General features: G+C 37.2%; 5 protein-coding genes, 1 long non-coding RNA gene and 1 pseudogene across 23 annotated transcripts; 3 read left to right on the top strand and 4 right to left on the bottom strand.

Moving 5' to 3' along the window:
- Positions 1–2,886, top strand: part of LOC103957993 — a 3,897-nt pseudogene extending 1,011 nt beyond the window's left edge.
- Positions 2,861–8,200, bottom strand: LOC125479950. Its single transcript, XR_007260377.1, has 9 exons — positions 8,046–8,200; positions 7,747–7,832; positions 7,083–7,158; positions 6,872–6,978; positions 6,741–6,794; positions 5,196–5,251; positions 3,623–3,711; positions 3,175–3,298; positions 2,861–3,013 (listed from the first exon to the last, which is right to left on the bottom strand). It is a non-coding gene; the product is annotated as an uncharacterized LOC125479950 (long non-coding RNA).
- Positions 8,201–15,727: 7,527 nt separating this feature from the next.
- LOC103958046 lies at positions 15,728–27,642 on the top strand. Its single transcript, XM_048583015.1, has 6 exons — positions 15,728–16,230; positions 18,971–19,031; positions 19,104–19,193; positions 24,567–25,142; positions 25,250–26,980; positions 27,202–27,642. Exons 1-5 carry the CDS (start codon positions 15,728–15,730, stop codon positions 25,364–25,366), a joined length of 1,347 nt encoding a protein of 448 aa, XP_048438972.1. The 3' UTR covers positions 25,367–26,980; positions 27,202–27,642.
- Positions 27,643–35,599: 7,957 nt separating this feature from the next.
- LOC103958007 (vacuolar iron transporter homolog 1-like) lies at positions 35,600–36,628 on the top strand. The gene has a single exon (XM_009370230.3). The coding sequence runs from the start codon at positions 35,693–35,695 to the stop codon at positions 36,377–36,379; it is 687 nt and encodes a 228-aa protein (XP_009368505.1). The 5' UTR covers positions 35,600–35,692; the 3' UTR covers positions 36,380–36,628.
- Positions 36,629–38,669: 2,041 nt separating this feature from the next.
- Positions 38,670–47,589, bottom strand: LOC103958006 (eukaryotic translation initiation factor 5B). The gene is given in 16 exon segments (XM_048590052.1): positions 38,670–39,305; positions 39,388–39,507; positions 40,417–40,536; positions 41,193–41,750; positions 41,844–41,903; positions 43,361–43,426; positions 43,589–43,699; positions 43,789–43,879; positions 43,990–44,090; positions 44,181–44,288; positions 44,381–45,102; positions 45,105–45,164; positions 45,167–45,346; positions 45,349–46,081; positions 46,083–47,156; positions 47,428–47,589. Coding segments are annotated over 15 exon segments (4,113 nt in total). The 5' UTR covers positions 47,100–47,156; positions 47,428–47,589; the 3' UTR covers positions 38,670–39,239.
- A 1,337-nt stretch (positions 47,590–48,926) lies between these two features.
- On the bottom strand, positions 48,927–51,649 carry LOC103958005 (cytochrome b-c1 complex subunit 6-1, mitochondrial). Of its 2 annotated transcripts, XM_048590046.1 has the most exons (6): positions 51,497–51,649; positions 51,348–51,379; positions 51,087–51,132; positions 50,715–50,799; positions 49,208–49,297; positions 48,927–49,131 (listed from the first exon to the last, which is right to left on the bottom strand). In XM_048590046.1, the coding sequence occupies exons 3-6, from the start codon at positions 51,095–51,097 to the stop codon at positions 49,099–49,101; spliced, it is 219 nt and encodes a 72-aa protein (XP_048446003.1). In that variant the 5' UTR covers positions 51,098–51,132; positions 51,348–51,379; positions 51,497–51,649; the 3' UTR covers positions 48,927–49,098. The 2 variants fall into 2 exon arrangements, with proteins under 2 accessions (XP_048446003.1, XP_009368503.1); XM_009370228.2 differs by lacking the exon at positions 51,087–51,132 and having other exon boundaries at positions 51,497–51,645.
- A 930-nt stretch (positions 51,650–52,579) lies between these two features.
- Positions 52,580–59,241, bottom strand: LOC103958008 (protein WHAT'S THIS FACTOR 1 homolog, chloroplastic). 17 transcript variants are annotated; one of them, XM_048590004.1, is made up of 5 exons: positions 58,981–59,240; positions 54,870–57,367; positions 54,715–54,766; positions 54,568–54,630; positions 52,580–54,473 (listed from the first exon to the last, which is right to left on the bottom strand). In XM_048590004.1, exon 5 carries the CDS (start codon positions 54,429–54,431, stop codon positions 53,205–53,207), a length of 1,227 nt encoding a protein of 408 aa, XP_048445961.1. In that variant the 5' UTR covers positions 54,432–54,473; positions 54,568–54,630; positions 54,715–54,766; positions 54,870–57,367; positions 58,981–59,240; the 3' UTR covers positions 52,580–53,204. The 17 variants fall into 17 exon arrangements, with proteins under 17 accessions (XP_048445961.1, XP_048445976.1, XP_048445974.1 ...); XM_048590019.1 differs by having other exon boundaries at positions 54,568–55,078; positions 55,744–55,827; positions 56,031–57,367; XM_048590017.1 differs by having other exon boundaries at positions 54,568–55,047; positions 55,744–55,827; positions 56,031–57,367.
- Positions 59,242–71,747: the final 12,506 nt, after the last annotated feature.

The raw sequence follows: 71,747 nt of genomic DNA, 5'->3' as shown, positions 1-71,747 counted from the left end.
GGATAAGTAGGTGTTTATTTAAAAAGGTTCTTCTCATACTCGATGATGTGGATCAATCAGACCAACTGGAAAAGTTGGTCAAACAAAAAGAGTGGTTTGGTTTCGGGAGTAGAATTGTCATTACAACTAGAAATGAACGTTTGTTAGTCGAACATGGTATAGAGAAGGCATATGAGGTTAAGCCATTAACCCAAGATGAAGCTCTTTTTCTCTTTAGTCGGAAAGCCTTTAAAGATGATGAGTTGGAAGAAGATTTTTTAAAATTGTCTAAATGTTTCATCAGTTATGCAAGTGGTCTTCCATTAGCTCTTAAAACTTTAGGGTCTTTTTTGTACAAAAGAGGTCGAGCTGAATGGAAGAGTGCACTAGATAAACTGAAGCAAGCTCCTGATAGGAAAATTTTTGAAACATTGAAAATAAGTTATGATGGACTAGATGAGTTTGAGAAGAGAATCTTCCTTGACATTGCATGTTTCCATAAGTCTTGTGAAAAGGAGCGGGTAATTGAAGGACTAGAAAACTGTGGCTTTGTTGGCGCTCGCATTGTGATCGATGTTCTTATTGAGAAATCTCTCTTGCATATTGTATACAAGTCTGTGTCTATGCATGATTTGATTCAAGAAATGGCATGGGAGATTGTTCGACAAGAGTCTTATGAGGAGCCAGGTGGTCGTAGTCGGTTGTGGCTTCGTAATGATATCTTGCATGTGCTTGCAGAGAATACGGTAAGAAGTTGTGAGAAAATGAAAATACCAAAGTTTGGATAGGACACTACAATATTATTTAACATGATAAGAGACTTGATTACGAAATTAACTATTCCTTTAATCTTATTTATCAGGGATCAGAGGCAATTGAAGCCATAGTCTTACCCTTGAGTGAATTTGAAGAGGCACACTGGAATCCTGAAGCATTCACTAAGATGTGTAAGCTGAGGTTGCTCGACATTCGTAATGTGAGCCTTTCTAAGGGCCCCAAGTATCTTCCGAATGCTTTAAGAGTTCTCAAATGGAGCTGGTATCCCTCCAAATGTCCACCACCAATTTTTCAACTGGATGAACTTACAATACTTAGTCTGCGGCATAGCAAAATTGATCACCTTTGGGATGGAATAAAGGTAGATGATTGGACAATTGATTTTTACTTTGTCAATTACAATAATTGTAGTTTCTGAACATGAACTGTTGTAACATTTCTATTTTGTACAGCGCTTGGGCAAGTTGAAGTCTATCGATCTTAGTTACTCCCACAACTTGACAAGGACCCCAGATTTCACAGGTACTCAAAATCTCGAGAAGCTGGTTCTTGAAGGTTGTACAAATTTAGTAAAGATTCATTCATCCATTGCGTTTCTCAGAAGGCTTAGACTTTTAAATCTTAGAGACTGTAAAAGTATGAAGAGTCTCCCAAACAAGGTAGAAATGGAATTTCTTGAAGTATTTGATATTTCTGGCTGCTCAAAACTGAAAAAGATTCCAGAATTTGTTGGAGAAATGAAAAATTTCTCTAAGCTTTTTTTAAGCGGAACTGGCGTTCAGGAAATACCTTCCTCAGTTATACGTAGGAGTTTGGAGGAGATTGATTTAAGTGGAATTGCTTTGAGAGAGACGGAATCCTCCCTGGTTTCAGTGAAAAATTTGGTAGCATCAAATTTTCTTGGATGCAATGCACCACCAGCTAGATCATGGCGTTCCTTCTTCACTTCTAGCGAATTTCCAGCAAAGATTTCTCACCCTGCGAGTGTGGTCTTAGCTTCGTTGAAAGATTTATGCTTTCTGAAGGAATTAAATCTGGAGGACTGCAATCTTTGTGAAGGAGCAATTCCTGATGATATTGGTTTCTTGTCCTCTTTAGAAAGACTAAATCTTAGCGGAAACCATATGGTTAGCCTTCCTGCAAGCATCGGTGGGCTTTCTAAGCTGACGAACTTAAATCTGGAGAACTGCAATCTTTGTGAAGGAGCAATTCCTGATGATATTGGTTTCTTGTCCTCTTTAGAAAGACTAAATCTTAGCGGAAACCATATGGTTAGCCTTCCTGCAAGCATCAGTGGGCTTTCTAAGCTGAAGAATTTTACGTTGGAAAATTGCAAAAGGCTTCAACAACCGCCAGCCATTTCATTAAGCAGCGATTCAAGGAGTTTTTGGTTGATTGCTGTCAATTGCTTCAGTTTGGCTGGAAATCAAGGTTGCAATGCCATAATGTATTCAATGATAAAGAGATTCATTCAGGTATTTCTCTTTCTCCTATCCTCCCTCGTCTCCTTAGTTGTGTACATTTATTTACGTTGTTCCTTTGTGCAGGAGTTTCACTTGCCGGAAACCCTTAATGAGGAATTTTGCAGTACGGTAATTCCTGGAAGTGAAATTCCTGAGTGGTTCAATAACCAAAGCATGGGAGATTCGGTGATTGAGAAGCTACCTTCGCACTCATGCAATAGCAAGCTGGTGGGGTTTGCTGTATGCGCTCTATTTGCACCTGCTCAAAATATTTCAGCTCCCAATCGTGGACTAAAATTGCCGGGACATCATAGGCATGAACTTGCATGTTATCCCACCTTGCGAGACGGTCGTATGACCACCTTTGGAGTTCTGCTTAACGAGGTAGCGTCAGATCACCTTTGGGTGGTATTTCTATCTACCAATGGTTGGGAGGAGAAATGTTGTGATCAGATTCGGTTTTGTTTCGCAACAGCAGATGTTGTCGGAAGCAAGACATGCTTGAAGGTGAAGAAGTGCGGAGTCCGTCCAGTGTATGAACAAGATACAGAAGAACTCAACCGAACGATGAAACAATATTCCAACAGAAGCATTTCTTTGTGTGCGGATATTACCAATTGTGATTTTGAGGAATAAAAAACTGTACAACGAGACATGATTAAGCGAACATGTGAACAATACAGTAATGAAGCAGGACCCAGTGAAAGTGGAAGTTCCTCCAAAAGAGTCAAAGACCAAGTTGCACGATTTTCTCTTGATGACTTGCACGTTAAAAAATCAAGGGCCCAGACAACCTTTAAAATGACAAATAAAAAAAAAAATTATGTCCATATCATATAACGTAGTAAGGAAAGAAGCAATGCAAAACAGTCTCTAAGAACCAAGTTATTATTAACTCCCAAAACTAATCATATGAAAACGCTTAATAATGTTTTAATCGACATAATCTGCTTACTTGTCACGTTCAGCGTGGTTATCGTCGCTCCAGCGGGCTGGGTTAACCACCTTGGTCATGCTGGTGTAGGCATACACCATCTGGGGTCCGGCTCTCCAAGCCCTGCCCAAATATGTGCCACTGCCTGTCCCATTAATTATATGTTACATTATTAGTCACCAACCATCAAAAGTTCAAAACCATGACTCATAGACAAACAAAAAGATTAACTACATATATCTTAGTTAATCCACCCAAACTTTGTTTTGAGAGGGGGAACAATCAGGTGGAATCCACTGTTTATATGGTGAGACTCACATAATCCACTCAATCATTGTCGTTCCTATACATTCTTCATAAATTATATGAAAATTATGGTGAAAACAGATAACCTGCATACATCCATATTAGCATGACTTAACACTTGAGTGTAAATAGACTAAATATAAACATTTAGAAAAGAACGAACCTGTCAGCGAAACATAGGCGAATCATCAAGCTTTCCGAAATACGTGTTTCAAAGGATACAGAGATCGTCTTCTCATCTTCCATGCAAATCTGACACAAAAACCAATATACTCAATACTAATGAAAATCTCAAGGACCAACAAAGAATATTGGAATTTCTTGAACCAAAATCGATTTACGAAATTTCTTAATCTCACAACTAATATTGGTCTTAATAGAAATTCAAAACTTTGATCAGGTTATAGGATAACAAAATTCCACATTTCTCAGAAAATTATGAAAACAATCTTTGTTTAAGTTACATGAATTTTCCTAGTATCCAAATAGCATGTAAATTATCCTAGCATCCAAATAACAGGTATGGTCAAACGCTCAAAGTTCAAACAAACAATTAAAACCATATCCTCAAATATGTGGTTGGAATGAAGAGATTTAGGGGGAATTGAAATTCGAAAAGTTCGATCCACCCATTACAACCCCTGGCATTAAACTAAATCCCACGTCTACTCAAAAGACAGCAGAAAATTACTCAATTTCAAAATCCAAATCAGAAAATAAAACCTTAATAATCCTGCAATTTTGACCAACACACTACAACTAAAATCAGTGAACTGTTTACATTAAAACATATGAAATTACAACCCATTTGATAGAAGATTAAGATTTCATTGTTTTAACAGAAACACTGAAAAATGAACATTTCACAGCGAAGAACTAATTTCACATTATTTAAAAATTAGTCATCAAATTTCATAAATAAATAAATAAACCCAAAAGAATGCAAAAAAATTTTAAATGTAAACATACAAAAGATATACTTCCATATTATATTTCTGTCTTTGGTAAGTGCTTTGCGGACAATCACACATTTTTTTCTCTTATTTTGGAAGAAGTATACTGTCTGCAATGTTGTTAAAATAAATAAAATAATATAATATTAGAACAATACCCTTAAACCATGAACATTTAATGTGGAGAAATTACAAGGTGAAATAAGTGGAACATAGGACAGAGGAGAAAATTCAAAGAATATTGTGATCAAAATCAGAACTCAGTGAGAGTTCAACAGAAGGATCAGTGGAAAATGCACTCACACACCAACTTGAAAGAAAACATAGTGTCGAATAAGTGTGTCAGGAATAGAAAAATGCAAACTTTAAAGATTTACTTGCAGACTGGCAGCAACAAAAGCAAACGGAATACAACGGGAGTTACTGCAATGGTGAGAGGGAGGGAGAGATTAAAGATAAGTGATCAGTTAAAGCTATAATTATTTAAGCATGTTCTGCAATATGAATCATTTAGCTATCACAAAAACATGCTTGAAATAAACAATATGCATAATCGTGGTATAAAAGCACGAAAAAAAAAAAAAAGAGATGCAATATCACCAACATTCATGATCATTATCCAGAATCGCTAAAGTAAACAGAAAATCAAATTAACACCTCTCTATTTCTAATCCATCTTCCTATTGTATTGTGATAAGGTTTATACTAACAATGTTTCCACCAAAATTTAATAACAAAAAGATCACAGTAGAAGTTAACATGAGAGAAAGAGTTGACCTCTACCTCTTATATGTTTATCCTACCAAATCCCCTGCATACTTGATCTCTTTTAAGTCCAACTGTTAAAAGAAAAAAAAAACACAAAATTTGTAACACAATTTGAACAAAAAGAGAGTTCTCAATTAGAGAAAACTTCAGTTTCATGTAAAGAAATTGCGTTCTAATTTTAGGGCTTAACTATGCAATATTGGGATTTGCATTTAACTCAAATAAGTAAGATAAACTGATAAAGCAAAGGATAAAACAAAATCTATATCGATTTGATTATCCATTCAAAAGGACATTTGAACAAAAAAGATTTTTATGCATCCAAACAGCCATTAAACTAAAAAATTAGTTAACATTATTTACATTTGAAGTGTAAGTAGATATTTTTCTTACCAATGCATCAACCAATATGCAGTGCAAATGAGAAAACCGAATATCAGATTTGAAAACTTTTTGTCTCCACATTTTGCTAACACAAACTCTAGATTTTTTGGTAGCTTCAAATGGATCCAAACTTTGGATTGGAAATATACTCATTTCGGTCTGAAACTAAAAATTTATATTTTGTTAGTACAACAATGTATAAATGCATTCATGTAGCATGTCTCCAAAATAACAAAACTACCCATTCAAAAAGGCAAAAACAAAAAACTAAAGTGAAATATTAAAACTTGAAAAAGAGATTTTGATTTGGTAAAAGAGTATAGTTGCTTCCAAAAGTGAAAGCGATCAATTTGTTTTCTATGAAACTGTAAAAAAAGTAGCATAACAAATAAGGACACGATGGATGATTTGTTTTCTATGGATATAGCTGATGTTGATCATAGTTTTGCTCAACATAAACAGAAAATATGGTAGCTTTCAACTACATTGCTACAGAACAGAAAATTGTTTTCTATGGGGTGCCCCACCGAAACTTGTATAGAAACGTATCACTCATGTTTCATGACCAACTTTCGAATTGTATAAAAACAACCAAATAATCCTCAACATTGAAAGAATAAAGGAAGAAGCAAAGTTTACAACACTGTCAGCAGTTGCTTCGATTAGTAAAAACAACATTATGCACATGTGTGGTTACCTAGCTATTAGGCTAGTCAATGTAATCATGAGTTTAGAAATTAATTGACCTCAACGTTGAAGCACATCTGCAAATATCTGGGTCACCACCAATCAAAGACCATGCGCACATAAATATGTGATCATGAATGAATCTTTGATACAAAAATAAAATTATTCTCTTAGTTCCGTGAAAATAAAGTAACAGAACTTTTGCCATACTAACTAAGTCCCTTTAATGTCGACAGATTCAATATTCACCCTATCAATCAACCTCGGAATTGCTGCTCCCAGAATAGGCAAACAATTTACCCTAAGCATGCAGAGAAAGTACTACAGACCTACCAATACAATTATATGTACTAAATACAAACTGAACCTAATTAGCATGCAGAGAAAGTACTACAGACCTACCAATACAATTATATGTATTAAATACAAACTGAACCTAATTAGATAATAAGACATCCATTTATAGTTTTGTAGGCACCTCGATCTTACATGGAAAGTCTCATTCTCTTCTGAAATGTCTCCGTCGCAAAAGCAACTCAATCCCTTAGCAAAAGACCAAATAAGAAAACAAATAATTAATTTTTATCATCTTAAAAACCGAAAAATTGAAGACTCCTTACCAAGAAGATAAGTTCAATTTCATCACCGGAACTCCTAGCTTTCTTTGGAACACTCATTTTCATCCTTGAAAGTAACTCTTCAAAAAAGTAAAACCCTCTTGAAAAATCTTCATTAGCAGCAGCAGGGACCGTTTCAAAAATCAAAGTTAAGTCAAATAAAAAAGAACCCTTAACTAAAAAAGTGGAACAAAGAAATAAACAAATAACAAACCTCATAGCCAAGGAATTGTATACTCTGTACTACATCGTGCTTCAAATTTGAAGTGCAGAAGAATAAAATCTCTAATCTGGAGAAAAAAAAAATAAGTAACCAGTCCCAATACAAATAAATAGAAAGATAAAAGGAAAAAGAAGACAACCTGAATTCAAAAGGTTCTATATGCTATGTTCAAATTGATTACCTCAGATAGTCTATTTCACATTCTTACACACATGACAAACCAAAAAACATTCGAAACATATAGATAATCTAAAAAAATCCCAAAAAAATGTTTAATACATATTCTCAAACAGGTGGTAAGCACTGATTACAGGAAATAAAACCAAACACCACATCAATCCAAAACCCTAATTTTATTTCATTTTCTTCGCATCAGATCGCCAAATCACAATGGATATGACCCCAGAAGAGCTCCAATTTCTCAACATCCCAGATCAATTTAAAAAAATAAATAGATTTAAATTCGGATATAGGAAACAATGAATGAAAGAAATCAGTCATGCATGGATGCACAAATATACAGACACTACAGAGATCATTTAATATAAAAAATAAAGATGCTCAGAGACTCAACACAGACTATTCATACTAAGAATTTCTTAGATACCTGTTGAAATTAATTAAATAAAAAAATTTCACGGCAGCCAATTTATACCTCCGATATTCTGAGCTCTGTGTCCCTTGACTTGCTTCATCTTCGAATCCATTTATTGGTCCTTCACATACTTTGCCGAGTACAACCTGCAAACTGAAACAATACCCATTATACCTTTTTCAGATGGATTTTAGAGAGAGACAAGAGAAAGATTAGGGTTTACGAGCAATAATAAAAAATAATTTTATGCTGAGAGGACCTAGTGAAGCAATTGTGGTAGGCGTCTCTCAGATTTGCACAGGGAGAAGTGAAAGAAGAAGAAGAAGAAGAAGGTAGAGAGGGGGTGGTCGATAGCTTACCCGGCGTTTGAGAGTGATAGAAGGCAAGTCGAGAGCAACGGAAGCAGAGATTTGTGAAAGAGAGAACTGGAAACGGATGGAAAAATCGAGAAGTTGCAGTCGAATTAGAGGTTCAGACGATGATGGACGCGTGGCCAACGTGGACAAATGCGTAATTTCACTGTGTCAAGACGGAAAAACAACGGGGAAAGAAAAGCTAATTGAGGGCAATTCCGTCATTTTACTGCTGGTAAACAATACTTTTCCACTAGGTTTTAACATATAGATAATTTCTGAACCCTCCCCGGGAGAATGTGCCGCCTCTCCATGGTGATATTCCCCATCACCGATTCCAACCCAACCGGTGTTATACCTACTACTAAACATTGCTAATCTTGATCCTACCATGAACTCGATGACTCTACCATAAGTTGTAACATAAAGAGTCCATGAACTCGATGTCTAAGTAAGATTCATGATCTAGGCGGGTGTTTAGGCAAGTCTAGACGAGGTACCTAACCCGCATAGACTCGCTTAGACATCGGTCTAGCCTTACTTAAGCACCCCCCTAGACACCGGTGTAGCCTTACCTAAACACCCACCTAGATCATGACTCTCACTTAAACAAAAAATAGATAATTTTTATTTTACATTTTATTTTTTCAATACTTGTAAGATACTTGTTAAAGACTTGGATGAATAGTCATTATATGTTTGCTCCCCATGTTTTCAATATGTCATAATACTTTACAATATGTATGTCATTTTACTTAGCAACTTATGTACCACAGTACAATTATGTATTTTTTTCAGGGGTGTGCTATTCACACATCCCTTTTTACTTCTCACACACCTTTTATTAATTTATGTCCTTTGATCTTCTTTAATTTAGTTGATCCGACGTTCGCAAATTAAAAAGGTGTGTATGAAGTAAGAGGGGGTGTGTGGTTAGCACACCTTTTTTTTAAGTATAAGTATGCATTTATATTTATATGTTATAAAAAATTAAAGATCCGCCTAGGCTGCTGGGCCCCAGTCAACCACCCAATTAGCGCCTAGCGTCTTTTAAAACCTTGGCAGTGTGCGAAAATTACGTAACAAGTGAATTATATAATAGTTCTACTTGGAACCTGCAACATATTAATGTAAGGAAAAGTCTTTTCTGCTTTGCCATTTTTTTTCTTACCCTTTAGAACTAGCAATTGAGCCAGCCGTGCAATGCCGGGGTTTTATGACCGTTTAAGGTGATATTATTTTACATATAATATGTTTACACTGAGAGATGATTTTAAAGTGTTATTTACAAAGAGAGGATACTATTTACAACCAATTCAAATCACACTAACAGTCTGCTCTTTGAGCAATTTTTCGACAAACCTAAATAGTAAAATGGACAAATCAATAGGTTGTAGGAGATGAATGAAATTTCAAATTGATTTACCATGAATGGATTAATGAAGAATCGATAGTAAAGCTAAACATGGTAGCGATACAAATTAGGAAGCCATCCATCTATAAGCCAGCCCTCATAAATTCATTCACTTCCACTGTTCTTCTAGTGTCTGATAAAGAAAGCAAAGTTCCTATAAGTACTCCTAACCATATGAGCAATAAAGTCTTTTAAGAGGAATCCCAATTTTCTCAACATAAAAGAAAACCATAAAAGCATTACTAATGACTATATTTGCAAAACCAAATCTCCTTTTTTGTACCTACTGAAGTCTAAAGTCTAAAGTACACATGAATATCAAAACGGAAACCTCAAATTATCATAGCATTCCCTTTCTATCTTAATTTTTGAAAAAGGAAACACAATGGAAGAAAAAAATTGAACAATTTTGTAAATCATTACTACAGAGAGTCAAAAACACTTCAATTATGGGAGGGAAATTAAAGGGGTGCAAATAATTGGTGCTCAATAGAAATCACTGCCTAGTCATCAACTCTTTGTAAGTAAAGATTAGAAAGTTAGGATCTAGCATGATAGTTTAAGTTACTTGATATTTGTCAATGTTCGCAATCATTTTGCTACTATAGAAACTGATGTATTCTTTGAAAGAATATAATGGTGTGTACTTATACATAACACCACATAATTAGCCTTAAAATCAATATGCAGAACTTAAGTAACTTGCACAACACTCCCATTGTACGGCTTACTCACCAACTTAAATATTCACTCTTGAGACGAGTTGTAATGGTAACTTCTTAGCCTTATATGGCGCACGGTACCCTAAATCGCAGGAACTCCAAAACTCTCTGAATGCCAAAAATTCACAATTATATATAATCAACAAAACCCCCTGCAAAATGTTTTATACAATAGTTTTCAATACTGCTAACAAAATGCACATGTTTATATTGGGAGTTAAACAAAATAAAAATCTTGGTATTCTTCCCTAAACTGTAGAAGCCCGCCAGACCTACTCTTTTTCAATCTACCCCGAGTTTGTAATGATCTATTGTAAGTTCTTTTGGTCTAGATAGCAATTGAATGCAACTAAGCGTAAAGATTACCTGATGCATGGTGGTTTAATTGCCATCTATTGCTTTTTGAGATGGAAATGGACTAATTCTTGTCTTGAGCTTAATGATATCAAATTCAGCTTGGTCCTAAAAGTACTGCAAAAGCCAATTGAAAGTTAAAGACATCTTTGCAAGTAAACAATAGTTTGATTAGTCATAAGATCTAATAAGCTCTGCATCACAAAGGTGAGAGCACCATATGAACTTAGGTCCCTAAATATTTTCAACAAACTAAATGATAATATTCTAAAAACGAAAACTACATCTGGTTCTTAAGAAATATTCTAAGCTAGGAAATGCCTAAAATTGAAATAAAGAAATGTTGTCGGAAATAACGATTCCGGTTTGTTTTGGCCCTATGATTACTCACTCCCAAATTATCAAATTCTCAATACCATTTTCTCAAAAACTTGCATACAATAACTATCCATCTTAGTAGCTGTAATCCAATTCATTCTCAGCTCAGTTTTGGTCTATGATTGCTCGCTCCCAAATGTGATTGTTATTCTATGTGCAAAATAAAATTCACTAAAATTTACCGCTGTGAGCATTTACGCCTCACTAAGTTTTTATACCTATGTTGTTTTTAAGGGAGTGAAAATTGAAATCACTTCTAAGTAAGGGTCAAAGAGATTGGATTAGGGTTTAGGAGTTGAGGATCAAGGAATCTCGCCGAAAAAGCTTTTGCAGGAAAAATTAGGCAACAACTTACCTCTGATTCACCTTGAACTGTAACAAATCGAAGCATGCAACGGATGATTTTGGTTTCTGAGACTAAGGTTAAAAGACTAGTTGTAACAAGAAGGTCCGATCACCAGCGTTTAGCGGGACTTTGGGCACCAACTTAATAATCGAAAACGGCTAAGAATTTCTAGAAATAGATTTGAGGGTTAGATTGAATGTGAGAGAGGGTTTATTTTTAGCTGGTTTGTAGTTGCCGAAAACGACTGAACTTGTCGCAGGCCACAATGATGAGTCGTGGAGTGAACTCGTCGCCTAAAAATTTTCTACTCCAACATACTCTATAATTCAGGAAGTTTGTTGGCGAGGTTATTGTAGGCAACACAAAAAAACCTACACTTTGAACATTTCCCTAGTCCAAGTGAAACTTTTCAAGTTTATTGAAGGAAAAATCTATCTAGATTTAAAAGTCGGACCAGCAGCTCAATACTAATCACACATGTAGTGTCTAAACCGAAAAAGCAGGGAACATTGTTTGACAAGTTTGTTATCCCAATTCAGATTGGAGTTTTTTCATGGAAATACCATGTGTTTCTGAGTTTCAGAGTTTTTCTATGGAAATACCAGGTAGGCACCAAAACAAAATAAATCGATCTTGCGTATCAAACCATTCCCTACAATTAGTTCAAGCCAACCAATCCAACCATTCCCTACAATTAGTCCGAGCCAAATCGATCTTGTGTATCAAACGTGCCCATAAAGTACCATTGAAATGCCAAACCGTCTATACATCCTGGTCATACAACATTGATTGTAGGAATTGGAAATTAATATCCATATCTCCATGTCTTGTTCAATGCCATTAGTTTCTAGGCACTCATTGAAAGGGGCATGAATTTCAATTTAGAAATCTTCCCAATATTTGTAGTGCATGTGCCATTCAAATTGTTAGGTAGATGTCAAGGACTGTAAGGTAAGTGAATTTGATAATGGGAACTTTCATGAAAAGAGCTTGGCTAAATTTATTTTAACCAAAAATTATACTATAACTTTATTTAATGAAAAAAAACTTAAATTTTAATGAAGAACTCTTAAATTATAATTAAAGGAGACAAAGAACTTAAATTTTAATACAAAAGTCATACTTTTAATATTACAAAAAAAATAAAATAAAATAAAAATTGGTGCGTGGGACCCCGCGTCCTCACATATATTGTTTATAAAACTTACCAAATTGTTTATGAAACTTACTACAGTGTTTATAAAACTTAATGGTACTACACTGTTTATGAAACTTAATGGTACTATACTGTTTATGAACTTAATGGTACTCACTGTTTATGAAATTTAATGGTACTACATCATGTATATATGCATATTATTTCTTTTGCCTTAAGTAGGTAAGAGTGAAATCTACATATATCAGTTATATATAGATATATATATATATATTATATGTATATATTATTTATTAGGGTTCTTTAGAGAAAGACGCTTGAAACTCCTATTTTCAAACAAAAAACCACCTAGTATTAAACATTCAAATAAAACCCAAGTTTCAAATAGACTACCATGTAGACAAATATGTAACCAATTATTACAAAATATTTACAACTTAATTATGCCACAAAATCCTAAATATGTCAATAAATATGATTACTCACCCTAATTATGTGTAGCAATTAACCCCATATGGAAATTTTACCTTTCTTGTATCACAAAAATTTACCAATTTTTCAACCAGATGAACTTACAGAACTTAGTCTGCTGCATGGCAAAACTGATCACCTTTGGAATGGACGAAAGGTAGATGATTGGACAATTGATTTTAATTTGTCAATTACTATAATTGTAGTTTCTGAACATGAACTATTGTAACATTTCTATTTTGTACAGCGCTTGGGCAATTTGAAGTCTATCGATCTTCGTTACTCGCACAACTTGACAAGGACCCCAGATTTCACAGATATTCTAAATCTCGAGGAGCTGGTTCTTGAAGGTTGTACAAATTTAGTTAAGATTCATTCATCCATTGCATTTCTCAAAAGGCTTAGACTTTTAAATCTTAAAGACTGTAAAAGTATTAAGAGTCTCCCAAACAAGGTAGAAATGGAATCTCTAGAAATATTTGATATTTCTGGCTGCTCAAAAGTAAAAAAGATTCCAGAATTTGTTCGAGAAATGAAAATTTTCTCTAAGCTTTCTTTAAGCCGAACTATTGTTCAGGAAATGCCTTCCTCAGTTATACGTTGGAGTTTGGAGGAAATTGATTTAAGTGGAATTGCCTTGAGAGAGATGGAATCCTCCCCGGTTTCAGTGAAAATTTTTGAACTATCAAATTTTCTCATATGTAATGCACCACCAGCTAGATCATGGCCTTCCTTCTTCACTTTTGGCGAATTTCCAACAAAGATTTCTCACCCTGTGAGTCTGGTCTTAGCTACTATGAAAATGTTTGTATCCAAATTTACACCATCGGTCCATGCAATTGAGACTGTTAATTGAGCATAGTTCCAGACCGACGGATGAAAAGGTGAAGGTAATTTTATTATTAAAAGATATTATTATGATTTTATCATAATAATTATCTTTAGTAAAGAATTGTTTTTGTATAAGATAAATGGGATGCAAACTATATCTCAAGCTTTGAGATTCTTATCTGGTTAAGCAGCAATTTGTGTGCAAACTAAATGTTGGTCAGATAAAGACTATGAGGAGATACAGATGAGATTGAATGGGTGATTGATTGATGCCATGCAAGAATTGGATGCCATGTATTTGATGGAAGATGGTCTTTAAAGTATCAGATAATAAGGCATGCATGATGGGATTATATTTCATTTTATTATACATGCATGGGATAAAGGCTACTACGGCAGTTTTGTAAAAGATGATGAAAGCCTAGGAAAGCTAGTTTTTTGGTGATGATGTGGTGATGTGATAAGCCTAGGGTTTGATGGTGATGGAGTTATGATAAGAAGCCTAGGTAGGCTAGGTCTTTGGTCATGATGAGGGATTTTTCGATGTACCCGGCACACCAAAAAAATTTGGTGTACCCTCACTCATAATGGTGAGGGTGCACCAAAAAAATTTGGTGCACCCTCACTTTTTGTACACCAAAAAAATTCTAATGAGTGAGGGTACACCAAAAAAATTTGGTGTACCCGGTACACCTAAAAATTTTCCGGTCATGATGGGATAAACTTAGATGGGTTTTTATTAGAAAAGTTAGCCACACGGGTCGTATGTCATTCTGCAAGTTAGAGTTGTAGTCGGACTCCACAATTATATAGCTGTGTCAAGCAAATATCTACCCTATAAATACAAGGCGATATGCAATGTAAAAAGGCCCTTCAATTCAACACACAATTGCCCTGCGCAAAACCTTTCAAATATCTTGAGATTTTTTTTTATTTTCTTTTTCTGCCAACACTTCTTCAGTTTAGATAAACAACACTGTTGCCACAAAATCAGCCGACTTAGGAGTATCTTCAGTTTGGATAAATAGCACTGCGTCGAGACTGACTGGTTACCTATCCAGGTCTCGGCCGAGAAGGGTTTCCGAATCCTTATTGGCAGAGGTCATCTTATTAGCCTTTTCGGCGAAGTAAGGTGTTACGAGTTACGACATTCGGCACATTGAACGTCGAGTGATTTTATGATTGGATATTCACAAGTGAGTTTCATAGTTCGGCATTCTGACGGCCGAACCACATTTACCATCAAGACACACATCACCTTTTAGTACTTGTGTCCATATAGTCTGGTATCGATTCGACGTGCTTATACTCTCACAAATATAATCACTGTGACCGAATTCGGCGTCGACGATTCGGCAACTTCGCAGAACCTGCAGCCTTGTCTTTAGGCTCGAGAACCCAAAGGCCAAGACATGTTCTTTCCCCGGTCACAGTTACAAGATTAAGAAGTCAACAATGCACTCAACGTAACATCAACAAATTTTACTCCTCGGTCGAGCTCGACCGACGAGTTGGCACGCCCTGCATCAACCGAAGGACGTAGTTAGCTCATTAGTTACTCGGCCTGCGCGCCACGTAGGCTTTGTAATTTTTAGGGTCAACATTTTGGCAAGCCCAATGGGACACAGTGCTAAAACTACGAAGTTCACATGATGTACCAAGATCACAATCAGGATGAGATTCGGCGCCTATTCGAGGAGATTGTCAAGCGACAAAAACGCCTTGGCCGGATCGTCGAATCAAATAAAGAAAGGGAGAAATTTTTCTCTCAAATGATAAAAGTGAAAGTTCATCGCAGCTTACAAGATCAATGGTTAAATGACGATAAATTCGATATTATGAGTGATTCGATAAGAAAACGCCTTTTGGGTTCAAATCAATTCCATTTGAAGAATGGTTGGATCAAAAGATCGAGGGACAATTTTCACTCTGGCCACAACCAACATTCGGCCTAAAAAAATTGTTAATTTGGCTGAAGAACAAAGGCCACCTATTTTTTCAGTCGAGACTGAAAATATGGTTCGCCAAGAAGAAAAACCTAAGCCACCTATTTTTTCAGTCGAGACTAAAAGTGTGGTAGGCCTAGATGAAAAACCTAAGTCACCTATTTTTTCGGTCGAGACTGAAAGTGTGGTAGGCCTAGAAGAAAATGTTCAAGTTTCTGAGCCAAAAATTGACTCAGAAAATGATTCGTCAGATGAGTGTTCCAATGACGAACAAGACCAATACACAACTTCTGACCATAAAACCACATCAATTGATATGGTAATTGGAGACGTGATTTTAGATGCCGAAACTACCCCAATTGACATGGTTATTGGTGATAAAGCCGATATGGAGAAATCCTGTTCGGCTAAGTTTTTCGAGTTAAAAGTTGAAATTGGCGAAATTATGCCTGGGGGGCATAATAATTGTTCAACACATTCGGCAGTTGATGATAAAAATCTTTTGTCAAGCCGAACATATTTGGAGATGATATGTTATTCAACTTTGAAAAATCTCAAAGTGAAAGTTTTGATGTAAAAAGATCTCGGTTTGGAATAAAGCATCGTTGGCCTCCTCCTGATTATGATTGAGTTGTTTTCATTTTCTTTTGCTAAAAAAAAAAGAAAAAGAAAAAAAAAGGAGAATAAAGTATTTTCTTAATCATTCGACCGTGCAGGCTGAGACGTAAGAAAATAAAGGGGTCAACAAGCAGTGCGAACAGTTAAGCATATATGCAGCATATATTTGTACAATAAGTCAGCATGCAGTTGCATTCGTTGTTCATTGTGGCCAATTTTTTGTCTCGGTCGAGGACCTTGTCATCAGCAAGTGGTTCCACTGTTGGCATTTGTCAGGAGAAGAATTCGGTCACTTTTAATATATAGGGGTGTGATATCCACATTCCATTTTACTTCTCACACACCTTTTAAATTTTCGACCGTCGGATCGGATGAATTGAAGAAGATCAACGGACATAAATTATCAAGGATGTGTGAGAAGTAAAATGAAATGTGTGGATAGCACACCCCTATATATATACTTGGTGCAGTGTGCAATTTGTTTGAAATGACAAGCCAACATCATTATAGCCTTGGTGTTAAAGTCAGCCTACATCAGGCTACTTTTATATATATATATATATATATATATATGGCACCTTTTTCTTCTCGGTTATGGCAACCTGAAACAATATATATATGCCAACTACATGTACAGCAGTGTCACATCAGGTTTATATATATATATATAGGCAGGTCGAGCTCAGGAACAGTTTTTATTGACCTCGACCCCAATTACTCTCGGCCTCGGTCCCGCTTTACGACATTGGCAAAACAGAGGTGGCTTTAATGTCGAGGTACAAAATTTGTTTCGGCAATACGATGAAATGTTGTTGACGATGAACAGTTAATTTCCTTAAACATTCGGCTTACAGGCCGAAGTTCAAGGAAATTGGGGGGCAATGTTTGGATCCAAATTTACACCATCGGCCCATGCAATCGAGACCGTTGATTGAGCATAATTCCAGACTGACGGATGAAATGGTGAAGGTAATTTTATTATTAAAAGATATTATTATGATTTTATCATAATCATTATCTTTTAGTAAAGAATTGTTTTTATATAAGACAAATGGATGCAAACTATATCTCAAGCTTTGAGATTCTTATCTGGTTAAGCAGCAATTTGTGTGCAAATTAAATGTTAGTCAGATAAAGACTATGAGGAGATACATATGAGATTGAATGGGTGATTGACTGATGCTGTGCAAGAATTGGATGCCATGTATTTGATGGAAGATGGTCTTTAAAGTATCAGATAATAAGGCATGCATGATGGGATTATATTTCATTTTATTATACATGCATAGGATAAAGGCTACTGCGGCTTTTTTGTAAAAGATGATGAAAGCCTAGGAAAGCTAGGTTTTTGGTGATGATGTGGTGATGTGATAAGCCTAGGATTTAATGGTGATGGAGTCATGATAAGAAGCCTAGGTAGGCTAGGTCTTTGGTCATGATGGGATAAACCTAGATGGGTTTTTATTTGAAAAGTTAGTCACACGGGTCGTATTTCATTCTGCAAGTTAGAGTTACAGTCGGACTCCGCAATTATATAGCCGTGTCAACCAAATACCTACCTTATAAATACAAGGCACTGTTCAACATAAAAAGGCCCTCTAATTCAACACACAATTGCCCTGCGCAAAACCTTTCAAACATCTTGAAATTTTTTTTTATTTTCTTTTTCCTCTGACACATCTTCAGTTTGGATAAACAGCACTGTGAAGGCAACCGGCGAACATCTTCAGTTTGGATAAATAGCACTGTTGCCGTAGAATCAGCCGACCGAGGAGCATCTTCAATTTGGATAAACAGAACTGCGTCGAGACCGACTGGTTACCTATCTAAGTCTTGACCGAGAAGGGTTTCCAAATCCTTATTGGTAGAGGTCATCTTATTAGCCTTTTCGGTGAAGTAAGGTGTTACGAGTTACGACATTCGGCACATTGAACGCCGAGTGATTTTATGATTGGATATTCGCAAGTGAGTTCAGAGTTCGGCATTCTGACGGTTGAACCACATTTACCATCAAGACGCACATCACCTCTGAGTACTTGTGTCCATATAGTCTGGTGTCGATTCGACGTGTTTATACTCTCACAAATATAATCACTATGACCAAATTCGGTGCCAACGATTCGTGAACTTCGCAGAACTAGCAGCCTTGTCTTCAGGCTCGAGAACCTAAAGACCGAGACGTGTTCTTTCCCCAGTCGCAGTTGTAAGATCCAGAAGTCAGCAACGTACTCAATGCAACATCAACAAATTTTACTCCTCGGCTGACGAGTTGGCACGCCCCGCATCAACCGAATGACATAGTTAGCTCATTAGTTACTCGGCCTGCGCGCCACCTAGGCTTTGTAATTTTTAGGGTCAACAGAAAGATTTATGCTTTCTGAAGAATTTAAATCTAGAGAACTGCAATCTTTGTGAAGGAGAAATTCCCAAGGATATTGGTTTCTTGTCTTCTTCAAAAATACTAAATCTTAGCGGAAACCATTTTGTTAGCCTTCCTGCAAGCATCAGTGGGCTTTCTAAGCTGAAGTATTTTGAATTGCAAAATTGCAAACGGCTTCAACAACTGCCAACCTCTCCATTAAACAGCAAATTATTATATAGGCATGGACTATTGTGCTTCCTTAAAAATGCTCCCATATTTACCACATGCTTGCAGAGTAAACGGGTTTTGGTTGTATTCTGTCAATTGCTTCAGTTTGGCTGGAAATCAAGGTTGCAATGCCATAATGTATCCAATGCTAAAGAGATTCCTTCAGGTATTTCCCTTTCTCCTATCATCCCCCGTCACCTTAGTTGTGTACATTTATTTACATTGTTCCTTTGTGCAGGAGCTCTCTCATTTTTTGGAATTTTTCAGTATAGTAATTCCTGGAAGTGAAATTCCTGAGTGGTTCAACAACCAAAGCATAGGAGATTCGGTGATTGAGAAGTGACCTTCGCACTCATGCAATAACAAGTGGATGGGGTTTGCTGCGTGAGCTCTATTTGTAGTTGGTCCAAATTTTCAGCTTCCACTAGGGAACTAAATTCGCTAGGACATCATAAACATGTAATTCTATGTACTTGCAGTTTTGGTTCAAACAACACATTTCTAGAGGGGGTATGAGCATTGGAGTTTGTCTTAACAAGGTAGCGTCAAATCACCTTTGGTTGGTCTTTCTATTTAGGAAATTCCTTTTGCAACGAGGCCATGATCATGAGGCCAATCGTTGGAAGAAATGCAAGGATCGGATTCGGTTTCATTTCGAAACAAGATATGTTGTCAAAAACAAGACATGCTTAAAGGTGAAGAAGTGCGGATTCCGTTCAGTGTATGAACAAGATACAGAAGAAAGAGCTAAACCGGACGATGAAACAATATTCCAACAGAAGGATTTCTTTGTATGAGGATATTACCAATTGTGATTTTGACGAATCAAAAGCTGTACAACGAGATGTGATTAAGCAAACACGTGAACAATACAGTAATGAAGCGGGATCCAGTGAAAGTGGAAGTTCCTCCAAAGACCAAGTTGAAGAGGCATAGTTTGGGGAAAGAATTGTCGGAGTGAGTTCACTTTCATGTGTAATTAGGAGGATTTTGTTCCTCGTTTAAGTCTGTATAATTAGGGTAAATATTACTGCATATTCTTACCTTGTAAATCAAGTCTGTAATATTTATATATTGCCTCCTAAGTGAAAAGAATAGTATTAGACAATTGAAATCTCAAAATAAACATAAATTACAAAGATCCTAGGATTTTTGCTATGCCTGTTCCTTAAAAAAATAAAAAATAAATTAAAAAAACATTTATGAACCCCCTCCCATGGAGAATGTTGCCACCCCCCCCTCAATGGTGAAATTTCCATCACCGATTCCACCCTAAATGCTACTAATCCCAATCCTACCATGAACTTGATGTCTAAGTAAGAGTCACGATCCAGGCAGGTGCTTCGGCGAGTCTAGACGGGTGCCTAACCCACCTAGACTCGCCTAAACACCTGTCTAGACTCACCAAAGCATTTGTCTAGATCGTGACTCTTGCTTGGACAAAAAATAAATAATTTTCATTTTGCATTTTATTTTTTCAATACTTGTAAGATATTTGTTAAATACTTGAATAAATAGTCATTATATGTTTGTTCCCCATGTTTTTAATATGTTCTTACTTTATAATCTGTATGTCATTTTACTTTGCAATTTATGTATCATATTACAATTATGTATATTTTTTAAGTATAATTAGATATTTATGTTTATGTTTTATATAAAATTAATAATCTGCCTATGCTGCTAGGCCCCAGCCAACTATCCAGTTAGCGCCTAGCATCTTTTAAAATCTTGGTAGTGTGCGGAAAAATACGTAACAAGTGAATTATATAACAATTCTACTTGGAACCTACAACATAGTAATGTAAGATCTAGTCTTTTATGCTTTTACACTTTTTTCTTCGTTCCCTCTAGAATTTGTTTCTCATCTCATAGATGGATATATTGGACCATTGTTTGGCACACCGTATAAGACACCGAATAGTACTATATAATAAGAAGCAGGTGTTCGGTGAGTCTTGTACTAAATAAGCATCAGATTATTAGTCTAGCCCCACCTATTTAATACCTCATACGCCTACTTGTTTATTCCAAGCAAAACCTTGGTATTATTTAGTTGGGTTCACCGTTCATGCCTAAAACGATAGCACGCTCGCTTTTCTCCAACCCATCTCGTTATCTGCTCTGTAGATCGGAAACTCCTTTCTCTCCCTCTTTTTCCATCCCCACCTTCAATCAGCATCAAGAAGATTTCGAACGGAATCCAAAGGTGGCAGATAGAACCCAAAGTGTCGTCGATCCTGTTCACGATATATTATCTGAGTTTTTGGCTTAATTGTTCCTTGATTTTGTTGATGTGGGTAAGCTCAAAACTAGGTGAGATTTCATCTGGGTCTTTGATTTCAATGGATTAGAAATCTCAAAATTGGGTTTTTTTATTTTATTTGGGTTTTTTTGCTGCATTGATTATAACGACCTGTCCCAGATTTTATGAAACACGGAACGTCGAGGGTAATTTGTAATTTCACTTTGGTTGGGATATTTATTTTAAATTTTGCCTTTGGTGGATTTTGTAGTGTAAGCCACTGGGCCCACAAGTTGTCCTGTGTCCCCTCTCTGTCTCCCTCTTCCCAGTTGAACTCTCTTTCCCACTTTCTCATTTTTCTCGACCTCTTTTCCCTTTAACTCCCTCATCTCTCTCAGCTCTCCCTCACTCGAACTGTCTGATATCTCTCATCCCTCTCCTTTCTCTGCAAGTGCAAACACCTAGCCACCATCACCACCCCGGCGAGACTACAATACCCTAACCCCATCTTTTATACCCATTCTCGCGTCCATAATCGAAGGGACGAGCCTCGAGCTCACTGATCTCTTTCCCTCTGCATAGGGAGGCATTATTCATCGTCTCCCCAACGAGTCACGACGAGATAGCGTCGTTCTCGACGGAGGAAACTACTCTGGGAGACTTCCCCAAATTCCGGCAAGAACCTGAGCCTTCCAGGCCATTTTCCAGCCAACTTCTGCCACGATACTACTCCAAATTAGTGTGTTTATTAGTGGCGATTTTGTCCTCCCTTGTTCGAACGGCTTTTCGATGACGGAGTATCTGTAAGTGGACCCTCTTCCAAAATGCATGATTTAATTACTAGAAATGCATACATGAAAAACATGATTTTATGACTACATTTTATGAAACGTTTATTGAGTTATCAGATTTACACTTTATGAAATATCATGCTTTATCGAATTTACATTATTGAGATATTTATGAATATGATTTATGATATGATGTTTGAGCTATTGAGCTTCGATTAAGATATATTTTAGAAAGATTATGTTCATGATTTTCTATGCTTGCTTAGTGGATATTCATACTATGTGCCTTCGGGGAGGGCGACTGTAGTGCCTTTGGGCGGAAGATTTATATATGCTTCAGGCGGGCGATGTGGTGCCTTCGGGTGATTGTGATACCACTACTAAGGATATTATATATGATATACGTTTTATGAAGGTTTTATGGCATGCTAGGGTTTTCGGAAAACCTATTACTTATTATGCTATACGAGTTTTCTAAAACTGGGGGTTAGTACGTTGAAGACTAATTATTTTAGTGTGTGTGTGTGTGTGTGTGTGTGTGTGTGTAAACTTGGTCCACTCATACTTTGTTTTGTGCCCCTTCAGGATTTAGAATTGAGGAGTACAATCCCGGTGTCAAGGCACTCCCACATTAGTATCTTCGACTCCTCTCAGTGTATGAACCATTCATTTGTTCGTACCTTTTCATAATATTCCTTCTACAGTATTTTTGATTAGTTGTATACTTTGAATACGTTCCCACGTTTGCATATTCATTATTGTTAAGTTTACGTGTTTTATTTTACATTCGTTCTTTCTTCATAACTTACATGCATGTTAATATGGCTTTGTCACCCGTGCGTGTTGGCCAGCACGTGCCTACCTGGTGTTTGGAGGAAATTTCAAGGTTAGGCGTGACAATTGATTTCTTTGTAAAGCATGGAATTTCTGTTTTAGTGTCGTCATCTCTCATGGAGGTTTTGAGTTCTAGCACTTTGATAGAGGACGATATTGAGTTCGAAGAGGGGAAGATGTCGATTCACTTGGAGAGAAGACATTAATTGAGTTCGAAGATGAGAAGTTGTTGATTCAATTTGAGAGAAGCATTAATTGATTCAAAGATGATATTGCGACGAAAGCTTGGAGAGTCTGCTTAAGGCTTCCATTAACAATGGATTGAGGATTTTTACTGTTGGATTGTATATTTTATTTTGAAAAACACATTTGTGATTTTTTTTTCTTTTTGTTTAAATTATCAATTGAAAAGTATTATTAACAAGTACTAAAAACTTTATAAATAATACGGTCATTAGTTTGATATTGCACTAAACGTTCGACTAATTTAGTCAATATTATCCGATGACTATTTATCCTATCCGACTGAAATAGTCAGTATAGTTTGAGCTGCCAAACGAGGCCAAGGCAATCTCCAATGGAGAATGATAAGGGTTTAAAAATAAAAAAATGACCTAATTTGCCTAAAACTCATCTCCAATCGACGGTTAGACTAAAATTAAATGGAGCCCACCAGACCTTTATTTGGCCAAATGGGTATCAGGTTAGCGAGAAATACTCTCCGGATCCCTCCCAACCAGATCCTCCGGATCCTGAATTTTGGCTGCAAGCCTTGCCTCCAGCACAGCCGCGAAGCCATCGCAGCTCCATCTTCTTCCTCGAACAGATTCGCAAAGCCACGATCTCAACTTGTCTCGAACAGGACCTTGAAGCCATCAATCTAGACTACGATTTCGACAGCGATGCCGTCGTCTCCTCCACCTCCGCACCCTCTCAACCCTTCCTATCATTAACATTATTGCTGGGGATTCAATGCAGAGGATTCGGTGGCCATTGTTGCCATCGTAGCTTCTTCCTATTCCAATGGCGGCAAAACATTTTCATGACCGTTCGATTTTCTTTTGAACGGCTAAGATTGAATGATTGTCCGGATCCGACTGGAAGGGATCTGGAAAGGATCATATTCCCAGGTTAGCCAAATGTAGTCCCCTCTTAACCTTTTTTTGCGGCCCAGCTCCTCATTTCCGATAATTGATTCAAATTCAATGGTTAGATCTGAAAACATCAAACGATAGATTAATTAAATTAACTAATAAATTAATAGTATAAAATTAAAACTAATAAATCATTGAGGGACTATGTTTAGCCTCTTCAGTTATGACTCTGGACGAGACTATATTTAGCCTTTTCGATTAGAGATGGACTAATTTCTTCTATTTTTTGCCACTTAGTACTATGGTATAGTGGTATTCCTCTTCACTTATAAGTGAGAGGTCTTAGATTTGATTATCGTCAGATACGAGTTTGAATTGCATTATTACTAGTTTATTGTGAGGCTAAGCACACATTATTTCCCTTAGTATAGATGATATTGTTTGTTAAAAATAATAATAATAATAATTCTTCTATTTTTTTCGTGAGAAATTTGGTTTCTGTCCCAAATATAAAAGCCCTGTTGACAAAATAAACATCCTGGATCCGGTGTAGCAGTGTTTAACCGTGAAGCGCATCCGACCGTCCAATTAACCTCGAGCAAAAAGAACTAACATCTTCCTCTGCCGTTGGATTCCACAAACAGAAGTTGAATCCTCCGACGTGAACGGGGATTTTCTTTCTGGAAATTAGATTAGGGTTTGTCAAATTCTAAATCGAATTTGCGCCGGACTCATAGTCTCCGGTCAGTTCCGATGCTGGCTTGGCGCCGAACTACGCGTTCGGGCTGCTCGAAGATGACTTCATCATCAAACACAGACTTCTCACTCGAACCACCACCACGAGAGGCGAACCGCCGTTGAAGAAGCTCCAGAAGAAGTTCACGTCCCTGTTCGTCGAGCTCGACAAGAACGATGACAACTTCTCCGACTGCGACAAGGTCGCCAAGGCTTTCCTGCAGGAGCTCAACACGTTCGAGATTCCGCTCCCAAAGAGCAAAGCCGTCGTGGATGCAAATCTCCGGGAGAAGCACAACCTCGACGAGCTGAGGGAGGAGATTAACCGGCAGATTGTGCAGGCGAAGACCGACATTGAGATGCTGAAGAAGCAGCTCGAGGAGAGTAAGATCGAAAGAAGGCACAAGGAGGAGTGTGAGTCGATCAGGAAATTGATTGCTACCCAGCCGCGGAGGTCCGAGACGCTCAAGATCATATCAGATATGGAGAAGGAGATTGCGTTATTGGATGCGGAGAACACCACAAGTTCGCGGACGCTGGAGCTGAGGAAGAAGCAGTTTGCTCTGCTCCTGCATGTGGTATGTGAGCTATATTGAATTCTCGATATGTTGTGTGCATTAAGCAGTAGAATTAGAATGCTTTAAGAAAGTGGTGTAATTTCCCGGTGTATTTTATCTTCTTGCAGGTGGATGAGTTGCGGAATACCATAGAGGAAGAACAGAGGAATTTAATTGAGGAGAAAGAGCAGAAAAATGGAATGGAAGATGCGGCTGGGGGCTCGGAACCCATGCATGTTGATTAGAATGCAATGCATCTCTCGGTTTCCAAGTTGTAAGATTGCGTGCTTCGTAAAAGAGTATTGGCGTAATGCTCTGTAGTTGCAGGATGCTAGCAATTTTACGAAATTCTTATTGTTGTGCATTTGTACAATTCTCTTTGCATATATGAATTACCAAGTTTACTTGATGAGAAGGAAATTGCCATAACTCTTTCCTAAATTATTTTTAAAGTAGTTGATCGTGTAAACCTAATGCTTGGATGCATTGCTTTCGTTGCATTTGAGTTTACTCTTTTAGTAGTGTAATATTATACAGTTTAATTTCAGATAATTTCGTACTGTAAACGAAACGCTTGTGCTTTTCAAATTCCATATAATCTGACTTTTTGTTGGCTTTTCTCAAGCGAAGGTATCTTGGGTGCACCATCGCTGCATTACAAAGTCTTTACTATTTGATATTGGTCTTACGATGCCAAAGAACAAATATGATTTGTATCGCTTCCAGCATTTGTAAGAGAACTTTCTATTATATTAATGACTGTAGTTGTATTTGTATTTGCTTTGGAAACTGATAGATTTAACTACTGATCTTCCCGAACTGGGTAGTGGGAGGGCTAAACACTTTATTATATAGTAGATCACTCGTTGTAGATTTTCTTTTCGTGTTCTCCGTTGAGAGGGTAAAGTACATGTTACGCATCTTTCAAGTGAAGTTTCTGGAAAGTTATTGCATTCAATGCCACATTTTCATAGATTGGTATAGACACTAACAGAAAGTGGATGCGATACTGGAAATGAAAGAGGCAGATTTTGTGTTTATGGCTTGCGACATAGGCAAGCTGAGAATTGCGGTTAGTTTTGGGTTTGGATTTGTTTATGTTCTTGAACTTTTTTTTTATGTTTAATTTCCTTATGGTTTTTGTACAGTTTATATACAGAGTTTTAATAAATGATATTAAGACTTCTATTTGGTATGTGGGAAGTAGTTTGCTTTTGATTTTCAAGACATGCTTCTGCTCATCCCTTTCTCGACACAATTGGTACCAAATCCCCATTCAAAAAGGGCATGTTTCGCTAGGCTGTAGTGTTTGTGAGATGGGGAAATACAATAGTAGGGTTGTAGGGGAATATGTTGGAGCTTTCTTACCATCTGCAAGTATATGAATACTTAACTTGTTCGTAAGGAGTTGTGGGATTATTGGAAGCAGATTTTTGGTAACATACTGGAATAAGATGGAAAGCATGCATGCGTTTGTCTGGCGTTTATAATAGTGTTTGGTGGTTACTCCCTTCGACTGTTGTTTGAGGTTTTGTATTGAGGTTCTGAGATCCTCGCTAGAGTTGACTAGCTATAGTTCACACTCTTTGTGGGTCATGTGGTCCGACTAATCTTTAGCTAGGTGCTCAAAACTCAGAAGGCTAATAGTTCAAAAATTTGAATCTGCAGATTTATTCAATGGATGGTGTGGAAATAGTGGTGATATTTTGTATGGCGCGTTCAACATGTTGGTTCAGGTGATGGAGGTGACGGCTGTTTCCACTTGTGTATTTCAGTAAGATGTCTCTCTCAGACTGAGGCGGAGTGCCATATTAAAGACGCAGAAGATGGAGACTTGTTTTGGTAGAACTTCAATCAAGGTAAAGATTGTCAGGTTTTCTCTCAATTATAGTTTTAAGAATTGAGTTATTGAGATTAATCGAGTCTTGAGATCTCACAAAATTGTTTATGGTGCAAGTCAATGACAACAGTTACGATATTTTTCTAATAGCTCGACTCTGCCCGGTAATTAACCTTAGAATGTTTTCGATGATCAGTTGGGTATTGAATGGGGTGTCTAAGGTTTTCCATGTTGTGGCAGATACTCAATTGCATAGTTCGCTTAGTACTGCCTGTTCAGGCAAAGATTTCTCTGGAGAAGGCTCCTCGAACCTCAGTACAGCTTCCCAAAGGATTGGCACTTTGGATGTGTAGTCGGGCTCTTGTTTGTTGATGTGCTACAAGAAGAGAACGAAGTTAGTTCTGAAAGGTGCCATTGTGGGGCCTTAGGTGTAGGCCTTAAGGCTCGCAATCAAAACTAACCAAGTGCTAGGTATGCCACTAGTATCTCAATATAGCACATGTAGAACAAGTGTGTTTTAAGTCGATTACTTATGCCTCAAGTTACTCAGATTTCTTGTTATCAAAGGATTGTCAGATGGGTTAAGTCCACATTAAGTTCTTTTTCTTGCTTTGTAAATAAGGACTTTTAGTTTATAATCTTGTATGCTTGAATGGAGGGAGTTCAGAGCCCCTTAAGTCATGTGTTTGGTCCTAGATTGCTTTTAATGAAAACATATCCATTAAACTAACCAGATCCAGATGCAAATGGAACTTCTTACAATATAAAAACAAGTGGAAATGACTTGAATATATGCTAGAGAATGCATTAAGCAATAGATCTACTAATTTAGAAAACAAACAAAGAGCTTCGAAGCAAGATTTCACCTTGTCTGGTAAGGTTAAACTTCTTGCAGTCACTTCTCTTTGTATTTACAGGGTTTATATGCTAAAAAGGGATGGATGGTAAACAAGTTTACACAAGGGAATCAATACTACACCACTGAGGGAGATAGCAGAGCTTTTATACTAGGTAAGATATTGCTTTTTCAGAGAACTATCGCTAAAAAAGACTGAATCTGGGTTGATCTCAGCTTTTAGATGCAAATTTGGCTTGAAAGCAGAGTTTGTATGTTTGTTTGATTGGTTGAGTGTCCTTGTCTTTGGGGCCTTTTCTTCCTTTTATAGACAAATTAGCCCGACTGCTGTAACTTTTGCTCTTGCTCGAAAGCACTTAGAGGGTAGTGAGTCATCAACTTCTAACTTATAATGCCACTAGAAAGTGTTCTTTGGCTCATAGTTTAGTCTCCATCACTTGTCACTTCAATTATAGACATGTGGCTTGTGTCCCTTGGCTGAGAAGGCCTTAACTTGCTTCTGGGCTCAATGCTAGGCTTCAGGCAAGTCCCCTTTTAATTGGCATTTTTGGACTTTCCCTCATTCAAGCCCAATGTTCAAATATTGACCCAAACACCGCCCATAGCAAATCACCTGATTTCCAACCCAAAACCAAAGCTACCCGAAATGAGTGAAATTATCGTTAACTTGATAGATCAAATTTACTATTTTCACAATGGGGGAAGAAGCCCCTATTAATATTCAAACTGACCAAATAATGGGATCTCCAAATGCAATTGATTTGAATCTGTTGTATACTCGAATGCCTTTGATTGTGAATTATCTTGCAGTTGCCAAGATTGAAGGAGATAATTTGATTACAAAGTGTTCAGAACATGTTATATCACAAAAAGGAAAAAAGAACGGAAAAATAGAAACTATAGGAGGTGGTTGATTGATCAAACTGTTATGCACATGTAACTCCAATCTGAGCTTGAACCAAATAGATGAGGATCAAAATGACGGGCCTCAATAGAACCAATCCAAACCCGTAACTTGAGACACAAGGAAAGGAAAACTAGCGACGATGATGATGCATCGCTTTTAGCTTCAACGGCTGGCTTTCGTCTATTATCAAAATTGATCTTGCGTAACAAACCATTCCCTTCAATTAGTCCAAGCCAAATCGATTTTGTGTGTCAAACGTGCCCATAAAGTACCGATCGAGATCCTAAACCTTCTATCGATCCTGGTCATGCAACATTGATTCTAGGAATTGAAAAGTGATATGCGTATCTCCATGTCTTGTGCAATGCATTAGTTCCTAGGCACTCATTGAAAGGGGCATGAATTTCAATTTGGAAAGCTTTCCAATATTTGTAGTATGTGTGCTATTCAAGTCGTTAGGTAGGTGTCAAGGATCGCAAGATAAGTGAATCTGACAATTTTGTCACTATACGCATATCTCACAAATCTTGTTAATTTCACTGCTACCACGTGTTCGGTGGTATCCTTTTCACATGCACGTTTGTGGAAGGTCTCAAGTTCAATTCCAATGCATAACAAGTTTGATACCTAATTATACTTGGCTCATTGCTGTGTCTTAACTCAAATCTTCATAGTATCATTGCATTAGAATCCAACTAGGTTCGAATTTTACTAATGGCGAGTTTAATACTAATTTATTCTTTCACTTTAGACCCTGACAAGTTTAAATGTCTGCAATTCAAACCCTCTCTCTCTCTAGGTGTATTCCAATAGAATCCAACTCAACTTGATATGGATATGTCTGGCCAATCCAACAAACATCACGCACCATCACAGTAGTACTAGTCCCCAGTGGTTGAAGCAAGTGTAAAACCCCATCCCAACAGCACACACACACAACGAGTACATAATTGGGGCAATAAAAGAGTGACAAGACTTGTATTGGCTTTCTTTTTGGCCAGCATATTGCATACATGCTAGCTCAATCACCATTACTTGTTTCATATGCAACTCCAATTACGATAACGTTCAAATCGGCCACCACACGAACCACTAATGTTACGATAATGTATCTGAAAGGGAAGAAATCTTCCACAACAGCTCAGAATTTAGGTAGCGAAACCCTTGCATGAGGTTCTCATTCGTTGTGAGTTTATTACGAGACGATGTAGGCGTCCGCACAGAGAATTCCTTCTCTTAGTTTAATACTCTAGGTTTCCACGCTTATGGATGATCAACTCCGAGTCTCCGAATATTTAGTGTAATTCTCAAGGAGGTTTTTGGAGAAATTTTTGCTTGCATCTAACACATTTTACAGTGATTTGAGACACACATGGAAGTCCCATGCAGGTGTGACTCTATATATATTTTTATTTAGTACCTGATATTATATCACAAGTGCTTATTATGATAAATCTTTGGTGGTCTGAAAACTAAGGGTGTATCCACATAAATAGGCCAAAGTGTGGCTTTTGCCTCCCAATCAACAAGAGGGCTTGCTCGGCCACTACTGCTGGAAAACTCTATATATAGCCTACATTCATTCGCTCGGTTTGTCTAAGGCCATACACATAATTGATATTTTTGTGCATGGATTTACAAAGTCCACTTAACACTCACTAATTTTATGGTTAAAGAAGAGATTTTGGATTTGAATTAATGTACTTGCTGTGGATGCTTTAATGGTTATGGCGTTTCTCTTCAACCACTCTATGTTCTGAATTCAAACTTTCTTTTATTCTTTTAGTGTAAAATATAGCTCGTAGTAATAATAAAAATACTAATAATAATGTACTAGAGCGTTTCTTGTCAATAATGTGGAAACCTAGAGTAATAATGTACTAGAGTGTAAAATATTAAGGGCATACCAGCAAATACATCCAACACTCCTCACAAACAGTCAACACCCCCAAAGCCTATCCAGAATAGCTCACGACAGCAATGAAGAACATGGCTAAAATATTAAGAGTATAATTCCTTTAAGCAAGTGGCATTTTACTATAGTAGTGGAAAGAAGTTGAGCCCTTGCATGATGGCATGAGTTCGAACCCATCGGTGGCTAATCTAATATTTAATCTAACAAAACCTATCGTTCGACCAAAAAAAAAAAATTTCCTTTAAGCCTCATTTGTTGTCTAGAATTAGCGTGAATTGGGTAAATCATTAGATTCAGTGAATGTGAAATGAAGAACTGGATGCGCACTTGTAACTTTTTGTTCAAGTGAAGATAGATGATGGAGCAGTCTTGTCCAAATCCTTCCATATTCTGATAATTAGAGGAATTAGTTTTATTTATAGCTAATCCATTTTCTACCATCACTTGAACAAAAAAGGAAAATAAGCATCCAATTTTTTCATTCAACCGTACGCGATTGAATATAGTGAGTTATATATCCTAATTAATCCTGGACGATTAAAAAACAAAACTATAGTGTTTCTATTAATGAGGATTGTAAATGCTTTTATCATTCTTGGTAATGTACGAGTGATTGTAGCAGGTTTAATTCTAACCTTTCTCTTCTTGGACATATGTATGAATCCTGAGCTTTAGCAATACATAGAAAAACGTTCCACTCTTAAACACATTTATGATATCTGTTCATGTTTGAAATGTCGAATATCGAAAGAAACAAAAAAAAAGCAAAAAAACTAATGAAAATAGTTTCAAAACTTTTAATTTTAACCAAAATCATCCACTAGTTTTTTTAAATGATAAGGACAAAAAAGAAGAAAAAAAAAAGCGCGTGCAACTCAAACCCAGTTGTCAACTCGCTCTGTCTCCTCCCATCACTTCGTTTTGCAGCAGTCTCCGTCTCCTCGGATCCCATCACTTCGTTTTGCAGCAGTCCCTTCTAACAAATTTCACAGCCGAGTTTCCTCTCGGGTGCGGAAATCAGGTGCGGCGCAATCCAAACGCACTTTTCAAGGCCTTGTTGAGCACTACTACGTACATGTTTGATGCCAACCGCACGGCCATGGCTAATCTACACCAGGAAAGCTCAATGCTGAGCTTCGAAGGTCAGAAGATCCAAGGAAGGCTCTTGGGTATATTTGTTTCAGTACAACATGGAATGTATATTTGATTTGACAGCTAATCTATGATTTGGTTACCCTATACCATGAAGGCTCAATGTTGAGCCTCGAAGGTCAGAAGATCCAAGGGTCACAAAAGCATCATGGCCAAGCTTACTAGCCTCCCCTTCCAGTAGTGCCAGCACTACTGTGATTTTGGCTATGGTTTTAGTGATTTTGGCTTTTGTGATGATTTTGGCTATGGTTTTAGTGATTTTGGCTTTTGTGATCGAGGTTTAGTCGATCTGCTAGAAACTTGATTTTGGCTTTTTTGATTTGGGTATCTCATGAAGAGAAAGTGAAAAAGAAGGGAGGAACGACTGGGTATCTCATGAAGAACGCCATGGGCATGGGCATCACCACCATCATCACCATCTTGTTGCTCAGGGGATGCATTGAAACCGAAGAAGATTATTTCTAAAACTGAACAAAAAAATTGGACCAAGAAAGAGACACTATTTATGAAACTAGATCAAGAATTAGACACTATTTATGAAGCATGACCAAGAACTAAGCACTACATATGAAAGTGTATCATGAACTAGGCACTATTTATGAAACTGGACCAAGAAAGAGACGCTATTTATGAAACTGTACCAATTACTATACACTATTTATGAAACTGGATCCAATATAACTAAGCACTATTTATAAAACATGAGCAAGAACTAGGCACTATTTATGAAATTTGACCAATATATAGTGTAGTACCATTCAATTTCATAAATAGCATTTAGTTTCATAAATAGTGTTTTAGTTTCATAAATAGTGTTCAGTTTCATAAACATTGTTTGTGCTAGAGGCACGTGCGTCTGGTCATTTTTTAAAATTTTTTTATTATTCAAATCGTGTCATTTTCATTAAAATTTAAGCTCCCTTGTCCTTTTTATTAAAATTTAAGGGTTTTTCATTAATATTTAATTCTTTTCATTAAATAAAATTATAACATAATTTTTGGTTAAAATAAACTCAGCCTAAACCTTTTCATTAAAGCTTCAAAAAATAAAAAAATAAAAACAAAGATTATCGTGATCTGATAAACCAATTGTTTGGATACCCTACTTTAAATATATTTTCAGCTACCTAATATCCGAAGTTGTTGCGTGGCCATGATCGGGGAGATTTTGGCTTCAAGTAGACAAAACAATTTGGTGGTCCACTGACAAAAGTAAAAATATATGCACATATTTTCGAAGTTTATTTGGTACGGTACTTGGCGTCTTACGAAGGTTTTGTGCGAAATTTATAAAATGACACGTCCTTAAAATAGTTTTTTAAAAAAAAGTAGAATAACATATTAATGTTAAAAAAAAAAAAAAACAAAACAAATTTAAGACTCACTAACTTACAAATATATATTAAACAATAAGAAAAGAGCTACAAAACATAATATTCTCTAAATAATCAAAAGTAGTTCAATCTTAAACAACAAAACAAGAAAAAACAACACGTGAATATATAGCATTATTATATAATAAATTGAAAAACAAAATTTAGGTATTGTTATTGGCACTCCAAATATCTCATTGTGACTCCAAATTTTTATATTTAGAAGGATAAAGTTTTCACTTATGAGGAGTGAAAATGAATTTAAAGTGTATAATAGAAATAATTTTTTTCTTATATATAGCATGACAAATTTTTTTTTAGAACTCCTTCAAATTAGGGGCTATGTGTGATTGCACCTTTCACTCTCTCTCAACGCTCCCTTTGTATTTGTATACAAAAGCCATTTGTTATCCCAAAATGAGCATAAATAAACAAGAGTAATGCTAGCTAGGTAGATCAAAATTTAAATTAAATTCTCAAATTAAATGATGTGTCACTAATATAAAATAAGCACGTTAATCAATACTTGAGTAATAATCCAATCATCAACAACCACATCATTTGATTTACAAAATTTAATTTAAAATTTTGGTCTTCACATTATCAAAAAAACAATCAGTGATTTGAGTGGGAGTGTGTGGGACGCTGAAAAGAAAGGGCGAGAAGATAAAGGAAACCCTAATTCGTTTTTTTGACTGAATATAAAATCAAGAAGGTCTTCCTTTTTCTTAAATTATCTAATCCCCACTCTTGCTTTTCCACACTCGGTGCTTTCTTCCTCAGCAATCCATTGTTGATCATTTTAGTAGGTTTTTTATTTATCAAAATTTAGTAAATTCTGACCTAAAAGATATATGAAGGTCCAAACCCTCGTAATTTTTTTTTTAAAAAGGGGACCAGTTAACGACGAAATCACCGTAGTCCACTATTTTGGAAGATAGAAAAACTCACAGATGTATTTGAGTTTTCCTCTTACTATCATCGTGTGATTCACCAGTACTAAAAGTCCATTCCAGGACGAGTCCTTGTACTTAATATTTAAGTTGGTGTATTGTGGCATGCATGATTGAAAACCGACCCCAAGATTTATAGCTAGGTCTTCACCATATTTTATTTATCAAAACGGAGAGTTATCCCGACTTTGAAACCTCTTGCAACGCCATGATACTACTAGAGAATTTTATTAAAAGAATTCCCACCAAAGGATTGACAGAGAACTTATAGCTTGATGATTTCTGATTACACTGGATCCGTATGGCAGCTCAACGGAGATTCCAGATCGATAATCATATCAAATCATTCGAACAGTTTACTAAGAGAACATTACACGGTAGTTCACTCTAATTTGTTTCATATGCATGCACATGGAATCAGGTGATTTAGGTCCTTTTTCTTGTTGGCACAAATTTTGGTTACAAATTGGACCTTCTTTTTTCTTTCTGGCACAGATTTTGGTGATTACAGCATATACTTCAACATCGCACCAAATAAGAAGGTATACGTAGTTGTGCTTATGCATGCCCATGAACGGGCTAAGCTACATGCATGAAAAGAAGCTATATAATTAAACAAAATAATAATAGTAATAACAGAAATAACATAACCGAAAGAAATAGAAAAGGAGATAAAGGGAAGGGAAAGCCTGAATTATTGCTTCTGTTTTCATATTTGTAAAGTAAAAAAGGTTAATCAGGATTTGTGTTGCCTCTTTTTTGTCTTTGTTTGATAGTGTCATGCTTTGCATGTGGACTTGTTTCCGGTGTAACTGCCTTGGAAGTCTTACGCTTCCTCTTAAAATTTGATGTTGGTAAAGTTGTTTGTTTTTTGTGTTGTTCTTCTTCCTCATCACTAATCTCTTCCGGTCTGCTGATTACGTTGTACTGTTAGCTCTAATCGCCAATTTTTCCGTCTTAATCTCAGATATTTGAAGCTTATTGTACAATTGCGTTAGAGGCAAAGTCGGTCGAGATCAAGCTTCAAGATCATGCATGCGGTGCAAGTAATCCCGATTTTATTTGCTTTCAATAGTTTGAAATCAGTCATATTGTCAGGAATTTAAGCATCATAACTCGTATTACAGAACAAGGAAATTTAGAGACATATGTATCCCATCTGCTTTTAAATTATATTTTCTTTCGAAAAGAGTTTGTTTCCCGCCCTATATATAATTTTTTGGTGAAATTAGTCAAATTATAAACTCATCTTCTTATATTAATATTTATTCCTAAATCTGAAGTATTCATCTTCTTCTATTTATATTAAAATGAAGCAAAGAAATGTTTATAGTGGTAGCTTATATAACGAAAGCAATAGCACTAGGTAAACACACACTGCTTTTTTCAATTCTTTTTTCAATTAGTGTACCCACCTTTGCCTCCATGATTGAACTTCTCCCTCCATAAATACCCTTGTTGAGAGCGTGCATGTGTCCTCCACACTTCTCCAATATCTCTCTACTCTCTTCCTCAGTCCACAACACACCCATAAACCCTAATTCCTCATTATCCGCTTCTCCCGTTAATTTTTCCATGGCGCCAAACAGCCAATCATCCCTAAGTGAAGGCAAGTGTGCCATCCCAATGACCACAAACGACCTCGAGCACCAAACAACCCTAGACCAAAAGGAGTTTGACTACTCCAAACGCTCCCAATGGCTCCGCGCCGCCGTCCTAGGTGCCAACGATGGATTAATCTCAACTGCGTCGTTAATGATGGGAGTTGGAGCTGTGAGACAAGACTTTAAGGCCATGATACTATCCGGGTTCGCCGGACTAGTAGCTGGGGCATGTAGCATGGCCATTGGAGAGTTTGTCTCCGTGTACTCCCAGCTGGACATAGAGGTGGCTCAAATGAAAAGGGACGATCAGAAAAAGAAAAAGAACCAAGAAGTACACGTGGAAGAAGATGATGGCGGCGATGGAGATGATGAGGAGAGTCTGCCCAACCCTTTACAAGCAGCAGCTGCATCAGCACTGGCGTTTTCAGTGGGAGCAATGGTCCCATTGCTAGCAGCATCGTTTATAAGGGGGTATAAGGTGAGGTTAGGAGTTGTGGCCGCGGCTGTGAGCTTGGCTTTGGTGGTGTTTGGGTGGTTGGGGGCTAAGTTGGGGAAGGCACCAGTTATGAGATCAGTGATGAGGGTTTTGGTTGGAGGTTGGATGGCCATGGCTATTACCTTTGGGTTAACCAAGTTGATTGGCTCAAGTGGGCTATGAGACGCTTTGATCTAACGCCCATTAATATTGTCCTACAAGATTTTTCGTTTTTTTTTTTTTTTTTTTTTTTTGGTTCTTATTTTTTTTTTTTTTCCCTGTTGGGTTTTGTGTAATGAAAGATAAGATGTTCGTAGGGAGTGAGATGTAACTTCTTAAAGAAATGAAACGCATATTTGTAGTATGAGGAGATATTTTTCAATGTGATCGGAACACAGAGTGGTACACCACATATCATTATACAAATTGTGAGATAGGTGTGTTAAAAAGTTAATAATTTAAAAAATACAATTTCTCACCACTTATATAAAAATACATGATGTACCATCGTATTCCAGGCACAATCAAAAATTTATTTTAGTATGAGAAGTAATTTCGTACACTTCACTCCTCATGCATCTATCTTTTTATTTCCCTTAATTTCTTTTTAAGTTATTCAATTTAAAATAAAAATATTAAAATGTGCATAAAGAGAAAAAATGGTGAGAATAAATCACTTCTTTATGTTGGTTGTTTGAATGATGAATTGATTGATTAATTTTAGTAAGAAATCACAGAGTTCTCAAGGAGGAAGAAGAATGGAATACATTGCTCCGACAGTTTCATTGACTGAAATCGATTACAAACACTCTTAAGTGTGAAAAACAGATCCGAGAAGCAAGGAAAACAAAGATGACCCATTGGAGCTTCACACGCTCTACACGAGTCAAGAATTCTTTGCTCGCATGGCAGCTGGCACACTATACACTCTTGAGATGTTATAATCCTAGCCGTCTATTACACCATAGAACTATAATTCGAAGAACTTAAACAGAAACTGAAGAACAAAGCTTAACAATATTAGCAACGATTGATAGGTCCCCAAAAGAGACCAAAATAAAATAATATTTGTCATCGCAGGTATACAGATGTTAAGATAGTTACAGAATAAGCTCATAATATATATCGTTCCAAAGAAGTTGATCTAATTCTTACCGTTAGACTTAAGTTCAACTGCAACTCTATATTAGCTAAACAAAATATTAGAGTATCCAATTCACCCTTATATCGTACATGAATCCTAAAGCATGGATGGCATCTACCTCTAAGTAACAATTCATGGTATCAATTTGCAAGGAGCTTAATTAAACTCATTAAGATGGTAGCCAATTACACTAGATAATTAGCTAGATAGAATCAATCGTTAAATATAAGAAGAAATTTAAGTTGAAATCTCTCTTCATGTTGCCACATCAACAGTCACACCATGTGGTTTATCCATTATGTTTAGAAATGATTTTGGGACGGATCGAATTGGAAACAAAGCCTTTTAATTTTAAGGAAAACTAATGAAAAAAGGATTGAAAACTTTGAGTTTTGATAAGGACAAAATAAAGGGTAAAATGAATAGTACCAGGATTGACTTTTTAGTATAAAAATGTGGTTTTTTGTTAAAGTGAACAATACCGAAAGCTTTTCGTTAAAGTTCCCTTAATTTTATTCCAAAATTTCAAAATCGGATGAGATCAGAATTTTCAAATTCAAAATTTTTGAAATCATAATAATCTTGAAATTTTTGAAATTCATCTATTTACAAGATTTTAGTATTCTCAAACTTTTCCGTACATACAATTTATTTTATTTTTTAATATTTGGGATAAACCTACGTATAAATTCAATTATTTTTATTATATAATTAACATAAAAATAATGAATAAAAGGTATTAAAAACTAACAATAAACTACAAAACTTTCCAATAAATAATTTTGGCAAATAACTATAATAAAGCTAGAATATTTCAGAAAACAAACTAGCAGAATACATTCTGAACACTTCAAAGACTTCTTGAAATGTCTAAATGCACGACATTTCAATTTTTTGAAAATATTCAGATTTAAAAAAAAAAAAAAAAAATTCAGGTTCGAATGCATAAATTCATAAGATGTTAACGTCAAACTGAGAAACACCATATCAATTTGCACCCCTAATTATGTTTTTGACCAACACATACTACACTTTCTAGTATTCAAGTATGGAAGTAAAGCATTCAAGGAAGCACCGAGGGTTAAAACACTCTAGAACAAAGCTGCAGTATTCTAGAGTCAAGAAATGCTAAGACTCCATGTATTTTCCGTCACCTCGTGTTTCCCATGACAACATTATAAAACATAATGCAAAATGATAAGGTGACAGAAAGTTCATGTAAAGTCCCCTTTGAGAGAGTTTTCTTGGCATTTCCCTTCCAAAGTATGGCCATTCGCGTACAGAGGCAAAAACGTTGAGGTCCTCATGATCGAACCATCGAGAAATCAATGAGGGCACCAAGAGAGTAATTTCTATTTGACGTTTCCTTGTATTATACCGTTAGCAAAACAACGATAACATACATACGTGCCTACAACCTTACAGCTTTAATGTCGAATTCAGATCATTCCTGTCGGGTTATCCAAGAGGACTGAACAAAACTGTTTCGGCATGACAAATCAACCGTTACTCATCCAAAGCAGCGGTCGCGTGAGGCCAAAACATATTTTCTTCCATCAATATCAACTTGGATCAACTTGCCACGGCATAGGGTGGTATCATAAACTCTAGAGAAACTAAAGTTCAAAGTGGCTAAAGAAGGTATCGACGCTACATGGACAAAAAATGCAATGCGGACTCTTGGAAAAATGACCTCATGGAAACGCTAACCGGAACTTTTTCTCCCCCTTCACATATGATTGCCTTGAATTTAAGTGCCCAAAGGTATTTGTGCCGCTTACGATCAAAAATAGATCCGCAACGAACCTTGGTATCCTTTCTGATTGCAGCTGAAGTCAGTAAAGCCTCCGAGTGTCGTGCAAAAAAAGAATTTGCTCAGATATATAGCACTAGCTTTTCTCATGGAATCTCGAAAAGTTTCTTCAATTTCACAAGCAGCTTCCACTCGTCCATTGACAGTTCATCCTGAATATTTAAATTACAGTTAATAATGATGGTTCACATTACATCGTCCAAAAGGTAAACTGTATGAGAAAATGAAACTTACTCGGTAATTCGCTTTAAGTACATCAATCGAATTCCTTGAGATTTGGCTGACAAGTTCATCATCAATCTCAAAATGCCTACCAAACATCTTTTGCTGTTCTTCGGAATTTGACCCAATAATCTGCAAAAACACAAGAAGAAAGCTGCAATAAGCATAAGGACAATTAAGTGTAGAGGTTTCTTTTCAGCATTACAAAGAATTAAGTTGGAGAGAGAGAGTAAGAGAAAAATCAGAAGAAACACAACAAACTCCAAATGATCAGCTACAAAACACAGGGAAAGCCAAGACCAACAGTACTAAGAAATGGTCAGCTAGAAAAGAAAAAAAAAAAAACAAAAAACAAAAAACAAAAAGCAATCAAACAAACTAAAGGCAAGATCACAACCGCAATAACAAAGCCAATCCAGATGACAAAATTAGCACACAATCAGCTAGTCACAATCACCGAGGAAAACAATAGTAGGTAAGAACCAGATCACCGTTGGATTCAAATATCAATTAACAACGTAGGAATCAAACCTCAAAGGACATGAACCTCATAGGAGAGTTTTTACTGATGCCTACAAATTCTATCATCCTTTTCCTCCCAACACATATGGCTAAAAGGCAATGTTATTTCACAACTATAGACCCATGGGAATTAAGTCAAATTACAAAGATTCTATTAAACGACTCCTGAACCCTGTGAAAGAATTTATATTACATAAAAAATGTGTGCGCAGTTCCTTAAAAATTTATAGTAAAATCCGTCAATAGCACTTACACTTGTAATGATAGCTAATATCAAACGGTGTTCAGCATTGCTTAGACATTTCTCATACAAAAAGTCATTGATCTAACAAAAGCCCAAGTATCTACAACACACTAATCATAAATGATGGATATAAGCCATTTTGACAGGACAGATTTACCCACGACAAAAAAAAGAAGCAGAAACAAACATCAAAGGTTGCAGAAATGCAACACCGACTAGCAACACGTGTGGTGTGTCCGCACATATATATGTCAAGCGTTATCATACATTCATACCTTAATGGCTAATTTCGACCCCTTCTTCGCCATATCAACAGGTTTGTGGTTATTTTCAATGGATGCAATGCGCCCAATAGAAATAAAATCCCTTTGAGGAATACAAATTGGAGTACCCACCTGCAAAGAGCATATAATAAAAATAATAAGAATTTTTAGCCAGTATACCTAATTTTCATGGGATTGTAGTTCAATCGAAGCTGAACTTAATTAACAAACATTTAATTGATACAATACAACACTTTGAAAGGTGTAGGAAAAAATCAGAAAAAAAAATCAGACATAGCCGGAGTTGGACTCATTCATATTAAACAAAAAACAGATCTAGCAAACATTTATTAGACACTATTAAAGAACTAGTATTCATATGATGAAGGTAAGGAAGATTAGAAAAACTGAGCAAGCTAACACTGCAAATCCTTTAAATCAATCTACCAGACTACCAGAGTTACATCTTTAGGCTTTAGCAGTTCCTAGGGAACCTTAGCAGGTTCCTGGGGAACACTTTGTCACAGTTTTTTCAAATAAACTGTTTCCACTGCCTACGTTATACATCCAACAACCCTACTAACTCCTTGAAAATTACAGAATCCTTCTACTTGCGGCAACATTCCATTTTAAGTCTCTTATCAGATATTTTAAATGTTAAGTATCCAAACAAAAGAATTAATAAAGAACTTTTAAGAGAAAATAAAAAGGAGAGACAAATTAAGATGGTAAACAATCATATCCCACTAAAGAGCTGGGTAAACCAAATGGAGTCCATATAATAATACCTTCAAAATGCCATCGAGAACGTCAACCCCCAAGATAATTGGATCCTTCTTGTTGAAAACACAGTTGGGCATAATCTTGAGCACGCAAGGAAAGACAGCTTCATCAGCAGATTCCTTCTTCTTTTCCTCCTTAATATTGTCAATATATGCCTTAAATTGATCGAACAAGTGATAGATGATATCAGCAATAAAAATCTTCACACCTAAATCGTCTGCCATTTCTCGGGCCTCTGGTGTAACTTTGACATCAAATGCCAAGATGGTGGCAAACTCCTTTTTCTTTTCAAGCATTACACTGGCCTTCATGACATCCTTTTTGTGTACAGGGCCTATGCTAATACCACTAACAGGAATGTTTACAGCTGGTGTTTTCAAAAACTCTAGCAATGCTTCCAAGGAACCTAGAGTGGATGCTTGTACGCAAACTCCCTCACCAGTCTTGTCAATTCTATTCAAAACTGACTTCATGTCTTCCATAGCTGTTTCCTTGATATCCTCCAAGTCATCATGAGGCCCTACCACATGTAGGGCAGTACCAGCAATAGCGTGTTCAAGACCCTTCATAAAACAAACATCAAAAATCAAGAAAATCTCACAACAGGAGTTCAGATAGGTAGAACTGGATTGGCCTTGATTTCAACATAAATTTACCTGTGCTGCAATTTTGATACCCTGTGCAGCCTTGATTTCACTATGATGCAGATACGCTCCCTGAAATAAAGATCCATAGAATCGTCATCTGATGCCAACATGGAATGTTGTTTATGGACAAAAAAAAAAAGTGAACCTTAGATCCCACTGAATTGGATTGCACAACGAAAAGAAATCGAATATTTGATAAACCAAATGTATTCAATAGTTATCAGAACTGGAATCCGAAATGAACCATTATCCAAACTACGTACAGATTCCTACAAACATCATTTTGACCTAATCTAGTTTATCAAGAATAATTATCCGAAAATGGCACTGAACCCACCCTCCATATTTTTTAACCCCCCTCAAGTTTTATAAGATATCAAGTCTACTATTTGCATTGCCAAAATGCCCTCACCTCCTTTCTCACCCCCATCAAGTTTAAAAAAGATATTTATGAATCAGGCAGGTCCAATTCTGGACAGGCTGGACTTCCCTCCTATAGCTATTACTTAATTCAGCCAAACATGCCTACTTTACTTCTGTAGCTATTACTTAATTCCATTTTTCTTTACATTACTTGTCTATAATAGAAAAGGAGCATTCAAACATCAGTTTCGGCTCTCTTCCACTCTTCTACAAAACTACGTGGTTCCATTAGCAGTCATATTAGCCTCAATATCTTTGTTTCCTTCCATTTTTTGTGTTATGTAATTTTACATATTTTATTTTCTCCCTTTAAAGTACTATTATGTACAGGTCCATTTGGGATAAATAATATTCAAATGTAGAGTGAAAATAGGAAATGTGGTGTGGGAATAGCGCCACTCTTCTCTAAAAGCATTTTTTAAATTACAAAAAGAAAAATGAAAATGAAAAAGAAAACAAAAAATAAAATAAAAAATCAAACCAGCATTGAGGAACAATGCAATGCTTGTAATCACACAGAAAAGTCCAAAGCAACGCAGCACTGCAGGCACTTAAATCATAAGGAGCACTATCGTAGGCAAACAATTTAACCTGAACCTGAAACTAAGCATTGTTACTGTTTTTTGGAAATGCACCCAATGGCAATACCTAGGAACAGGACATTTTTAGAGGTGCATGCACCATGAATCAGATCCATTGTGGGGTAGGAATCACTTTGGCATCTTGTGGGCTTCACTTTCCACCGAGTTTTTCACAGATATGTTGGCTGATGTTACATGAGATGTATTTGGATTCACCAGAATAGTTTGGCTGCTGTTTCTTTAGATGTCCGGGATTTACCTGTACCTCGTGTCTTACTTGTTCGCCTATATCAAATTTTGAACCTTCTATTTTATGATAATATCAATATATTCCCTTTTTTTAACACATGATCAGCGAACCGCTAATATGTGCATGTAGCACTTTATGCTGTTCTACTTGCTCTTCAGTGGACTTTCACTGGGAGCAACAGATTTCATTCTCACACCAGAATCACTAAATAGCTAATTGTAAATGCATGACAAAAAGCAGAAAAAAGTTGAAAAGAAAAGAAAAAAACCTACCTTCACACGAAGTTCTTTCATTGGATGTGGAGTCAATAAAGATCGAATTGTAGCAACAATAGGTCCCTAAAAGAGACAAAAATTGATATCAATAATAATAATTACGTGTAAAATACATCACATGTTACCTACAATCATTTGCCAGCAATTCTAAAGCAAATATTAAAAATAGTTTTATAATAGTCAGACTTTACAAAAATTGTCACAGAAAAGGTTTTAGATTCTTGCCTGCATGCCGCAAACCACTATTTGATCTCCTTCATGAAGCACACCATTAACCAATACAACATCAATTGTTGTCCCAAGGCCTTCCACAACCTTAACCTCCAAAACCGTACACTGGTTCACAAGAACAGCCCCCCATCAACTCACATATAAACAGTTAAGCACCTTTACATTACTGGAGACAAGGTGAAAATATATTAAACCTGGATTTCATTGCTGAAAGTGAGTTTCTCAACCATAGTTTTCTGCGTCCACTGAACCAATAGTAATAGCAAATCTGGAATTCCTTCACCACTGCGATATTCAAAACCCATATTTCAAGACATAGTGGAGAGCAAATTGCTAAAAAAACCTCTGCAGTAGAGACTAAAACTTAAAAGATAAGGTTATTCCACAAGCCATACCTAATGGCACTTGTAGGAATAATACTGTAGGTTTCCCCCATTTCTTTATTCTTATAATACAATTCAGTATTTAAACCCTGCTCCTTGAATTGAGTGATAATCTGGCAAACCATACAAACAATTGAAATTTTAGAAACACCGAAGGTCAAACATATAAAGTGAACTAAAGACAAAGTTGCAGCACACAAGACCTGTACAAGCCTCATATTGAACTCATTTTGTACATCCTTAGATTGTTGCTTCATTGCTTTCACAATTGGTGCATTGCGGCAGGTTTTCCACCCGTAGAGTCTGTCCACCTAACAATTTGAATTCCAGAAAACAAAAATTAAACATTTATGAGCCGACAGTAGTAGAGATCTGGACAGGTAGAATTGACCATAAACCTCACCTTATTTAGTGCAACAATAAATTCCGTATTCCTCATTTTCAAAAGGTTGAGTGACTCTATTGTCTGAGGCTCTAAGCCATGCATAATGTCAACAACCAATATAGCAATATCACATAAACCTGAGCCCCGTGACCGTAAATTAGTGAATGACTCATGCCCGGGGGTATCAATGACCAACAGACCAGGGACCTTCAGCTTCGCATCAGCTTTCAGTTCTTTAGTCCTCTCACGAATGTTCTCAGCAGGAAAATATGTTGCTCCAATCTGCTGAGTAATACCTCCAGCCTCACCTTCCTGAACATTTGTGCCTCTGATACAATCCAGCAGCTTAGTTTTACCAGTATCAACATGGCCCATAATGCAACAAATAGGTGAACGAAGGTTATCTCCACTCTCTTTGGGGTCAGCATTAGAAGTTGGCGCTTCTTTTTTAACAGAAACGCTTTTCTTCTTACTTTTGTCAACGTCATTATCAGGTTGTTTTTTCTTATCCTCACCATCCTGAGATTTTATTGGTTGAGAAGGAACGGTTTTCTGAGCAGAAACTGATGGCTTGGCACCTGAACTCTTTATGTCTTTTTTTGCAACAGGTTCAGGCTCAGAGTCAATCTCTTCATCAGAAAATCCACGTTTAACAGAAAGGTTAACATCATCAAAGCTCTTAACATCCCAAGGATCATCATCGTCATCTTCTTCTTCTTCTTCTTCTTCCACTCCATTCTCTTAACAGATTCAGCAACTTCAGATTTATCCTCCAGATCCAGTGACTCTGCATCTTCAACCTGTCAAATTCCCCAGACTCTGGCTCGGGGATAGTGTCCTGCTGGTCTCCCTCTTCTAGGTTTTCCACTGGCTTCGCAGAAGCTGCACCATTTGCATGAATGGGTGCTGCTTTTGTCTTCTTTTTCTGATACATAGGCCGTTTAGCCTTTTTCTCATTGTCTGTGGTAGGGAGAGGCAAACCCCAGCATTAGCAAGTATCTGGTTTCTCATTGCCTCCCGCCTGCGTTGTTCTTCTTTTTGCTTCGCAGTTAAAATCTTGCCTTCCTGTCTCTTCCTTTGTAGCTTCTCCTTTTCCCTTTCCTTTTTCAGAATCCTGGCCGCCTCCTTTTCCCTCTCAAGTTCTTCCTGCTTACGCCGCTCCTCTTCTTCTTTCCTCTGTTTCTCCTCTGCTTCCCTTTTCAATCTCTCTTCTAGTTCCTGTCGCCTAGCAAGAGCCTCTTGCATCTCCCTCACATGTTTTGGAAGTTTCTTATCTGCTACTTTACCTTTCACTTCTTTCTTCTTGGGGTCTGTGGGTTCAATTTGGGTTTCTTCTTGTTTATCATCCATAGTAACCACGGGGGCAGTAGCAGTCCCCGCTGCCACTGCTGCCTTTTTCTCCTTTTCCTTCTCCTTCTTCTTTCTCTTCTTCTTGGCGGCAGCAGACTCCACAGTCTCTTGTTCACCTTCCTTTTCACCAGAAGCATCAACCGGGGCAACCGGATCAGGTTGAACCTCAACTTTCTCCTCTTTCATAGTAGCCTCAGCTGGGGTCAATGTTGTAGGAGCCTCACCTAGCTCAGCAAGAATTTTATCCAAGTCATCTTCTTCTTGAGCAGTCCGTCCACTCTTCTTCTTCTTTTTCTTACTTTTTGAAGTTTCTGGAACCTCTTTACTCTTGTTAGTTTTAGAATCATCAGCTTCGCTTTTATTAGTTTCGATTACTTGGTTGTTCCGGTTCAATTACATCTGTATCTTCACTCAATGCAGTAAAAACATCATTACCTTTCTTTTTGGAAGACTTCTTTTTACCTGTGAATGCAATCACAGATTCATCTTCATCATCAACTGTGTGATCACCAACTCTAGTTGGTTCGGATACTGAAGTATCTTCATCATCCCCCTCATCAAGCAGGGCTGAGCTAAAAGAATTACCACCGCTCTTCTTTGAACCCTTTGATGACTTCTTTTTCTTACCGGAGAATGTAATCTGAAGAACTTCATCGTCCTCATCTTTCTTTTCATCCTTATCCTCATCTGCATCATCGAGAACATCAAAGCTAGCTGCTGCAAACACACTCCCGCCCTTCTTTCCACCCTTGGATGGCTTCTTCTTCCCCGTAAAAGAAATTACAGGCTCATCTTCATTCTCACTATCATCATATTCTTCACTCTTACCCACAGAACCATCAACAACCTCAACATCACTATCGCCTTCATCACCAATCGCATCAAAAGGGGACCCTGTAAACAAACTATCACCAGTTTTCTTTGACGATTTCGAAGCCTTCTTCTTGCCAGAAAAACTCACCACTGGAGCATCCTCCTCATCATTACCAGTTAACCCAGATTTCTCATCATCAACACCGTCTTCTTCATCTCCAAGCAGCCCAAAACTCGAAGCGCTGACCACACTATTCCCACCACTCTTCTTCGACTTTCCCTTCTTCTTTCCAGTGAAAGCAACTTGGGGAACCTCATCTTCGCCCTCGTCCCCCTTTCCCACATCGTCGAGGTCGTCCTCATCCCTACCCTTCTTTGAAGCTTTTGAATTACCCTTTTTGCCCTTCTTTCCAGTGACAGCAACTTTCTCTTCCTGCACCTGAGACTCCTCGGACAGCTCAGTTCCAATAGAATACTCATCGTCTTCGATTACCACAGCCTTCTTCTTCGACTTAGCACCCGCAGCAGGTTGCGGGTTCTCATCGTCACGAGCAGTCGGCTTCTTCCGACCCATCAAGGTTTCGACAAATTATAATCTGTTTCAACAATTATCGAAGCCCCTTCCAAAATCCTAATCGCAAAACCAAGAATCACAATCAATACAGATTATACAAACACACATCACACACATCACACACATATACACACATATGTATATATACACACACAAACATACATATTTAGCTATTGTATGTTTCGAAATCTAAAGAAATAGATCCAGATTTTACAACCATAAAGCAGTACCGCAAGAATTTGATCCTAAACCAACACGAAACAAAATATACACACGCATATATGTGTGTGTAGATAGAGAGAGAGAGAGAGAGAGAGAGAGAGCTTACTTGGGGCGGCGTAGAGGGAGTAGAAGCAACAGAATCGACGGATTGCGGAGGAAAACGATCGGGTTCGAATGGATTACAATCGAGAGACAGAGAGACAGAGAGACAGAGAGTTTCCGGGGGAGGGAGAGAGAGACCGAGAAAAATAAGCGTATTTGTCTCTTAAAAGTTTCTAGGGTTGGGTACCGGTAGTCTGTCTTCTGGGTTTCTAAGAAAATTGGAAAAGCTGCTGTAGTGGGCTCTTTTTTTAATTTTCCACCACTTTGGGCATCCGTCCAAAAACTTTCAAGAAAATACTGAATTCGGCTTTTAGCTTTTTATATTTGAACCTACTCTACTTTAGAGTAAAAACTCAAATTTTAGGTTTTAAACTTGTTCCAACGCAAATAGGATTTTAGTTCAAAACTCAAGTCCAATAGTAAAAAAAGATCTAATGATCCAAATTTAAATCAAATGGCTAAAGTAAGTAAACAACAAATCTATTATGTCTTTTATATTTTTTTCCTAGTGTTCCACGAGTTTCATGGCGTTCGTTTAGTAATTTTTCAATATTTATCAGAATCTAAATATTTTTAGATTAAAATGTTTATAAAATTAAATTATAGTCTACATAATTTTTTTTAAAAAGGTTACTGTAAGGAAAAAAAAATTATCTTAAAATTATTATTTAATAATTTCATACTACAATTTTAACCTAAAAAGGTTGAAAGAAAAAAAATGAATTAAACTTAAATTTTTTGGACTAAATTTTTAGATTTTAATCAAAGGTTGGAATTGGTCTTACAAAACTATATTTTATTTTATTTAATCTGTAAAACGAAAAATACAAAAAAATAAAAGATTCAAACTCGGGCATGAATGTTTTTTTTATCGGAAAAAACATATTATTAAAACTCGAACATGATAAAAACATTCAACCATCGCACACCTTCTTCCCTTTCCTCTCCCCATGCCTGCCCGCTGCCCAGATCCTTCAACTCATCCACCAAGCATAAGTCATATGTTTATCAAGAAAGAAAAAGCCATCGATTGATCATTCCAACACGCCAAGAAGAATTATTATCAGTCACCACGTAAACCCTGCACTATTGTCGACACCAAAGAGTTCCGGCGCCGCCATGGCCGTGGAAAGCAATTGTTTGTACAATACACTCGGTTGCACTTAGGTTTCTCTTCATTCCAAGGCAGCACTCGGCATTTTGTTCGAAAAAGGAAGCTGAATGTATAGGGGACGAAGCAAATATTGCAAGGACATACATCACATATTGCACGGACATACAAAACTTTCAACCTCGGCTGTAAAAATATTGCAGACATACATCACAGATTGCGCACAAAGATAAACCGTGTTATAGCATCATCCGCTCACGCACGACTGATACCTGCTTCTCCCATCAATCAATAATTGTCGATAGGAGGATGACAAGAGGTCCGTGCTATTAAACTTCGACTAGCAAAATTCACCTTATTAGCTATATGAAATCCAAAAACAGCATGCCTTCTTAACCAACTCACAAAGTCTTCTTTTTATTCTATTTCAAGACCTCTCGACAAGATTTGAATAATGTTGCTGGAAACAAAAACTGGCAAACATCATGGCGCGGTCTAAAAATTCATATCCAATGTAAAAGAGTAACAATTAAAGGATGGGGAGACCGTAGAACTCTGACTCCGTTACTTGAGCTTTTGAAATAACTTTGGCGCAACCTGCATTGCAGAAGGCAACGATCATCATCTGAGCGAGAACAAAATTTTCCTACAGTATAATGAAATGAAGACTTACACATTTGTCAACACAAGATATGTAGTCAAAGTACTGCCCTGTGCAATGCTTGTTTCCAGTGTCATCACCTTCAACCCTCTTAACACATGCCTACAACAAATAAAAAGGTTCAAACAATTTCAGTACAATTACCAAATTTAAGTCCATTCACAACACCCTACCACTGAAGTATATCAAAACGAAGACCTCGGATTATCATGGCATTCCATTTCCCTTTTAATTTTTGAAGAAGGAAACACAAATGGAAGAAACAGTTCAACAACTTAATCTTGTAACTCAAAATTATTGACGACTCACGGAGTCAAAAGCACTTATTCATGGAAGGAGGGAAAGGGGTGACATCAAAGCGTTAGGAAGACATTTTTATCCACATAATTTATAAGATTGAGCAGTAACTGATGCATGATAGTTAAAGTTGCTAGAGATTTTCCAGTGCTGGGGGTCATTCTGCTGATTATAAATCAGACACCTTCACTGCATAACTGTGGCAAGAAGTTTGCAATGTTCATAGAACTACATGCAGAGCAATAAGTTCCAAAATGTAAGATTCAATTTCCACAGTAAATCCAAATGTCAACAGGTTCAAGTGATACAGATTTTGATTGGGGCTTCATCGTCTGGTAAGACTTAATCCCTTGAGTAAAGTTCGAAATATAAAAACACCCATAACCCACACCCCTTCAGGAATAACAAAAATCCTTCAGTAAGTATATGTTCCATACTTTTTCCCTTTTCTCACTCGAACTAATTTCATATGCATTATCAGAAAATGAAACAATTTTGCAGTCCCTTCCGGGACAGGCTTACTCATTAGTGGATGAGAAGAGATTACAGCTTATGAAGATCCTCAGTGTACGTATGTTGTAAAGTGAATTCTCTTTTATTTTTATTTCTAAAAGAAATATCCTTTCATTGAAGATAAATTTCAATCTTTATTTCATACGATATATCTAGCTTGTCTCCCTCTTTTTGCAATTCACACATCATTTCCCAATGAACCCCAATTAAAACATGTTAAAAGAGCTTGCTTAATCACTTATTTACGACAATTCGAATCTTGGTCATCTGATGGTCTTCTTTCATGCTATAACCGTTACACAACTACTCTTTATAATGTTAGCCTGATATACATATAACAACTTACAATTACCAACTTTAAATTTGATATTTATAAATCATCTCCAAATTGCTTCCACAAATGGAAAAACTTAGAACACTTCCCATTTCTAACTTGTCAGACCACATGCGAACATATATTTGAAGCCTTTCTAGTTTGTAATCCCCATCGGTAAAGAGAAAAAAGCCCGTACAGGTAAAAGCCAACAGTACAAGTACAACATAATACAAACAAGTAGATATGACTATCTTGGGAAGCAAAATAAGGAATCTAAAAGTAAGCGAGTAATTTTAATAAATAATCAGATCCAACTTTAAGTTCATACGAAAGCCAATTCCTGGTACTAGAAGTTGCAACACACAGATTTTTTGAATAACACCAGTAAATTACCTGATATTCAATCAGAGGCTTCACACATTTAGGCTGGCAAGACTCCTCAAGATACTTCTTTTGATCAACAAGTTCATCATCCGCCCTTATAGAGTAAACAAAGAGAGATAAATAAACATAATTGTTTAAAGTTTACACGACGACAGATAACCTTAACCAACACATACTTGTTCCGACCAAAAAAAAAAAAAACAAACACATTCTTGCAACTACAACAATGCCTGAGCAAATATTGTTAATGAACGTTACATATGAAATGGACAAGTGAACAACCATTCTACAACTACAAACCATAGTCATTTACTAAACAAACGGGTATTTATTTTGTAACACAGATGCCTTTTGAACGGGTATCCCTTTTCCATGACGTACCGTATATCCATGCTTCATAGGTGCCAACCAACCCACAATACACAATCTGACCATTGAATACTTCATCAAAAGAAAGCATACAGTAATCAAGTATCCGATATTATTAATTATTACTAATTAAAATGACCAAGGAATCCCTTTGGGTTTGTGATTTCTGAATCACAGTACAAAAATCTTCCATTTTATTTTTATAAATTTTTAAAATTTGCAAATCTGACATTTATGGGATATCAACATTATTAAAAACCCAGAAATACTCACATTGAGAAGAACCGAAAAAGCTCTCAGATTTCCTGCACAAAAACAATCAAACAAAATATATTAATTAAATTTATAAAAAACAATAACCAATGAAATTAGTTGTGTTTTACAAATTTAATTAATTGGGGGCCGCGAAGAAGAAATTATACCTTGTGATTCGAGGAGAAAGGTCGGCTCCGGCGTTGTGCAATGGCTGTAATTCACAACAGAAGAGAGAGAAACAAACAACCGAGAGATGAAATGGAAGTTGAAATTTGGAATTTGCGAACCACACTACCTGAGATTGTGGGGCTGTTGAATGGGTCTCTAAAGACTTGCCAACTATTTAAACTTGGCCCACTCTACCCTTCTTCTTTTTGGGCTTGGGCCTACCGCTGATTTTAATACAGCACAGCGGGTGTTCGTTATAATAATTTAGTTACAAATTTACAATTCACAAGAATTAAACTTAAGAATTCTATTATTCACGAGAGTTAAACTTGTCCTCTTACACACAAGTGATGAAAAATATTATTAGACCGTAGTGAGCTGAAGACCTATAGATGCTTCGATTAAAAAATACAATTATGAGAAAAGAGATTCAAGGCAAAAGAGTTAGAGGAAGAACTAGGAAGACTTGAAAAGAAAAAGAAAAAAAAAAAAAAACTTTACGAAAATACATAGAGTATTTGAAGCTAACATAAGACTTGGTGCAAAATTGAGCGTATTGACGTTCTAAGATTCATGAAACCGAACTCAGTTAAGGGATAAAATTTTGTTGTTGTAGTTGCGTGGTACCAAGTGATCAACTGCTAATTTTAGTTCTTTTAAATTTTTTTCTTTCAGGTCTACATTTTATATGCATTTCACGTTTAAGCGTGATTATCATAACAGGTGACATAGTTTTAAAATTTTTCACATAGCACCTCGAGGTTTCAAAATCATATCAATTTATGTCTTCTATCTCCATGAGATTGATGATGTGGGAAATGTGGAACTCGTTTTTAGGATGTGTAAAAACCGCCCTTACAATAGTGGGACCAAACTGGGTGGTTGGTTGTTTGGTTCTAATCTAAGTACTGCAAGTTTCACAAACTATTTTCACTTTGTCAATGAATTACTGATTTGCAGCTCCTAATAATTAGTTACTTAAAAAGTACATTAGATAAAGTCTGAATAACTTGGCGATAAAGGAAGACCAAGCCTCCCCAAGTTGCTTGATAGACCCAACATCTACCAAAAGCAAAAAAAAAAAAATTCAAGTACCGGTCTTCAATTGATGCTAGTAGTTTATGACAGGTGTCATAATACAAATGAAGAAAATAATATATTTTTTCACATCGCTCCACTCATTTTATTTTATGACACCTTGAGTACCCGTTTGAATATTGAAAAATTTTCTCCAACATCTGCTCGAGTTTTTTTCTCGGCCAGCTTGAGCTTACTCCTAAATTCCTAGTTCCAATCCTCCACGAGTTTTTGTTATTTCACCGATTCTAGCTCTCCTTTCCCAGCCAGAACGTCTGCAGTTCACAATGCCAGCACAATAAAGCAACACTTGTTATATTACAACATCTATACGACCAACCCGGAATTGCAAAACCCACAATGCAGGGAACAAAGAAAGCACCGCCATGGCCATTCGATATTGCATCTAATTGCCGTCTCCATTGTGGGAAGGATTGTAAAATAGTGGCTATATACAATATCAACCAGATGAACAGACGGTGATGGCCATTGCTGACTTGAGGCAGTGGGGACTGGGAGTCCGGCCGTAGTGGGCTTGCTTGTTTTCTACATCATCTTCTGGTGATATTGATTCCTCCTCTTTGCAAAGCAGTTGGATAAGTTTCGTTCCTTCCTTGCTGAATGATATTGTCACGGGGCACCGTCATCAAAGAGAACTTTATAGAATCGCTTTCGTTCTTCTGGATCAAACAACCCTCCTCTGTCACCCTGATCCTCGAGGTCAGACTTCTCAGAGCTCACGTCCTTGTCTTCATTTGATCTACGCAAAACCATGCCTCTCTTTTTCTTCTTCTCTAGATTTACCAAATGACGTCTGCAGTTATATTCATGAAGCCCCTCCTGCATAAGTTCCCCAAACTTCTCCTTCACAACAACAAGTGGATCTTTATCAACCAGTTCTTGCCCATTATAAGCTTCTCTAAGAAGGACAGTATAGTTCTGGTACTTATTTGAGACATAGAATATGCCAGGGTGCTTAAGCAACAAAACATTCAATTTCTCCGGCAAAATGAACTCTCTCCGAAAATTTGCCAGCTTCATAATTGATGCTTTCTTCCATAGAGTCAACGACAACAACTCATGCACCAAAGCCACCGTCCTCTTCTCCATCTCCTTTGATCCCTCCGCAAAGCCTTTGGAGTCCAAGTAGGGTGAAATATAACGAGTCGCATTAAATTCATGAAATCTTTCCCATGACTTGATCCAAGTTGAAGGCAATGAGCTTGTGAAACATGGTTCGGTTCCTTGCTTGTGAGCTGAAGCTTCTATAGCAGAAACTGCCAAATCTGGATTCCAAGACACTAGCTCAATCTCCATGGAACTCCGCCGCCCACTATAATTAACAATCCGAAACACATCAGAATATTTTGGCACAAGTCTAATTAAATAGTCATCTGGGAAACCAAAGTTCCGCTTCAGTACATTAAGCTTGACAACATTTAGTCTTTGATTGGAGCTCATCATAAGCAACTTTGCTAATCTCTCCACAAACACATGTTCCTGCATATCTTTGACAGATTCTTCTTCTTCTACCAAAGAAATCATCCGTTTAGTTAGCTGGCAGTAATACTCATCGCCTTGCAGATAGACTTGAAAGCAACATGGGTATTTTTTGAGCCAATTGAGAGCCTTTCCTTGAAGATCAAGGGTCTTGAACTTCTTCTGAATGAAGGCCACTGTTGCTACGTGATCAGGGCACCTAAGGATGATGTTTTTTATTTGATTATTCACTATCCATCTGCGATTTTTAGACAGAGCAGATTCAAGATATGGGTCCTTCTTCATTGACCATAGAGAAAAATACCGAGCAAAGTTTTGAACAGGTCTTGGGTTTCGAAAGTGCACTGTAGCAGCCATATTTCTCTTCTTTATGTATCCTCAATACCTTCAAAATGAAAACTAAAAGAAAAAAGGTAACAAATTAATACAACTGTTTGGGAGAACAAATTCATGCAGACCACAAACTGGATAGCATGACAGACAACGAACTTACAAAGTACTGCCCTGTGCAATGATTGTTTCCAGTGTCATCACCTTCAACCCTCTTAACACATGCCTACAACAAATAAATAGGTTCAAATAATTTCAGTACAATTACCAAATTTTAGTCCATTAAAAACAATACGTGAAAACCCCCTACCCGCTGAAGTATATCAAAACGAAGACCTCCGATTATCATGGCATTCCATTTCCTTTTTAATTTTTGAAGAAGGAAACACAAATGGAAGAAAAAGTTCAACAACTTAATCTTGTAACTCAAAATTATTGACGACTCACAGAGTCAAAAGCACTTACTCATGGAAGGAGGGAAAAGGGTGAATAACGGGTAGACATCAAAGCGTTAGGAAGACATTTTTATCCACATAATTTCTAAGGTTGAGCAATAACTGATGCATGATAGTTAAATTTGCTAGAGATTTTCCAATGCTGGCAGTCATTCTGCTGATTATAAATCCACGCCTTCACTGCATAACTGTGGCAAGAAGTTTGCAATGTTCACAGAGCTACATATAGCGCAATAAGTTCCAAAATTGTAAGATTCAATTTCCACAGTATTTCCAAATGTCAACAGGTTCAAGTGATATAGATTTTGACTGGGCTTCATGGTCTAGTAAGAGTTGATAGAAATAACAAAAATCCTTCAGTATGTATATGTTCTATACTTTTTCCCTTTTTTCACTCGAACTAATTTCATATGCATTATTGGAAAATGAAACAGTTTTGCAGTCCCTTCCCAGACAGACTTACTCATTAGTGGATGAGAAAAGATAGCAGCTTATGAAGATACTCAGTGTACGTACATTGTAAAGTGAATTCTCTATCTTTTATTTTTTTTTTCTGAAAGAAATATCCTTTCATTGAAGATAAATTTCAATCTCGATTGCATACGATATATCTAGCTTGCCTCACTCTTTTTTGCAATTCACACATCATCTCACAATAAACCCCAATTAAAACATGTTAAAAAAGCTTGCTTAAATCACTTATTTACGACAATTCGAATCTTGATCATCTGATAATCTTCTTTCATGCTAGAACCTTTGCACAACTACTCTTTATAATGTTAGCCTGATATACATATAAAAACTTACAATTACTAACTTTAAATTCGATATTTATATATCATCTCCAAATTGCTTGCACAAATGGAAAAACTTAGAACACTTACGCATTTCTAACTTGTCGGACCACATGCGAACATATATTTGAAGCCTTTCTAGTTTGTAATCCCCATCGGTAAAGAGAAACAAGCCTGTACAGGTAAAAGCCAATGGTACAAGCACAACATAATACAAACAAGTAGATATGACTATCTTGGGAAGCAAAATAAGGAAATTAAAAGTAAGCGAGTAATTTTAATAAATAATCAGATCCAACTTTAAGTTCATACGAAGGCCAATTCCTGGTACTAGAAGTTGCAACACACAGATTTTTTTAATAACACCAGTAAATTACCTGATATTCAATCAGAGGCTTCACACATTTAGGCTGGCAAGACTCCTCAAGATACTTCTTTTGATCAACAAGTTCATCGTCTACCCTTATAGAGTAAACAAAAAGATATAGAAATAAACATAATTGTTTAAAGTTTACACGACGACAGATAACCTTAACCAACACATTCTTGTTCCGACCAAAAAAAATAACAAACACATTCTTGCAAACTACAACAATGCCTGAGCAAATATTGTTAATGAACGATACATATGAAATGGACAAGTAAACAACCATCCTACAACAACGAACCATAGTCATTTACTAAACAAACAGTTATTTATTTTGTAACACAGATGCCTTTTGAATGGGTTTGCTATGAAATCTACTTTTAAAACAAACTCAATAGCTGAATTTTGTAAGACTAATATCATACATGTCTGAAAAGCGAAAAAATAATGAAAGGATCGTACATTTTAATGGTTTTGGGTATATCCACATATTCGGGTAGACGCTAACCCAGCACGAAAAACGTTTTGAATCCAAAAAAGCAAAAGTGAATAACCAACCCTTATTTTTGTATATTCAGTTTTTGTGCCAGTTTCCATTAATAATCAAACTAATATCACTAACAAGAAGGGGGCTGGTGCCAACCTATGAAGCACATATACTTTAGTTTGGTCGCGTATCCCTTATCCATGACATATTGTATTCTAGTTTTTAGAGATTTCATGTATCACCGTGTCATGTCGTACCGTATATTCATGCTTTATAGGTGCCACCCAAAATACACAATCAGACCATTGAATACTTCATCAAAAGAAAGCATACAGTAATCAAGTATCCAATATTATTAATTATTACTAATTAAAATGACCAAGGAATCCCTTTGGGTTTGTGATTTCTTGATCACAGTACAAAAATCTTCCATTTTATCTTTCTAAATTTTAAATTTTGCAAATCTGACATTTATGGGATATCAAAATTATTAAAATGAAATCCTCTGTTTAGTTAACTGGCAGTAATACTCATCGCCTTCCAAATAGACTTGAAAGCAACATGAGTATTTTTTGAGCCAATTGAGAGCCTTTCCTTGAAGATCAAGGGTCTTGAACTTCTTCTGAATGAAGATCACTGTTGCTACATGATCAGGGCACCTAAGGATGATGTTTTTTATTTGATTATTCACTATCCATCTGCGATTTTTAGACAGAGCAGATTCAAGATATGGGTCCTTCTTCATTGACCATAGAGAAAAATACCGAGCAAAGTTTTGAACAAGTCTTGGGTTTCGAAAGTGCACTGTAGCAGCCAGAATTCTCTGCTTTATGCATCCTCAATATCTTTCAAAACGAAAACTAAAAGAAGAAAAGGTAAGAAATTAATACAAATGTTCAGAAATCAAATTCATGCAGAACACAAATTGGATAGTTACAATGACAAGCGACGAACAAATGAAAGGTCGAAAGGAGATAAATGGAGTAAATGAGGATTAACAAAAGAAATACCTACAAACAAAGACTAAGCAACCAACATTAGCAATCAATCTCTTGCCAGTAGACTAACGTCATTTCATGTTTTAAGCAACAAAAGTTGAGGTTTTCATTGTATAACTGTGGTGATAAAAATGACATTAAAATGCTCATAACGCTACATAGGGTGCAATAAGTACTTGGAACAAATCCGAATGTCAACATATTCAAGTGCTATTTTTTATTGGGTTTGGTTGGAGAACAAGTCTGAGTGGTTAATCCCATGCGGGCTGGAGGGTTTCATTTGGTGCCATTACTCCTTTTTGTGATTCTATCATCCTTTTGGAACTGGAAGAGAACGTATACGATTTTGAAATAATATAAAGGGCAGGCAAAACAAACCCATTAGAAAACTTAGTGCAACATATTCAACTTTCATATGAAATTCCATTAGACTATATAATCCACTACATATGAAACATAATAATCTTCTAAAAGCATTCAATCAAGTGAAAATGAACACAAAAGCATTCAATCAAGTGAATATGAACATAAAAGCATTCAATCATCTGATTATTTTCTCTACCAACTTTCTCAGCAACCAAACAGGAAATTGAATAGGTTAGAAAATGGCTTCATATTTTTTATTTGGTAGTGTTTGTTAACACTGATGTTAATGGTACTTTTCATTTGGTGATATTTGTGTTTTCTGAAGTGAGTTAGAGCAAAGATACCTACCATGGGCAAAGAAACCTTCCAATGTTGTATGACATGAGTTGTATGGCATACAACCGTGCGAGACTCGTATGACATCAGTCATCTTGTACACAAGTGACTTGGACAAAATTTCCATAAGAGATTATTGAAGAGGGGTAGTGTCACGACTCACCTCATTTCCTAAACAATCAAACTTCTATTAGGCCTTAAGTTTCTTATTAATTGTTAACCCAATGGCCATTCCACGGTCACTTTTATTGGTAGCTTTAATTTCAATTTCAGCCATTTTCTAAACTTGATTGCAACATTGAACTTAAAATTTACTCCAATTTCAGCAATAAATTAGTTAAAGGAGAGAATCATGGAATGATAAATTAGTAAAAGCCTTTTACAAGCACAAAGGAGACTACCAGATCCCTTCTACAAGGAAATAACAAGAACTAATATATAGTCCTGAATCCTGATCACAGAAACGGAAGTTTCATAATTATAGATGAGAAATTGAATTATATTTAGATATTGGGGTACTTCAAAAGGTTCAAAATCGAATATGTTAACGGATCGGCAGACTATAGAGCCATAAATTTGCTATAAAGATGCATCATAATAAATTTGCCATCCTCTATTTTAGGGTTTAAGGAGCTCTAATATTTGCACAGAAACTTAAATTACACTTAAATTAACACCAAATTCCGGCAACACTCAACAAATAAAACCCTATTTATCATATGTTCAACGATTAAAGCGAAAAGCAAAACATTGAGAGAGAGGTGTGAAGGGACCTTCGGAATCGAGGAAACGGTGAGGAATTCCAGCGGAGGTTGGAGCGGAGGAGTAGCAGATGGGTGGGTGGTGGCTGCCGTCTTCCTTCGTCTTTGTCTTCGTCTAACGGAGTGAGAGAGAAGAGCGAGACGGAGCGAGAGAGAGAGAGAGAGGAGCGAGAGGAGCGAGAGGGACCGGCTGAGAGAGGGCGAGAAAGAAGAGAGAACTGTAAGGCCTCGTTTGGCAGCCTGTAGAACACACCGGATAGGATAAATAGTACGAATGAAGATGTTCGGTGCAATTTTGTACTAAATAATACCCGGATTAATTAAATTGGCCCTACACGTTTTATACAATGTATGCCCTGCTAAATTATCCTCCAAAATCTCCTGTATTTATTAGTCGGGTAGTTTCGCTTCCTCCGCTCTCTCCTTCCCGCATTGCGTCCTGTGTCTTCTTCTCCTCCTCCTCATCCTCTACCTACTCCTGCCAAAACCAACCCATGTTCGTTTTCCCCAATTTCTTTATCCAACCTCACCTGCAAATTTCTTCTTCTCTCTTTGTTCCGCCTAAACCCAAGAGCTTTCGTTTTCCCCAATTTTGCTTTCCAATCCCACCTGCAAATTTCTTCTTCTTCTCTATCTGTTCCGTCCAAACCCAATCCTTTTCGTTTTCCCCAATTTTGCCATCCAATCCCACCTGCAAATTTCTTCTTCTTCTCTATCTGTTCCTGCCCAAACCAAATTTCTTCTTCTTCTCTATCTAGTTCCGCCCAAACCCAATCCTTTTCGTTTTCCCCAATTTTGCCATCCAACCCCACCTGCAAATTTCTTCTTCTTCTCTATCTGCTTCGCCCAAACCCAAACCCAACCCCTTTTCGTTTTCCCCAATTTTGGTTTTGGTTGGATGACGAAAATTATGAACAATTTCGTTGAATGATATTAAAATTTTACTTCTTTATTCCTATCTATTTGTCCAATCCAATTCCCTCTGCAACAGTTAGACAACTGTAATCGAGTGGGGGACTTAGGAGTGGAGCTGAACTTCTGGAATTGCGCTCATGTTTGCTGTTCTCACTGGCTTGGTGTACTTCCTCAACAATTCTCTCGCAATTGAGTTTCGTTGGGTTGGATTGAAATTTGGGTTTGATAATTGAGAGAAAAAAAAAACTAAATTAACAATTTTAATTTTGTTGATGTTTTAACTTGTGATGTTTAGCAACGTTTCCATTAATCATCAATTATAGTTTCAAGTTCTATAATCCAGCACATTATTGAGAACACATTATAAATAATGCGGTTATTAGTCCGATATTGCACCAAACGTCCGACTAATTTAGTCAGTACTATCCGATGACTATTTATTCTATCTGACTAAAATAGTCAGTACTGTCTGAGCTGCCAAACGAGGCCTAAGGACTCTTTTCCAATTGCACCACCCATTTTTTACAATTAAAAAGAGTAATTTGGAAAATAATTTATAAAAATTAATTAATTAATTAATTAAAAAAACTGCCTATTTTTTTCAATTGCACAGTTAAATTTTTAACAAATTGCGCACATGTATACATTTTGATGTTGCGCTACTGGTTTTTCCACAATAACAATAATATACTAAAAATGTGATTTTATCCCTTCAAATTCAATTTTTTTTTTTTAACACAAAACCCACAATAATATATTTTTTTAACAAAAACCCAATACTAGACTCCACCTAAGTGACAAACATAATAAATAAATTTCAAACTCACAATGTAGATCACAAGGCCAGCACAATAAAGCAAAACTTGTTATATTACAATATCTATATGACCAAGTCCGCATTGCAAACCCACAATGCAGGGAACATAGAAAACACTGTCATGGCTCTTTGATATTGCATCTGATTGCAATCTCCATTATGAAGAGGGATTGTAAAACAGTGGCTATATACAATGTCAACCAGATGAATAGACGTTGATGGTATTTCTGACTTGAGGCAATTAAGACTAGGAGTCAGGCCTGAGTAGGCTTGCTTTTCTACATCATCTTCTGGTGATATTGATTCCTCCTCTTTGCCAAGAGGTTGGATAAGTTTCGTTCCTTCCTTGCCAAATGATATTGTCATGGGGCACCGTCATCAAAGAGAACTTTATAGAATCGCTTTCGTTCTTCTAGATCAAACAACCCTCCTCTGTCTCCTTGATCATCGGGGTCAGAGATCTCAGAGCTCATGTCCTTGCCTTCATTTGATCTACCTAAAACCATGCCTCTTTTTTTCTTCTTTTCTAGATTTACCAAATGACGTCGACGGTTATATTCATGAAGCCCCTCCTGCATAAGTTCCCCAAACTTCTCCTTCACAACAACAAATGGATCCTTATCAACCAGTTCTTGCCCATTATAAGCTTCTTTAAGAATGACAGTATGGTTCTGGTACTAATTTGAGACAAAGAATATGTCGGCGTGCTTAAGCAGCAAAACATTCAATTTCTCAGGCAAACTGAACTCCCTTCAAAAATGTGCCAACTTCATAATGGATGCTTTCTTCCAAAGAGTCAACGACAACAACTCATGTCAACAGATTCAAGTGCTATATTTTTATTAGGACTTCATAGTATATGTTGTCATATCCTGGTCCGGGGTCTACCACATTTCGGGCCTGTTCCACCACCATAGCACGATATTGTCCACTTTGGGCCCCGATTATGCCATCACGGTTTTGTTTTTGGGAACTCACACGATACTTCCCAGTAGGCTCATGGGAGTGTTCTCGCGCACTACTCGCTTAACTTCGGAGTTCCTATGAAACTCGAAGCTAGTGAGCTCCCAAAATGCCTCGTGCTAGGTAGAGATGGGAATATACGGTGATGTGGGATCTAGCAATCCACTCTCCTTAGGGGTTTGACGTCTTCGTGGGCACACCACGGCCAAGGTTAAGCTTTGATACCAATTTGTCACATCTCGGCCTGGGGTCCATCACATCCCGGGCCCGTTCCACCACTGTAGCACAATATTATCCGTTTTGGGCCCCAATTATGCCCTCACGGTTTTGTTTTTGGGGAACTCACACGAGAACTTCCCAATGGGTCACCCATCATGGGAGTGCTCTCGCGAGCTACTCGCTTAACTTCGGAGTTCTTATGGAACCCGAAGCTAGTGAGCTCCCAAAAGGCCTCGTGCTAGGTAGGGATGAGAATATACATATAAGGATCACTCCCCTGGGCGATATGGGATCTAACATATGTAACACTTGATTTTTCGAGCAGAGTGTGATTCTAAAGCCCCCACACTAAAAATAAATGAAATATCCCCCCCCCCCCCATAAATCCCTATTCTTAGTCTAGCTAATTTCATAGGCAGAATCACAAACTAAAACAGTTATGCTATCCCTGTATAGGTTTAGTCACTAGTGGATGAAAAGATATTGCAGCTTATGTAGATCTTCAATCTATGTCGAATGTAAATTCAATATTCGTATTCTAAGGTTAGAAATCAAGACGTTATGAAGACATTTTTATCCACATAATTTCTAAGGTTGAGCAATAACTAATGCTTAATAAAAACAAATGCCTAGTCATCTACTCTTTGTAAGCACAGACAAGAGCAGTTTATTAAATCTAGCATGATAGTTAAAGTAGCTAGACAATTTTGGAATGTTGACAATCACTATTCACTGCATAACTGTGGTATTAAAGACGAAATTAAAATGTTCACAGAGCAACATACAGTGCAATAAGTTCCAAAAATGCGAGATTCAATATCCATAGCAAGTCCAAATGTCCATAGGTTCAAGTGCTATAGATTTTGATTGGGACTTCATAGTCTGTAACACGATCCCTTGGGTAAAGTTTGAATCTATAAACACCTGTAACCCACATCCTTCATAAATAAATAAATAAACCCATTCTAAGTATAAATTCTATAATTTTTCCCTTTACTTAGACAAGCTAATTTCATATGCATAATCAGAAAATGTAACAATTTTGCAGTCTCTTCCTGGACAGACTCTTTAATCTTTATTTTTTTTCACGCTATAACCTTTGCACAATTACTCTTTGTAAGTTAGTCTTCTATACCTAACAACTTACTATCACTAACTTTCACTTTTGATAAATTATTAACAATTTGCTTCCACTAATGCAAATATAAGTTTGAAGCTTTTTGACAAGACACTTCTGTTTAGGTTAATATTTAAACTTTAGGCTTTAAAGCGAATGAAGCCCAAATGAGCTTAATAAAGAAGGTCTGCCCGAAGCCTAGAGTCAAGCCCAGGTCATCCATCTCAAGACAAAATGACGGCCCTCATTAAATGCAAAGACTAAGTGCTTACAAGAGAAGTGACAACCAATGGAAATCCACCTACTTCCGGCCTAACTTTTGGATGGCAGAACATGTAAAAATGCTGATGATTCATTACCCTTCAGTTACTTTTGGGGAAGAACAGAAACAACACAGTTGGGTTAATTTGTCTATAAAATGAGAAAGAAGGCCCAGAGACAAGGACACTTGACCAATCAAACAAACAAACATACAACTTATCTCTCATTCAAGCTAATACTCAGAAAGCTGCGTTTTGTCCAGATTTTGCACCCTTTTAGCCTTAGATTTCCCATAAAAGGACATCTTTTGTCTATGTAAAAGCTCTGCTAACTTCCCCAAATGTTGTAATATTGATTTTCTTGCGTAAACTCGTTTACCCCTCATCCCTCTTTATTACTCACTACAAAGAAAAGAGATTACAAGACGCTTTAACCTTGCCCGACAAGGTGAAATCTTGCCCGACTCTCTTTGTTTTTTCCTTTCCATTAATAGATATGGTGTTATAATGTATCCATCGGTATATATGCAAGTCATTTTCGATCTTCTGATGATCCAAAGTTCTATTAACTCTCAGATCCGGTTCACTTAGCACTTTTACTATCGTAAAAGTAAATGAAACTGATGCCTTCATCAAATCTGAACCCCTCCCCTTTAAAAGCATACAAGATAAACAAAAATCCTTAATCTCAGGGCATAGAAAAGAACTTAACATGGACTTAACCTCATTCATGACAATCATTTGATGATGAAAGTCAGAATAACTTAGGGCGCAAGTAATCGGCTTAAATACACTCATTTTACATCTGTTATACAAAGATGGCAGTGGCACGCCTCAACACTTAGTTAGTTTTGATTGCGAGCCTCACGGCCTACATCTAAGGCCCGACAAAGGCACCTTTCAAAACTAACTCTGTCATCTTCTTGTAGCCCAACAAGCAAGCGAGAGCCTAACAGTCAACCAAAGTGTCAACTCCTCAAGAAGCTGTGTGCTCGAGCCAGGGACCCTTGCCAGCAAAATTCCTGCCCGAACAACTTCATTCTGGAAGCTTTTCTAGTTGTAATTTCCATCGCGTGAAGAGAATGAAACATGGATATAGAAAAAAGACAAACATAGAACACAATACCAATGAGTTAATACCATTTAGAAGTAAGCTAGTAATTTAATGAATATTAATCTGATCCAACTGTAAGTTCATACAAATGCCAATTCCTGATACTCAACGTTGTAACAGACAAAATTTTTAACAACCACCCAGGAAATTATACAGAAGTACATCACCAGATATTCAATTAGAGGTTTCACACATTTAGGCTGGCAAGACGCCTCAAGATACTTATTTTGATCAAGACGGGTAACTTTAACCTTAGCGAACACATTATTGGAAATGCAACAATGTAACAAATATTGTTAATGCCACAATAAAGTCATTGAAAATAACCATGAAAGCTCTCAGATTTCCTGCATAAGAACAAATAAAAAAGGAAATGATACCAAGTGTAGTTCAATAACGAATGCCAAAAAGAAAAGCTTTACCTTGTAATTCGAAGAGAAAGGTTGGCTCTAAAGTGTTGCAATGGGCAAAAGATAGAGAAAAAACCGAGGGAGGAAATGGAAGTGGAAGTTAGAACCAACAAAGTGGAGCTGTAAAATGGGTCTTTAGGTTTCGGGTTCAGGGACTTGTAACGCAGAGAGAGAAGATGATGATGAATTTTAATTCATGAGGAAATTGCAGCAATGTCTTTTAATTTTAACTTAATTGAAGTAATGATTTATCTTTTAATTAAGGCTTATTATATTAATATCCTACAAATTATTGAATAATTCTCACATATTTAATACAATCCAAATTTGCTTGTTCAAGGAAAGCAGTGACTTTCTATATGTGGCTTTCTCTCCGGCGTGAAAAGACCTTCAGAGTGAGTGATTTTCTCTCTTCGGTGATAGTAATTGCTTTCTTTTCCTTCGATGCTTATTCTTTTTAGGTAGTTTTCTCTGAGCAATTTGGGTAGTTGTCTGTTTCTTCAGTTCAGTGTGGGTTCCTTCGGGTTTTAGACTTGTTCTTTGTCTTTTCCTAATTTGTCGGTTGGTTTGTCAGTGGTTTTGGTGTTGGATTCTTTTGGGTTTCAGCTGGTGGCCCATTAATTACCCTAGTTTTCTAGTTGGTATCCGACTAGGTGTCAAGAATTAGCAGAGGACGCTCTGGGTTTAGTTGTTGGGGGGTTGGTAGGGTTTTAATTCCCTTACTTAGCCTCATGACACTCAGTGATGGTGCGATCTAACTGGGATGAGACAGGCTTTGGGTGGTTGGCTCTATTAATTCCGGTCCCTCTTATAAGTGAGTAGGTGGTGGTACCTACGATTTTAAAAGGTATTTGTCATACATGATACAGGAGAATCAGAAAATCTTAGGCCTCGTTTGGCAGTTGGGACTTGTACTAACTATTTCAGTTGAATAGGATAATCTGTCATCGGACTATACTGACTAAATTAATCGGGTGTTTGGTGTAGTATCGTATTAATGACCGTATTGTTTATAATCTGTTTGTTATCGTATCGGATAAGAGATCGGATTATATTATTTTTACTAAAAAAATTTATGACTAATGAAAAAAAGGAATTTTTTTTTTGTTGATAAAAATTCACAACAACCAAATGCATCAAATTAAATAAAAATAATCTTGATATTGCGTTTTCTATTTGTCCTTTATTTAAATCAAATTATAAAATAAAATAAAAAATCCTTTCTTTCCCAGATCTTCTCCACCGCATAGGATTCCCTAAGATTCACCACACTAAATGGGATGGACAACACAATCAACATAAACCCTATACCCAATAGCATGAGACTTCTTCCTAAATGTTCTATGCATGTGAAATTGCTTCCTGATCTCTCGCATTTCTTTCCATGAGGAGTTAACCCAATTACAACGGTGCTGTGGCGATGTTGGGCAGTAGGTGAATGCAGGCGGTGCTCCGACGACATGGGTTTCAGTCGGATCTAGTTCAAATCTAGGATCGATGGCACACGAACTTGTGCGGGTCCCCCAACAAAGAATTGCAGAGGAGGACGATGATCGCAACAAGAAACTAAAGAGGAGGGCGACAGCTATAGAGTGCAAAAGGAAGAAGAAGAAAGGAGAAGGAGGAAGAAGAACCTGGGATTGATGATGGCAATAGAAGTAAGTTTATAGAACGATGCAAAAGAGATAGATGATAGAGCGAGGACACCGATCTGACTAAATAATACATAGGTTTCTGGAAGGATAAATAAGTAGGCATACACCAGATAAAAGATGTGGGCCCAATTTAAGTAATACAAGTACTATTTAGTACATAGTTGCACCAAACACCTTGCTCCGTATAACTTATCCTATTCGATTCTTTATATGGGCTACCAAACGAGGCCTTATAGTCTATCTGCTACATTTATTGGGTTTAACTCACAGGTACCTTCCAGTAAAGTGCACACCAGAAGAGGGTCGGCTTTCAGCAACTCTAAAAACGGGTTTCTTCTACTCATTATTTTCTGGGACGCTTTTGGGAACTTGGGTGTGCATAGTCAGGTTCGTGTTGGTGAGCAAATTAAAGTGTTCAGTCTTCTCTTAAATTGGACTTTTATTGTATCTTTGCTGTTTCTTTTTGGGATAAAAGGTTGAGGTGTATGGAAAGGGAGAAGATCCATGGCAAATTCTGAGGTGAAGAAGTTGGTTGTCCACTTGGAGAGGTCTGTGGAGTTATCATCTATAAATACTGGGATTAAGCTAGTGGGGGCTGCACTGGTTAACCGAACCCTCAATAAGTGGGGGTACATAACATTTTGCGATCCGCAGGGAAAGAGTTGGGGAAGTTGAGATAAAATGGGTCCGCGATAATCTGTTTATTATTACTGTTCCGGATCAAAGTACGACAACACAAATTCTGAACTAGGTTCCCTAGGCAGTGATGAAGCAAAATTTCTCAGTTAAACAATGGCCCCATGAGCTGGCTTTGGAGGAAGTTCAAGTGGACTTGGTTTCGTTTTGGGTTCAAATTAGAGGAATGCCCTTATTCCTTAGTTCAGAAGTTAATGTTAAATGTCTGACTCATGAAATATGAGAGTTTATAAAGTTGAAGATCCCTCTAAGGCTAGAGGTTTTCTTCGTGTAAGGGTGTTGGTAGATACTAAGAAACCGTTGATTAAGGGTTGTTGGTTACCACAGGAGACGAACAAGGATATATGGGTGGAATTCCGTTACGAAAGACTCCAATATTTCTGTTATTGGTGTGGGAGAATTAAGTACCTTAATACGAACTGTTCATGTGATCTGAGTAATGCTGGGGCTGCTAGATATGGGGAATGGACTAAGATTGAACCAATAAGGGAGATGGTGGACCCTCCCACTTCTTATTTGGTTTGTGCTAGGGAAAAAAGTGTAGCTGGCACTGTGCTTTATAATCACACACCTAACTTACAGAATGAGACATTCCAGACTGAAAGGAATTCAGAATTTGTTCTTCTCCTTATAGCACCATCGTAGGAAGGCATACAACTGGGTACACACCTGGGTAGACCATGTAGAGTCAGGCAGATTAGTATTGTTGCTCGAGAGAGTCTTAGTTCTCCATATGAGAGTCCTAATCTTCAGTCTTCTCATAAAACGGCATTGGCACAGGGTATGGATCAATGAGGTACTATGTAAAAGGTACCTAGTATTCCCATCAATCGAATGGGAGGGGGATATCCAGTTGAGCAGGAAGGGGAGCTTGACAGAAGGTGGGCGATGTTAGGGAATCAGGGGAAAATAGGACATGAACAAAAATCTGAAGAGGTCATTTAATAACCACTTAAAAGGGTTTGAAGTGCTAAGTGGAGTGAAAGCAGTAAGGGGAAAGCAACAGAAACGTCTAGCAGGATGAGCATTAAAGAATGGTGCCTTATGTTGGAGAGAGCGATTTATAAGAAAGAAAACTTACAGGAGGTTCCGATTGGGTATCAGGAGATGAGTGATGTTTTGGAGGAACTTTTAGAATCGAAAAAAGATGCATTTATGGCGAGAAGGGTGGGTAAGTCTTCCTGGGGCTGTGGCGGCTGACCTTCAACAACCGCAAATCCACCATGAGTTGTATTTTCTAGAACTGTCGTGGTCTGGGGTCGGACATGGTAGTTCGTGCCCTTCATGGGCTCATTAGAAAATATCGACCCTCAATGATCTTTCTCTCTAAAATTAAGATGAAAGATCATCGCATTGATGGAGTGCGAATGCCTATGAGTTTTGTGGACGGATTTAATGTGGCTTCGCAGGGCAGGGCAGGTGGGCTTAGTTTGTGGTGTGATGCGTCAATGGATGTAGATATTTTATTCTCCTCAAAACAAATCATAGATACTAAGGTTCGAGAACTAGGAGAGAAAACCTGGGTGAGGTTTACAGAAGTTTATGGCACCTCGTACAAAGTAGAAAAGGAAGAGTTTTGAGGTTTGATGAATACTTATTTTTTGCCCTCTACGATCTCGTGGTTGTGTGGAGGGGATTTTAATGAATACCTTTGGGAGTGAAAAATCTGGTGGGGTTGGGGGCTCTACACATAGACCAAGATACTTGGAGCACTTTATGAATTGTGCGGATTTGTTGAATGCTGATTTTAAGGGGCCGGCCTTTACTTGGTGTGGTACACGGAATGGGGTTCTCATTCAAGAGCGTATTAATAGGGGGTTTTTCAATAATTTTGGCAGGAGTTGTGGCCCAATATAGTTGCTAACCATGCAACAGTATTGGGCTCTGACCATTGTCCAATCATTATTCAAAGGGAGCCAGATATTTTGAAAAGTAAGATGAGATTTCGGTTTGAAGCCTTTTGGGCTAAGGATGATGAGTGTAGGGAGTTGGTGAAATAATGCTGGGTTGGTCCGTGTGAGGGGATAACTATGGATTGTTGGCTTAAAAGAATTAATACTTGTCGGTCGAAGCTGATTCATTGGAGGACAATCTGGGAAAGGTTAGGAGATTGTTTGAAAGGCATTTTATGGACCTATTCACTACTTTTGGGCCGAGGGAATGAGGCTCGGTTTTGGAGTGTATCTCGCAGACGGTCACAGCTGGGATGAATGATTCTCTCATTCTGCCTGTCTTGGTCGAGGAAATTAAATTAGCTGCTCTCCAAATGGGCAATCTTAAAGCCCCAGGGTCGGATGGGTTTCAAGGCGTCTTCTATCATACTTATTGGGAGGATCTTGCTGATAATCTCAATGAGTTAATTTTTAAGCTATTGGAGGGACTTGACTGCCCACGTAAGCTTAATGCAACACATATTGTCTTATTTCTCCCATGCAAAATTCTTTGGTGTCGGGTCGACAAATCTAAGATAGCATCGGAATTGCACATGAGCTATTTCATTTCCTTAAGCTAAGAAAAGCTCAAGGAAAGTTTGAGTTTGGTGTTAAACTGGATATACACAAAGCCTATGATAGGGTGGAATGAAATATTCTTGATGCTGTTATGAAGAAAATGGGGTTTTGCATTAGGTGGAGGAGGATTGTTATGAACTGTCTTTGTACAATTAGTTTCGTTGTCATTCTCAATGGCCAACTTGGTGACAAGTTTGCGCCCTCACGGGGTCTTCGGCAGGGGGCCTTTATCCCCTTACATATTTCTTTTAGTTAGTGAGGTATTGTCTTATATGATTCAATCAGTTGTGGATAGGAAGTATTTGGATGACGTTCAGATGGGTTCTCATGCTCCTGTCATTTCACACCTATTCTTCGCTGATAATACGCTAATCTTTTTTAAGGCTGATTGGAAAAATTGTACAAATCTTGTTTAACTTTTAAACGACTATTGGTCGGCATCTGGACAAATGGTGAATCTTCAAAAATCTACTGTGTTCATTAGTGCTAATGTTTCCGTGGCTATCTCTGCTCCTGTTTGGGAGTTCTTGCAGTTTAGGGGTTCTTGAAGTTTGGGGACATTCTCTCATGGTATGAAAATTGTATTTAATCCTGGTACCTATTTGGGAGTTCTTACAGTTTGGGGAAATTCTAAGAGGCATGGGTTGGCTTATATTAAAGAGAGAATTTTGACAAAACTCAAGGATGGAAAAGATGTACTTTATCTCCGATTGGGAAGAAGGTTTTGCTTAAAGTAGTTGTGTAAGCTATACCTGCCTACCCGATAAGTTTATTTAAATTTCTTGTCGGGCTTTGTAACGAATTAAATGCTTTGATTTATGCTTTTTGGTGGGGGAAGGCTGGTAGGGAGCGACATATTCATTGGGTCAGGAAAAATATACTTGGTTTTCCAAACAATCATGGTGGTTTGGGTTTCTGCAGTTTCCAAGCGTTTAATAATGCTCTTCTTGCTAAGCAGTGTTGGCGGATCCTCCATAATCCTACTTCCCTTTGGGCACGAGTCTTAAAAGCTAGATATTTTGTGATAGTCCGTCCCGAATTATTAGTACCGTAAGTGTGAAATGACGATTTTGCCCTTAGTGGTTATGTTTCATTTTGGGGTGTTTGTTTTGTGGGCTTGTTGGCTGCATCTGGACCACACACACACTCTTATTCCTATCTCCTTCCCGTATACCTTCCCTGTCCTGTGTGTGTGTCTCTCTCTCATTCTTCTTCTTCGTACGGACAAGTACCAAAACCCTTGCAAACGTTGCAGATCGAGGTGGAAAGTTATATCTTTGTGTTCGTGATGATCATACGAGTTTAACCATACCCATTTTAGGTAAAGAATCATTCGATTTCACGTCGAACCAGGGAACCTCGATTTTGGTCATTGTTCATGCATACATGAAATGTTGTTTTTCAGGGAATTTGAAGCTTATAGGACGCTTAGTAAGGTCCTTAGGAAGCTCAGGGTGGTTCGTTGGAAGGTTTTGGACGTCGGGGTTGTGAGTTGCAGGTTTGGCTGGATTTTGTGAAGTTTCTCCAGCGTGATTCCATGAATTTCAAGGCTTGAAAGTGGTAAGGTTTTGTTCTACTTGTTGTAAGCTTCGTTTTGGTACCAATTTTATAGAATTTGGTTGAAAATCGAGTGAGAAAAGAAGGTTTGAAGTTTTTCCGGTTTTCCGGCGACGGCGACTGCACCGGAGATGTGCCGGAAAAGAAGACGGAATATTCCGTCAGCTTGGACGAAATATTCTTAACGGCGTTAGGTTAACTTTAACGGAATCTGTTAGTTTTAACGGAATATTCTTGACGGCGTTAACTGACGTTGTCAGTGCGCCTAGCATGTGGCCACGCGTGGGCGGCGCGTGGCGGCGCATAGGGTGGTCAAAAAATTATTTTAAAAATATGGGGATGTTGGTGAGGTTGAGTAGATCATATTGGTGTATTCATACACCCCATTTGAGTATTATATGAGAAGTTATTACCTAGTTTTGGTTATGTGCTTTAAATTGACGTTTTTATAGTTGTTTCGTATATAGGTAAGACCTATCCTGATGACGAGCGCAGTCACTCGAGACAAGGGGGTTACGACCCTTCCACATACCAGTGAGTGGGCTT

This window comes from the organism of the source record quoted next, unplaced genomic scaffold (genome assembly GCF_019419815.1).
Source record: "Pyrus x bretschneideri cultivar Hongxiangsu unplaced genomic scaffold, Pyrus_bretschneideri_v1 Contig1, whole genome shotgun sequence".
NCBI lineage: Eukaryota > Viridiplantae > Streptophyta > Magnoliopsida > Rosales > Rosaceae > Pyrus > Pyrus x bretschneideri.
This window is presented reverse-complemented; position numbering and strand designations above follow the sequence as displayed.

What these genes read in the sequence shown, in the direction of transcription:
- LOC103958046 (XM_048583015.1), top strand. Translation starts at nt 15,728, where the DNA reads ATGGTTCGCCAAGAAGAAAAACCTAAGCCACCTATTTTTTCAGTCGAG. An exon ending in CTCAAAGTGAAAGTTTTGAT is followed by an intron (nt 16,231 to 18,970) that starts GTAAAAAGATCT and finishes CAATTGCTTCAG; the next exon opens with TTTGGCTGGAAATCAAGGTT. An exon ending in TTGCTCTGCTCCTGCATGTG is followed by an intron (nt 25,143 to 25,249) that starts GTATGTGAGCTA and finishes ATCTTCTTGCAG; the next exon opens with GTGGATGAGTTGCGGAATAC.
- LOC103958007 (XM_009370230.3), top strand. Translation starts at nt 35,693, where the DNA reads ATGGCGCCAAACAGCCAATCATCCCTAAGTGAAGGCAAGTGTGCCATC.
- LOC103958005 (XM_048590046.1), bottom strand. An exon ending in AGCCTCTGATTGAATATCAG is followed by an intron (nt 49,298 to 50,714) that starts GTAATTTACTGG and finishes TATTTGTTGTAG; the next exon opens with GCATGTGTTAAGAGGGTTGA. An exon ending in TATCTTGTGTTGACAAATGT is followed by an intron (nt 49,132 to 49,207) that starts GTAAGTCTTCAT and finishes TCTGCAATGCAG; the next exon opens with GTTGCGCCAAAGTTATTTCA.
- LOC103958008 (XM_048589998.1), bottom strand. Translation starts at nt 54,431, where the DNA reads ATGGCTGCTACAGTGCACTTTCGAAACCCAAGACCTGTTCAAAACTTT.